At 46.8% G+C, this 71,582-nt stretch overlaps 3 protein-coding genes across 3 annotated transcripts; 1 reads left to right on the forward strand and 2 right to left on the reverse strand.

Moving 5' to 3' along the window:
- Positions 1-3,277: 3,277 nt before the first annotated feature.
- On the reverse strand, positions 3,278-8,394 carry LOC125947579 (uncharacterized). Its single transcript, XM_049672636.1, has 2 exons — positions 8,101-8,394; positions 3,278-4,534 (listed from the first exon to the last, which is right to left on the reverse strand). Exons 1-2 carry the CDS (start codon positions 8,212-8,214, stop codon positions 3,290-3,292), a joined length of 1,359 nt encoding a protein of 452 aa, XP_049528593.1. The 5' UTR covers positions 8,215-8,394; the 3' UTR covers positions 3,278-3,289.
- A 7,394-nt stretch (positions 8,395-15,788) lies between these two features.
- LOC119461618 (charged multivesicular body protein 1b-2) lies at positions 15,789-41,806 on the forward strand. Its single transcript, XM_037722972.2, has 6 exons — positions 15,789-16,017; positions 24,634-24,731; positions 26,504-26,719; positions 33,047-33,198; positions 36,267-36,342; positions 41,035-41,806. Exons 1-6 carry the CDS (start codon positions 15,999-16,001, stop codon positions 41,074-41,076), a joined length of 603 nt encoding a protein of 200 aa, XP_037578900.1. The 5' UTR covers positions 15,789-15,998; the 3' UTR covers positions 41,077-41,806.
- A 5,386-nt stretch (positions 41,807-47,192) lies between these two features.
- LOC125947581 (uncharacterized) lies at positions 47,193-59,007 on the reverse strand. Its single transcript, XM_049672637.1, has 3 exons — positions 58,800-59,007; positions 52,957-53,326; positions 47,193-47,362 (listed from the first exon to the last, which is right to left on the reverse strand). Exons 1-3 carry the CDS (start codon positions 58,870-58,872, stop codon positions 47,323-47,325), a joined length of 483 nt encoding a protein of 160 aa, XP_049528594.1. The 5' UTR covers positions 58,873-59,007; the 3' UTR covers positions 47,193-47,322.
- Between the last annotated feature and the right edge of the window lie 12,575 nt (positions 59,008-71,582).

Here is a 71,582-nt window from a genome sequence, read left to right on the forward strand (position 1 = left end):
CGAATGCTGATGAAGACTGGGGTATATATAGCGTTGTCAACAAATTATAAATGCACCTCACCTGAAATCGTACGTGCACCTTCGTGCTCCTGAAACTGTTTCGCAGATATCATCAAAGCTCAAAGTAAGCTAATAGCTTATGCAGACAGTCAAAATCACATGGACACATTTGCAATACTTCCCATGTATGTAGTGCTCACGTCGATAACAGTGTTCTATAATGGCGGCACAAATTATCGTCGACATGTCTTGGTAGACGTCGCATGACACCGTGAAAACAGAGGTAGTGTGACCACGACTGTGTGACAGTGGAGGTGATGACGTCACGATGATGGCGTGACCATAATGAAATAACGACAATGTGACGCCAATGGTACGACAACCGCTGCGTAACTGCCCAGAGATAAACATCTATTGTTGAGCCCTTGATGGGGTCAAGGGCTGCCAGAAGGGTGGGAGAAAGCCCTTCTCACCCCCCTCCCTTAGACGGCTGCCAGTACGTCCTTGTAGTCTATCGGCGTCCGCGGCCACCCGGAGGGCCCAGAGCTGATTCTCCGGGTCGCTGCTGAGCAACATATCCTCCCACTGGTCAGCAGCGGCAATGGTGAGTGTAGAGAGAGTGCCATGTTTGCGAGTTCGCGTGACCTGTGGGCGGGCCCAGATAATGGGATGTAGGCCGGCAGGATGGTTACAGAGCGTTGCATAGCGGAGAGTAAACTTCGGGGTAGATGCGATGGTAGATCTTAGGGTTAGCTGCCCAAGTGCGGTTTCTTTTCCGCTTGTTTACTCCACGGTGGTCAGATACTCCTCCGACCATTTGATTTAAGATCATGCAGATCCCATGCACTGCGACGGTTGGTCCACTCGTATGTCTAAGCGAAGCTGTGGAAAGTCGGCCACATTTAAACGGCGCATCTCGATGGCAGACGCGCAGCGGACTTCTGCCTCGACCGCGCTGCACAAGCGGTAGTCCAGGCGTCGGAGAAATAAGGTTTCGATAACAGTGCCGCCGATAAGCGGTACTATCAAGGCGCCCTACGGTTGACAATGCGTCACCATCGACCAGAACACTTAAGCCTTAATAGGCCACAAAGCTCTCTATATGGCTGCTTAGCTGGCTTCGGCGATGAACGAGCCCGGTTGCTCGACACTGCATATGCCAGCGCATTTGTATCGGCGGAAAAAGACTGGCACCCAACAAAAGAGGCAAAGGACAGCTATTTAGTTTAAAGCGCAAGCATCAGTTGTTGGGTGGCATTACAGCGCCCACAATTTAAAGGTAGAAAGAGGCACGACGGGAAGTAACATTAGCGAGACGCTATCTCGTTTAGGCGCGCAAGCATCGCAATTTACTGCAGCACTGATCTTGCGTCAAACACAGAAAGCGGTGCCTCTAAAACATGTCCAGCACGGGAATACCTTCAGACCTACACCACCTAGGCTAGGTGTTGTTGTTCAGACACCCAGATTTCGACACACTTCTGTACAAAAATTAAAATTTCGTCACTGCATATCCAGCTAGACCGGTCTGTCGTTTCCTATGCCTTATACATTTGCGTTTGGACAGTGCCTTGCGAGAAAATAATTACTGGAAAGCGTGCGCTCGTCATATCATTCATCCTCCATAGCCTATCGTCTTGCGCGTTTCAGTCATTTTAACGGGCCAAATTTCGTCAAGAAGCCGCCAGCTGTTCACAATTATCTCTCCACTTGCACATGTGTACAATTGTGAAAGCAAATTTAAAAAATATATCAATCGCGTTCACTAAACACCTGGGTGCCGTCAATGCAGTTCCACGGGCAAGCCGCGGTGCGGTAAAATACTTCTGTTTAAAAAGCAGCACACACACACGCTACAAGGGCAGTCAAGTCTTCAGTTCATCGCCCAGTGAACTGTGTCCCTCAAAACTGAAAACCTAAGGGCAAATGAAAAGGTCTTAAGCCAAGTGTTCAAGCATCCGGTAACAACATATAAACGCAACATTGCGCACAAGTTCCACAATGCAAAATTATAGACCACCGAGTAAAAGCGCAAACAAATATAAACTGCTGTCAGGTTTCGGACACTTGGTCATCGAAAACAGTTCGGCACAATTCGACAAGAAAGAAATTGCTACCTCATCGGACATAAAAAGCAACCACACTACTCCAAGTAAAAAAAAAATAAAGATACGTGTGGATAGGCCATATTCCACATAGCAACTATTTAGCTTCAATGACTGTTTCAAGCGAAGTGTGGCAATACTAAAAAAGGCACAAGAGGGAGAGTCACACAAAATGGGCATCAAAACGGTCCTGCATCCGCCATCACTGTCACCACACAGCGCACTTGGAACGAGGGTTCATCGTCCTCCCTGGCTGGCAGTGGAAGGCCTCGCCGAATGCGTCGAAAAGCATCAGCGGAACGTTGCACCAGGAGGCTCGGCTGGAACCTCCTCCTCGCCTTGACGCCATTTGGTCATCGGGTAACCCGCAGCTAGGAAAGCAGAGCGCCAGAAAGAACAGCTGTTCGGCGCTGTAGTCGTCAAAGCCGCGGTTCCACTCCGGGTAGCCGGGACTCGTGGACAACGAATCTAAGAGTGGCTTCAAAGAGGTCACCGCCACAAGCATGGCATCCGTGTCTCCGAGATACTCTCCCAACGCCGTGCCGTTGAGGTCGCCGCGCTGAAAGGCTTCCTGAACGCAACGCACGCTATCGTTCGTAGCGAGTTCATTCAACCTGGACTTGTAAGAACCGTCTGTGCCAGCCGCCCTGAAGGATATTGCTAGCAGCTGGCGTGCCAGTAGTGAACCCACGAGGCCATAGTTGACGCTCTCGTATGCCGTGGCAGGAAACACAGAATCCAGCATGTATAGGTTGGGGATGATGACATCGTGAGGAGACAACGCGAACGGCGACGCGTCGTGCTGGTGCCAGACGTCTCCCCACCATAGTGTACTCTTTGTCGGGGCGTGTATGCTCTGGAGGCGGTTTCCTGGCGCGAAGCCGAACGAAGATGGCGTCGCCAGCAAGTCACGGTGCACGCCGTCCCAGAACACGCGGGGGATACGGCTCAGGTTGTCGATGAAGTCGTCACTGAAGTCTGGCAGGTTCGCGGTCGCCGCGAGAGAGGGCACTTCCGCACCAGCGGCCTCGCCGGTCAGGACAGCTTCGAAGGTGAGGACACTCCGGCTGATCCTCGCGAACGTTTCCAGATGTGCGTAGTCCATGAGCCACGCGGCCCTGCGCACCGACTCGCCGACGGCCGACTTGACCGCGTGGAAGACTTCGGTGGCCTTCGTGATACGCTTAATGTCGAGCAGGAAGCGCGACGTAGCGTGCCGACAGCAGACGCGGCACCATCTGGTCCACGAGTCCGTAGCACAGGTCCGGATGGCGGCTCGCGCGAGCGATGTCGTCGCCGTAGATGAGAGTGGCGAGCTGATTGCTGGCGAAACGACCCAAGCCTTGGACCACGCAGAGACCCGCCACGCGAAGTAGGTCCGTCTGCCACCGCTTCGAGCCGAGAAGACTGCCAAGTATTCGTATGTGCATCTTGTTGTATACTTCGACACGAGGCACAATGTCCGAGCCTAACAGGGCGGGTTGGTGCCTCGTGAGCAGCCTGAGCCACTGATGACCGGAAACGGACGGCGTTAGATCGTCGGCGAAACTGTCGATGTTGTCGTACAGAGTCCACGACGTGTTTTCCAGCGACTCGTTGCCGCTTGTTGCCGTCAAGTCACCGAGAACCTCCCTCTGTAATTCGTCGAGCCGCTCGCAGGAGACCGACTGGGATTCCTCATCGCCACGTTCCCTCAGGGCGTCGCGCAGCTGACAGATGTGCTCGGGGTTGTTCTTGCGCAGCTCCCGTTCTTTCAGCAGAAGGCGCGGACCCAGTCCCAGGAAGCCATCGGTGAAGACAACTCGCGCGGTCAAGTGTTTCGTGCCCGGCGACACCGTTGGCCCTGGCGTGGAGAAAAAACTGTATACGTAGAAGAATAGCGGGAAATGCCAGTTCACGGACAGGTCCACAGCCACTTCGACAATGCTTGCGCCCGTGTCAACTTTGGGCCAGGGCAAGCGGCGTTCGCGCAGGAATCGTTTAAATTCGCCGATTCCTCGGGCCCTCTCGGCCAGACAGCTCTTGTAAAGCATGACCACCTTCTCGTGACTTCCCTGCGACTGTCGCGGTGGTGAAGTACTGGCAGCGCGTTCGCCCACGTGCCTGCGGAAGCCAATGGCCACATCTTCGAGCATGGAGCGACCTCCGAAGCTGGGTCGCCAGCGGTCGCACACGTAGCTGTGGAAGTCCTGACACGGGTCCCGCGATGCGTTGATGGAGGCAGCCAACGCACTGACGAAGTCGCGGCACGGCGGGGACCAGCACGGGAAGCGATGGCGCGCGCTACGACTGTGCGGGAACAGCAGCACGACGAGTAGCAGCAGCAGCGAGGCCACGACCACGCAGCAACCCAGGGCGCTGCGCGCACCGGCCTTGCGCCAGTAGGCGCTGTGCATCCGAGGCGTCAGGGAGTGGGCGCGTGGACGAGACTGCGAGAGACAACCGTCGATGATGGGCAACAATGGAAAACTGATAGACCTGGGTCAGTGATGCGTCGGATATCTTGAGCTGACGGGGCGATGTTAATTTTGGCGAGCTTCCGTCGACTCTCTAAGAAACACCTATAAACACGATGCCCTGCTTGTTATGGAGGTGACAACCATCGCAGGAAGCGTCGCGAACAGGATGTACGGTAAAGCAGGCAAGGATACGCTCTGTCGCTTAGTCCTTGTCATTCACACTGCCTTTACCTTACAGATTACAATAGATTCGTCCAAGAACCCCAAATCTCAGCTGCAGCCATTTTTAGATTATTTAGTGCCACTGGTTGCGATGTGTCGGCAATGGCTGAAACAACGAAGAACTCGAGGCGCTGTTTAATCCATGGTTGGGTGCTTTAGCACTGCCGTGGGTACAATGCTAACGTGATAATTTAAAACATATTTATTGGGTTTCTTTTTTTAATATACCCTTGTATGACTATCATAGGCGGAGACAGCATTTTTCTGGGGGGGGGGGGGGGGGGGGGGCTGATCAGCTTTCTGAACGCCACGCATGTATGCATTATATATATATATATATATATATATATATATATATAACCTTTACTAACAGTTACAATGGAAACTTCGTGTGACCTCGAAAGATTGTTCACTGAAGTGACGAGCTTGCGTCTCTTGGTTGAGCCATGCGACAAGCGATTCAGTTAAACACGTTAGTGAGATACATGTGTTTTGTGCATATTAAGTCGCACAAAACACATGTTCAACATGGCCTCACTTCGGTTACTAAGTTAATTATATATATTTATGACCTCTGCGTGCGCGTTGCGATGTTTCCATCCCCAATAAATGTTGTAAATTATTATAAGTTTTTTTTTTCATGAGTCGCTAGCATTACCTACTGGAAAGAGAAGCAATGCTGAGACACATATATCATTCACGTGGATTTCACACACCGTTGATAAAATACTCTGCCGAAGGGGTCACTGAAATCTGGAGATCTTTTTCAGTGTCAAAAAAGTGCGCAAAAATTTGTAGCGAGTTGAACATACAGCAACATATTGATTCTCTAGACATAGGCTACCCATTTCATTGGAAATAATTGTTACTTGGCTACCTCTTTCTCTTTCAAAATATCATAAATTTTGTCCTGTGTACACATTGAAATAAAATGTGTCTGTGCGTGGTGTTCACACTGAAAATTAAAATAACATGTTGAAGTGAAAAAATACGAATGAGGGAGCTGCCGTTGGTGCTTCTAATGCGCTTGTTTTCCCATTGCCAGGATTTTCAGTAAAAAGAAGGAGGGGAGACTGGGGGAGGCAGACTCATAAAGGCGAAATGTTTACAAGCATTTCTGCATTTTTAACAAAATATTTTTATTATTACGCTGATAAAATAATGTTTTCCGATTGGCTTACGGTAGTGGGAAAGTGCGTTGAACGGAAATAGTATTATTCTAGCCTAAACAAACTTTTTTTATGCATGAGAAAGTGGTAATGAGATTAATTTGCAAGAAGATAGTGCAAAGCATGCTTGGCAATTGGGAGCGATAGCACGTGGTGCCCCACAAATGTTCAAGGTAAGCCTCTTCTCAGTAAAATATTAAGACTTTTGTCAGAAAAAGTTCTACTTTTGGAACCCCAAGTTACTGGAATTACAAGAAAAATGTGAAATTCACGTTCAACTACAATGCCGCTTTTGTGAACGCAAAATTTTGCGCATGAGCCCTGCCATCGTACTTCATTTCCAAAGCTGTGACGATTTTCATTTACTGGCTCGGCTAAATGTTTTATGACCGAGTCACGAGATCGTGTCCCTGCCGGCGAGAGATGGGGTTACATTAAATGTAAAAATATCTGTAAAAAAACAAATTCTGACATTTTACGCGCCAAACCCACCACATGATTATCAAGCACGTAGTTTAGGACTCGGGATTAATTTTGACCACCGGGGGTTCTTTAGCCAAGCACCTAAATCTAAGTACACACGAGCGTGTTTGCAATTCGCCCTCATTTAAATGGGGCCGGCCGCCACGGAAGAGGTCGGATCAGCGACCTCTAGCTAAGCAGCGCAAAGCCAGAACCACTGGACGGTTATGTGGAAGATACATTTAACTTACAAGGTTTGTTGTCCTCAAAGTGCTGGCAATAATAAAACTAACACTAGGAAAAAAAATGTCGCAGTTTCACCCGAAAGGCGAAGCATCAATTGCGATAGCAAATTAGTAGAGAGCTATACGGAGTAAGGATAGCAGTTTTATCAGCTGTATAAACTTGGACATGCAGCAGCACCGGCAACGCACAGAACTGTTGTCGACGCCGTCGGCGTTTTGCCCGCGTTCGCACCGAACGCGCGTGGCGTTGGTGACTGTTGCCCGTGCCTCTGGGAGCTGCTCGGAGGCTTTCGACAAGATCAGAATGGGACACTCGTCGAGCAGCATCAAAATCTTACCCACCATCTCGCCTCGCAACGTTTTTATATAAATACGCATTTGGTGCCGCAGCTAAACGTCGCCTCCCCTCCCTCCCTCCCGTCCCCCCACGGCCTTTCGCGCGACGGAAGAAGTCGCGTTTGCTCTCTATATATGGTGATTGTAAAGGAGGAAAGAGACGCTTAATTCTGCAGCCCTTCAGGGAGCACGGCGCAGAACGCGCGTTTGCTCTTCGACGTGCGTTCGCTCCCCGTGAAAGCGCGCGTCCCTCGCGCCCTTTCACTCGCACATACAGTGTCCGGAGCGCGGCGACGATTTCATCGCCGTTGACAACATGCGGAACCTCACGGCGACGACGACGGCCGAAATCCGCTTTCGAGTGTCCATATAACTGCTATCGCAATAAAATACAGATGGTAATTGGAGAGCGCCGCGCTACGCGACCACGCAGTCAGAGTGCGAGCAAACGCATGAAAGTGAAGCCAATGGAGGCATTGGTGAAGCCAATTGGTGAAGCTATTCTTGCCGGAGCGTATAGCAGACGACAAAGGCGAGTACCCCCTCTGACGTCACGGGAACGCCGTTCGCAGCGTTTGCCTCCGTAGCTTTTACTTGATTGCCACAGAAATTTGTCCGCGAGTACAGATAGCACCGCGCGCGCAAATGAAAAAAACTTTGAGTTAGCAACATCGAGAGGGTACGCCCTCCAATAAAATAAAATTTACCGCACTTATTCGTAACTTTCCTGCCGCTTTATCGCAGTGTTTTATTCCTGAAGAAAACTCTTTACCGCAGCAAAGACGTTAGGGTTAAGTGTCGAAGATGTGCATGTTATTAAAAACGCGTACTCTCTCGAGGTTGCTACCTGAAACTTGCTGAAATTCGGGCAGCCTTCTAAAAAGTCTGGAAATGCTGCCCATTGAGTTAACGCTGGTGCACTTCGGTGAAGTTCCAACAGAAAGCCGAAGAGCCAATGTCCAAATTTTTGGGCATGCAAGTAATTTGCCTCTTTTTGAGATCTCTTTTAAGGTGCCTTCAATTAGGACAACGCCCAGGGTAGAGCTATGTCAATACAAGGAACGAAATTTGTCCCGGAAGCGGGGTGCACTTATCTACTCACGCTGGAAGAGAACTCGTCGGGTCCGGTGTGCGCACGGTCCGACTTTCGCCGCGATGAGTCGACCAGTATGGACCGCCGAGTGGTCGGCGGTGACGACGCCTTGCTCACGGACATTGCCCCAGGTGACCAGGTCAGTCGGGCTCTGGACAGACGACGTTATGGGCCCTGAGTATAGTTGACGGTGAGCGTCTGCCTGCGTTGCCCCTCGTCCGAGGAGCCTCCGGGACAATGGCGAGACGCTGCAAAAGAGACCAAGATTATCGCAGTCCCTCCGGTGGCGATCCAACTGGCAGCTCGTCGTGATGGCGTTCCTTCTTCTGTGAGCACGCTCTAGCTCGAACTGCTCGTGCCCATGCACGCTACACGACGAGGATGAAGATGGTCCTAGCTGTAGATCGTACCCACAAGGGGGATTCAGCAGGGAAAGTCAGGTGGCAGGAGTAAACGCAAAAGAAAGAAGCAATGAAGAAACAAAAAAAGAACAGTGGCGATTTAGCGGTAAATGCGAGAGAAATGCGTTAGGCATTACGTCGCACCTTTCTGAGGTACCGGATCCATGATTGCAACCGCGCTCACCACATTGCAAAGTGTTCAGGAGCTCACTCGACAAATGCGCTGTCTCTTTCATAGAACGAAGTGCAACGGATGGTTGTCCAGAGCAGACCACCGTCAGTCGCACTTTATAGATGTATGTGTAAGAAATGAAGGCACAATGGACGCGTTGTCGTAAACGAAAACGTAAACGAAAGTTTCTTTATGCCAACAGTTTCGAGAGTAACTCTCTTCGTCAGGGAAGTTTCAAAGTTTGTGGTGTCTTTCGTCGGTGTAGCATAGTGTCTGCGAGGTGGCGACTCCCCTCACTCTCGAGCACATCTGAAGGAGAGGGCGGCCCGCCCACCCGGTCACTTTTGGTTCGCTTCTACACTGGAGGCCGTTACGGAAATTTGAATGCGTGGCATAAGTGTTTCGGCGCTATATGCGATCGCTTCTGCATGAGCGGTGGGGGACCGAAGCTGATGAAGAAGCCAGTAGAGGGGCAGTCCGAGGACGGCATGCACGGCGTCCTCGGAGAATGCGTGGGAGGATTGGGACTTTCCCAGGAGGTGCGCTGTAGAGTGGCGAGGTCGCCGCAGAAGGCGCAGGTGGACGTATATTGTTTGGGATAAAAACGGCAGAGGGTGGCAAGACAGGGGAAGGAGTTGGCGCCACGAGACAGCTTCATGGCACGTTAGGGAGGGTGGGCAGGCGATAGGGACAGACCGGATTTTCGGTAATATGCGACAGAGTCGGCGTAGGTGAGTGGATGAGTGGGTGCGCAGTCTTGGGCGGTGAACTGTGCCTCTCCTGGTGCTCGGTTGGCGAGCTCGCGGGCGAGCGTGTGAGCGAGACTGCAAGCGTTTAACAAGATGACGTATCCGCGCTATATGTGCGAAGGCCCCGTGGCCCTCAGCAACCGCACAGACGCTACGCGATGAGCGCCCACACCACCTAGCTCCTGCCCTGCGAGGGGAGAACGCAAACAATGGTTGTAAAAGGGAACAAGAATCGTGACTTGAGGGGCCATATATACACACCTTTTCCTATTTTACCTTCCTAACGTACTTTTCTTTTTTAAGTACGTGAAAGCGACGCGTGACGCTATACCCCCCCCCCCCCCCGCGAAGTGCGTTAAGTACCTTAAGAATGCTAGTGCATTATTAAAGCACTACGTGAGACTTTTTTCGTCGAGCGTGATAGCCATGTACGGAGGGGAACGTGTCCGGAAAGAAGCACGAGGACAGAAGCCCAGTTGCCGCATGACGCGTTTCTAAGCGTTAGCACGCACCGGTGCGCCATGCATTTCGGAAGCCACGCGCAGGCTTCGCGGCAGCGGCGCTATGGCGCCGAGTGTTCACAGGAATCGCGAAAGGAGTCCCGCTGCAGTATATGCCTCATGCATAACTCTTTTCGACGGTGGCAATTACGTTGTATCGCTACATTGGTTCAGCGCTAAACGCATTAGCGCCGACAGTCATCGGGCGATGGGGCTTTGCCCAATCATTATTTGTATTTTATTGCGATAGCAATTATTTGGACACTCCAAGCGTATTTCTGCCGTCGGCGTCGCCGTCGCTGTGAGGTTCCGTATATAGTCCAAGGGTGATAAAATCGTCGCCGCGTGCCGTATGCTGTATGTCCGAGTGAAAGCGCGCGAGGGACGCGTGCTTTTACGGATAGCGAACGCACGGCGGAGAGCAAACGCGCCACTTCTTCCGTCGCGCGAAAGTCCGTGGGGGATGGGAGGGAGGGAGGCGACGCTGTGCGGCGGCACCAAATTCGTATCTTGCGACCGGGCGCAAGGGGAACTGGCGACTCCCACGCGAAAGGAGGAAAGCGGGAAGGCAGCACGGGAGGGAGGGGGTGCGGCTTCTACTCTGCGAGCAACTGCGTACTTTGCGCCGCTGCGGGCTCTCGCCCGCACCGCACCTTGACAGCGATCTCCACACGGCTCTTAACTTTGTATACGCTGTGCTTTCGCCGCTGAGTTTCCGTTCAAGCGATAGACCGCACGAACCTTCGCTCGCTGCTGAGGCCGCGCTTGCTCATGCCAACGTTTTGATAGTGGTTGTCTGCGGTCATCGAGTGTGATCTATTCGTGTTTGCTTGTGCGCGCTGACACCATGCTTGTTGATTAAGTTAGTAAGCGAATGTGTCCAAGTTTATGCAGCCGATAAAACTACTATCCTACTCCGTATATCTCTCTACTAATTCGCTATCCCAATTGACGCTTCGCCTTTCGGGGGAAACTGCGACATTTTTTTTTTATTCTACCCGAAGAAGACGTATACCCGGAGATACGGTGAACAGAAGGAAAAGTGCCCTCGAGGAGGGAAAATTGGAAAACAACGAAAGCGACAGCACGTCTCACTGCTGCCCCAAATGAACGCCGCCACTTACACAGTGCGGGATCCACTGCAGTAAACGACAACCGCGAGAGCCGAGAGAGAAAGAAAAATGCGGCCGAATCCACGTCACTGTGACTGTCGACGGTAATGCGTTTAGTATGGAATCAATATAGTGATACAACGTATTGCCACCGTCCAAACGAGTTATGCATGAGGCGCGTACTGCATTGCATGGAGCTTTTCATTCGCGTTCCCTAAATACAGACGGCTCCATCTAGCGCCGGCGCCGCAAAGCCTGCGCGAGGAGTCCAAAATGCATGGCACGCCGGTGCGTGGCTAAAGCTTAGAAACGCGTCGTGCGGAAACGGGGCTTCTCTCTCGCGCTTATTTCTCGACACGCTACGCCACCTAGAGGCACTTCCGAGAAGTCCGCGCGTGGCCTCCGAGACGAGAAGCGTGGCGCGCCGCTGAGAATTGTTCCCTCCTTGCCGCGCACCCAGTGACACATACTCAGTTACCCAAGCTGGCAAGACGTTCATTTATAAGCGACACACACCCAGTATACATTCATGGCGCAGCCGGCTAAAGCTTCGGTTTGTTGTCCTTGAGGAACCGTTGTGACTAAGGTTGATTTAAAAACTTTTTTGTCGTCGTTGTACATCGGCACACTTCCAGTGGCATATATACCTTGTTACCCAAATTGGCGTCAAAAACGTTCATTCAAGAGCGGCACACACCTACTGGCATATACCCAACGACCCAAATTGGCTTTAAAGAGGTTCATTGAAGGCTAGCACAGACCGAGTGGCACATATCCAGTGTTCCAAATCGGCGACAAAGAGTTTATTGAACGGCGCGGTACCTACTCAGTCCCGCATGAACGGCGACACATGTAGCCGTGAAAGAGGTTCGTTGAAGAGTGACACGTCTGTACACTCTGCCACGTGCACAGCCACCCAAGCTGGTCCGACGGTTGGTTTGGAAACCCTGTTCCCTCAACACAGTAGCCCGATGGGCTGTCCATTCGACCGCGGACTATCCAGTCACCCAGGTAAGCGGGAAAACGGTTAGATTGTTAGTCTGTATGCCGCGCGAGTGGCCGCTCGAGGCACTTTGCGTGTATTCGCGGGCTTCTTTCACGCTCGGAAAAAACACTTTTATGTAGCACGTATATATTGAGCAATAGAAAGCTGTATCTGGAGTTTTTCACGTTGCTCTACAATTTTCTCATTCACACTTTGATAATTAGGACAGTACTTATCGAGTTAGATAATTATTTACAATTACCTAATTAAATCTCAGTAGCGAAAACAATACTGGCGGCTACTCTACTGTACTGGAAACAATATGCACTAGGTTTCCTTCGAGTAACGCAATTGCTCTTTTTTTTTTTTTTTTTCGCTTGGTGCATGATAGCTGGGACACCCTGTATAGATGACTCATATAGACCTATTTTTCCGATTGTTATAACCGAACAGTCTTATTAAGGTTGAATATTATGCAACCTTATATTAAATTACCTTATACAGATTTGGCCGCCTTATCAAGGAAGGTCAACGTTTGCTGGCATCGTTACAATTAGTCGTTTACGTCTAAGTGGCTAACGATTGAAGAGTGCCGGGAGGAGGTCCACCTGATGTTGGCCGAGAAATTGAAACGGCGCTTCTATGGCTCGATATATAGCGACTGCCTCTTTGGACTTTTATGCCACGGAATCACCTATAGACGATTTTGCAGTTTTTCACTGGCTCATATCGGCAGTGCCTTCGCCTAGCCCCAGATACAATGAAGCGCTGCACTTTATGGACGACCCAGAGCACGAGAATCGTGGCATTAAGTAACCACCATCTTGTGGTGGTGGTGTTAGTGGCGGGCTGTAGCAAATGGTGAGATAGCCCGGCGAAAGTGGCGATCGAGGCCGGCAATCGCTCCGCCTGGGCGTCTCTTACAACCTTTATGTCACCACAAGTCCATCAGACCAGTCTCATTTAGAAATGCAAGAACAAGACTTGAAGGAATAGGGTAGCACACTTCAAAACAAGGACGTAGCACAGTAAACAAACACCCGTGTTTGTTCCCTGTGTTACGTCCTTCTTTTGAACTGCGCTGCCACATTCCCTCACGATTAACCAACTAGCCCACCAGTATGTCTTAAGGAAGACTTAATAGAAGCTTTTCGCGGGCTATGACTGACTGTTCTTGGAACGCAAGGTATTGCAGGCACACTTGCCGAAGGTCATTCTTTTTCATGTTCTCACGCAGAGCGTCCTTTTCAGAAAACATCCGTATTTTGGGCAAGACCACAAATATAGTGCTCAATGTCTGCAGTCTCTTCGCGTGCACTACAGTTCGGCTAATCGATATACACCCCGTCTTAAATAATCGTGCTGATGTATTATCAGATCCTATAGCGTGTGGGCAAGGTGTTCGTACGTTACGACACAGCCCTTCTCTAGAGCACGTACACCGAACGAGCTTTCAGTGTCGCCGTTGATATCTTCACGAGAAAACCACGGAAAATTACCGAAGAAAGAATTGAAAAGCAATTCTTAATGAAAATAAACAACTTGTGACGAGCTGCCAAGGACACATTGAAAGAACCAGTCCAGCTCGTTCTATTTACCGTATATGTGCAATATTTACTGTATACAGAACTGACGGGAAACCGCCATGCATATGGAACCAAACCTGTACTGATGCGATGGGTATCTAAAGTGTGCGATTGTGTGCTTTGGTGTACGGTAATTACCCTTTCATTAATCATTTCTGACACTTAATGAGCTCTTTACTGTACTAAACATGTGCTCTAATGTCATATCTATCATCAGTCATAAGTAGAACCATCGATATCTGCCGGTTATTATTTTTCTATTATTTATTTTTAATTTCGTCCCACCTCTGTGACAAACCGGAAGTCGGCCCCAAACCGGATGTTGCTGCGCCAGAAACAAAGAGTGTCACTCGGTGCTCGTGCCATTGAAAACTGAGCAAGATGCTTTGCAGGGCTAGTTGGTGTGTAGACATGAATTAAGAAAGGTAGCGCAAGATATCAGGTAAACAAGGAGGGCGAGGGTGCTCTGCCGTATTGCACTCCTTTTCTGTTCCTTTCCCTTTGTTTTTTTCGCTACTGTCCATCAAATGACCGGAAAATATACACCGGGAAGAAAAAAAGAAAACGTTGTGTCAGAAGTGGGATTCGAACCCACGCCTGGAAGACCAGACTGCGACCTGCGGCCTTGGGCCGCTCGGCCATCCTTTTTTTTTTTTTTTTTTTCCTTATTGCCTCGCATGTCACAGAGCTTACGAGCGCAGAAGAACAGACTACAGGACCATATATCGGTGAACCGTAAGCTGTTTGCTGACAACATGTCATCAGTATTTCGGCATGTGCAACAAAAGTTCCAATCTTGGAACCCACTCCGGTACAAACGTGTGCACCTTCTGCACTTCAACAAAATGGGACACAGATTGGCAAAAATGTTCGCGAACGGGTCTCGCATAAATATCTGCATTGTGCGCAGCCGTCCGCTTTCGCCATATGCTGTGCAGGCCCAGGAACTTGACAATATCAAAAAGCACGTCATCGTCGTTTTCAACCGTGAGATAACGGATTCCATGCGGATTTAATGGCAACTCTTTTTTCAAAGTTCTGTGTAAGATGTCCCAGAAGAACACCCCGCTCCAGCAATCTAAAAACACGTGTTCAATGGTCTCTGGTTTTTTGCATAATAAACAGTTAGTACCCCACGGAACAAATAAACCCCTATCTCCTAACAATGTTTTAACGGGTAAGGTTCCTGTGTGCAGCTAAAAAAAAAAAAAAAGAAAGAAAAAAAAAGGTTTTAACCCCTGGCGCAGCGAGCATTCTTTTAACGCGTTTCAAAACATCTTTTCCTGGGCCTACACAGTATAATTCACGGTACAATGGCACAGGAAATAACACATCAATGAGGTCCTTGTACAGTTTTTACGTGACACCTCGGTCATATATTGCAAAGAAAAGCGTACCGATAAGAAACGGAAAGATGAAACTACTTCTTTTAGATATCCGGCCGTGCTGGTCCTTGCTCACACACCGAAGACACAACAAATTCCGGTAGCACTTTACCCAGCCTTAGTTGAATCATAGTTCTGAGAAACGTGTCATCTACATCTCGGAGAAAAACAAATCGACTGACGAGCTCAGCCATCCTGACAGAACGTAACCTGGACCGCAACTCGGCACCTAGAAAGCGCGGCATACTTCACCACTGGTGCAGTACCTTGATAGGGTAGCTTATCATTTCCTAAAAGGGAACTAAAATATCAGTCGGTCATGCTCCATACACCACACGAAGTTTACTACAACGGGTACTGGCGTTCAAGTGTACCGTAAAACCGATCTGCTGTTTTTGTTCTTGCTGGAGGCCGCCGCAGTTACGCGGAAAGGCAATCGTCCCACTAGCAACAAGTGCCTTCATCCGTCACTATCAGAGCTGGTCAACGTTTTTAGATTAGTAATCTGAAAAACGTAATCTAAATTAGATTACTAATGTAGATTAGTAATCTAAAAACGTTGGAGCTGGTCGACGAGTGCCATTTGTTCAAAATTGAATAGGTGGTGTCCAAATCCGCGCCCAAAGAACGCTTTCCGCATTGTAGAAAACAAATCTCGAAGGCTACGCTTTTGCGCACTGCGTGCCCCCAAAAAAGATTGGTGACATTGAACGTCATGGCCGCCATGTTCTAGACATTACATATGGCGACATTTGGCTGAAAAATTTACTTTTATCCAACTAATAGGGCACTTACGTAGCCATTGCAAGTCGTTATTTCAGCCGCTTCTGCCGTATGTTTGTGGAGCCCACGGAAACAGCAAGTTGTCGCAGCTTCGCCTCTCGGATGTTACAAAGTGTGCGAAAAAGCTTGCAGTCGCGTTCATTACATCGTCTTTGTTGAAGTGTTGTGCGGGGCACCATTTTTGCTGTGTTGTGAAACGTAAGAAAAGCCTAGGATTTACTCATCACCGAAGAAATGGCTACGGCCATGGAAAGTATCCTTTCTATCGCGGGCTTACGTCATTCCTTTGCAATCGGAAGTTTCTGCCAATAACGTTGTTGTGTAGCGCGTCTTGATTACGGACGGTTTCTTTTTTCAGGCGCTGTTCCGAACAAATCACAGTTTTAAACAAGTGTGTTCGCAGCTTGTAAGGGCCTTCGCATCATTGGCGTAACATTTTATCGATGTCATGGGCGTTGTTTCAGGTTCGTTCGAGATGACTTCACTGTTCTGCTATATCTAGCTGAGGTGGTTCGTTAAAGGAAGAAACGGTTTCTTCATTTACAAACAGCTCCAACGTGACCTCACCCTACTAACCCGTTAAAACTAACACGCCAAGGATGACACCGCTGCCTTTGACAATTATAAGTGCACTTGCCGAAACGTCGACCAGCCTGTCTGAGCTACTTTAGCCCGCTTTTTAGAGTTTTTGTTCCACGGTGGTTAAGTACACAGGCAGCCGTATGGCCTGTCTGCTTGTCGTTGTACAGTGTTAGTCCTTGCTGCTTAATTTTCTTTCTGTGATAGCAAAACAAGATGGTCTACACTTTATGTGCACATCTGCCAATTGGCCGAAACCTGCAGATTACATTTTAATGACATTAAGTGCCAGTGTGTTAACTGCTAGTGCAATTTGCACGCTGCCAGAAAGGTAGATTTCATGGCATTAATACCATTAGCCAAATAGTGAGTTATGACAATTCAACGCATTAACATAAGCTCCACATTTGTGCTGAGCAGCACATTTAGATGAGCTTAAACAAAAAGTGTAAGTGTAACAAAGTTGCTACAAACAAACCCAGATAAAGCAATTTATTCTCATTATTGCACACAATACTTGCGTGCCGATACTCATACACAATAACTACCATATTTATTCGAATATAGGTCTACCTTTTTTTTTTTTTCGCGAATGTTACCCAAGATTGAGCTATCAACCTATATTCGTGCCCAAAGAATCTCTACATGTACTCGTGAACAAAGCTATCAAAAGTACTGAGCTAACGAAGTTCCTTTGTCGCACTTGCCCTTAACTCAGTCTGTGGACTATTTGGACTGACTTAAAAAAAAAACTATATCCAATGCACTAGATGGCACTGGGTATGACATCATTTATGGTGTGTGCCGAGGGCACCTGTGACGCGTCCGACAAAGAAGAGTTCTCAGGTAGTTCCAACAAGGATGTAGCTTGTGGCGTCGACTAGCGAGATTTGACAGCCAAGCTTAGGTAAATAAATGGGTGTCATATATTGGTCGACCTATATTTGAATTATAATTTCTTTAATTTATTAGCCAGTTCAATATATAGGGTTCGGCCTATGTTCGTGTTCGACCTATATTCAAGTAAATACAGTGCCTCGTAATAAACTGGACATTGGGAATATCAAATTCGGGGCGTCCGATTCCAGTGTTTTGGTTGCTTACATTTTGCAAAACGCAGTGTTCCAGGGAGTTTTTTTTTGTGCAATGGATGTGCTGCACCGGTACTGTGCTGACATTGAGGGAAGTGGATTGAAGCAGACCTGCACAATCTTGTGCATCATGAACGCTATACATAGTGACACTGAGGAACAGTTCAAGGCAGAGGCAATAATTGCTGCCTTCTGCACATAGTTTTATTTTCATTAAATGGATTCGTCACTTGAGTCTTGTCTACAAATCACTCTATAAGGAATGCATCACAAAAAGCTTGTTTAGATTCGTTATGGGCAAGTGTGCATATATCGAATTACACGATCTGTCGAACTCTATTTAGGGCATAAGCCTGTTCGTTATAACTTGGTTTGACTCTGTTAGTTAAATATAAAATGCTTTCCTGGTTAGAAATTGTTGGCATTGTTATAACAGGGTGCGTACAGGTCCCTGAAATCCTTGAAAACCCTTGAAATTGAAAAGTGTGTTTTCAAGGCCTTTGAAAGTCCTGGAATTTTTTTCCTTCCTTGAAAATCCTTGAATTTCATGAGCAATGCACTCTGATATCAACATTGCGACCTCCTTTCTCTGGTAGATCGGCGTTGATCTGACAAACTCCCCATTTCAGAAACAATACGCCGGCGCGAGCACACATGGTTCCGTTTTGCAGAACTGCACGAGAAAAAATGAAAGCCTTCGCCACGTCAAACCGCGAACGGAGCGAGAGACCCGTGCCGCGCTACGCTGCTGGCTCAGCTGGCAGTGTTTCCACTGCTTTCCTCACCCTATCGTTCGTTTCACTCTTCGCCCGTCGGCTTGCCTTCCCACTTTCACTCTTGCACGCGAGGTGAAGCTAGTGAAGCTACAGAGAGCAATAGTGCAGCAACTTTATGACTGATGCTCAATGCCTTTGGGTGGAGGTTTGTTATAATATTATTTATGATAATACAAGTGCAATAACATAATCGTATTTTCCGGTCTATAATTCGCACCTTTGTATAAGACGCACCCCCCTCAAAACGGCAGTTCTTCCGAGAAAAAAAAAGTATAGAAGTCGCACCGGTGTATTAAGACGCACCTGTTCTTTCGGTAAGCGAATTAAAAAAGTTAGTGACATTTAGCTCCGAGAACGCGGGTCACGCGCAAGCGTATGGGTGCTATTTATTTCCACTCCAGGTGCATTTCTGCCGTTGTGATCGCCGTGATGTTCCTGTAAAGTCCAAGGGCGATAACATCGTCCCCGCGCCGTATGCTGTATGTGCGAGTGAAAGCGTGCGACAGTGAGCCAAATCACGCACAAGGGGGGAAAGCGGGAAGGCAGCCCGGGAGGGAGGGGCGGGGGGCTGCCTGTACTCTTGTAGCAACTGCGTAGTTTGCGCAGCGGCGCGCACCGTATCTTGACAGCTATGTGCAGATGCGACGACTTCGGGGTCGATCGACTTGCAGTCGGCCTACCGCCGCTTGCGTTGCTGCTTCATCCTTCTCGCACGACATTTTGGAACTTGACCACTAACACCCGGCACCTCGATAGCGCGCACAGAACCCGTAGCAATTAAGTCAACCAGCGCGCTTTGCGAGGCCATAACGTCGGATCCGATTATGACGGCAATTCCCCCCCCCCCCCCCCTCTTAAAAAAAAAATGTACATAGGTCGCACCATTCTATAAGACACACCGACGGATAATTAAGGGGGGGAAAATGCGTCTTATACACCGGAACATACGGTATGCTGAATGTTTCGGCAATGTTTGATGAACCAACCCAGCTATTACTGCAGCAGCCTGAGCAGCTGTTGTGAGTGTTCTTTGTGTTAACTTTTAATATTGCAGACTTGAGAAATAATCAAGACAAGGCATGTTTTGCGAAATTGCAATATACGTCTATTTGTTATAATATAATGGATGTGTACCAAGACTACACCGAATGGTTTGGAAATGTTTGGTAAACTTGCCCAGTTAATACTGGAGAAGTCAGTGTAGCTGTTGGGAGCATTTTCGTGAACTTTTTTTTTTTTGTATTGTGAACTTGCAAAAGTGATCAAGGGTAGACATTAACATCATTGGGATATACATTTATTTCTTTTTGTTTTGAATATTTTTGGTGAACTTTACTCACCCTATACAGGAGAAATCTCAGCCGCTGTTGTAAGCGTTCATTTTGTGTTGTGATCTTGAGAAGTTATCAAGGCTAGACATTTTTATTATAATTGTGATATACAGTTATTTATTGTAAGTGCAATAAAACTAGTCATTTTTGGAAATGTTAGAGTAAAGAAATCCTACTTTGGATGCTGCTTTGAGTCCTTGAAAAGCCTGTGACAGGTCCTGGAAAGTCCTGGAATATCGTTGAATTTTTTACTTGTAAACCTGTACGAACCCTGTTATAACTTCCACTTGCATGTACACTAAAACCTCATTATAATGAAGTTGAAGGGAGAACCAAAATGACTTTGTTATATGCATTATTGTCTTTACTGAAATTATGCACAATAGGGTGCACAACTTTAAACATGCATAGACGACTGTGATGACTTTACAGCCCGCTGAACCAATACAGGGCCACTATTGCAATGAAATTTTGATAAAACAACTATGGAATCTTCAGCGTGTTTCCACATGTGACTTCTTAGCACCTGACGCAACTCATTACGATAGGTGTTTTTTGTTCCACTGTGGTGGTCTTCCATTCTCGCTTTACACTTGGCTCGTCTATAGCATCGTAAAACCGGCAAAACAGTGACGCGGTCGAGTGACGCATTCGAAAGGCCATTATTGCAATAATGAGCTTCTGCTTACGTGCTATGGTGAGAAAGAACATGGTTGCTCAACAGCGTATTCAGCGCGGTGATGCAGGAGTTTTGAACTTGTCCACTGAATCTGTGCCAAACCTCGCGGAAAGTGATATATTCTGTGTGCAAGAGGGGGTATTTTTTGTGGTCAGACAAATATAGTTCGTTCTATACATTGACAAGGGAATCCTACTTTGTTAAACCGATGTTCAAAATACATGGTTTTCTAGGAAAAACTTCAAGGAGTACTTAAACTTGCTTCGTTATAGCCTGTTTCATTATAGCAAGGTTCTACTGTATTCAAAACTACATGTGTCAATTAGCTTAAAGTGCATCGGCTTTGGACTTCACAGCAGTTGTCAGCTATCTTTTTAGGTACGACTCCGCAGCAATACTCATTGTCTGCCCGATTTTGTCTGAAAGCATCTGTGAATGTCACGACTAGTATGGGTTGGCAGCTGTGTTTTGGGGCAACTGCAAGCATTTGAAGAAAGCTTGCACTTCTGATAGCTTTATTCTTGAAAGCAAGAACTCACAACGGCTGAGCATTGATAATGTGGGCATGTGACAATTTCTTGAAATGGCGAATAAGTTGCAAATTCTCTCGGAGACCATTGTTTCCCTTGAAGTCGCACTAACTATTAGTGAGTAAGAACATTTGCCCTCATGTAGGTGTGGGGATCAGCCACCAACATCTGCTTAGAGTAATAAGCCTCTCCTCCCCCCCTCCTCCCCCGCCCAGCGTTTGCTTCTTGCATTCAGCTGTTTAGCCTCATCGCAACACATGCGCAAGCCTTTGTAGGCCTTTTTAGAAGTGACTTCCTGTTTCCAAGTTTTATGTGAAGCAGGGACTCTTCCTTCTTACTGATTTATCTTATAGTAGTAGCTGTTGTAACTTTGAAGCTTTTGACGTGGTCCATTTGCCCACCCATCTGAAGGCCACACCAACATAACTTACCACATAACCACCAACAACCTACCTTACATAACCTTTCTAGTTGCTTCAGTTCGGCATGGAGATTTTCTAAACGATTCAACACTCTTAATGGCTGTAAGGCGCCAACAGTAGTGGTAAAGAATCCCACTACAGGCTTATTTCTGTGGACCTATTATTTTTATTATTGCCAAACTTCATTCTATGTTTGATATTCTAAACATTATCGTTGTCATAAAAGTGAACCCAAAGGGTTATTAACCGGCTTCTCTAAGGCTAATGGGAACCAGAACCAGTTAAATAGAAGCAAATGCACACTTCCATTGTCCATCTTGTACACACTACAGTCCTATTTAGGAGGCCACACTGACTTATATCTGTTGAAAAATGTTGTGTGAAATGCTTCCAGAATAGTTTTGTTTACGTAATCTGCCAGGGGCTTTTGTATCATTTAGTATGACTTTGTGAAAGTGTGTGCTTTCATTCAGCCTCTATGAAGCTGCCCGCTGTATGAGGTGGCCAGGTTCCCCTCAAACTTCAGCTCGCAGCTTTTACGCCTGGTCTTTTTCATAACTTTGTTGTGGAATAAATTCAATGCCATATACTAGAATTGTTTAAAACCACTTTGGGGAAAAGAGGAGGGGCACCAAAGCAGTTGTGAAGAGCCAGTTAACAGCATAAGCTATTTCCCAATGTTGCTTGCTACTACTCATAAGGTCACCATAGCAACAAGTCATAGCAGAAGGCCTTAGAAGCTGTTTCAGAAACCGAGCAGGAAAATAGCTGCTGCCTAATGGTCACACTGAGGTTCTACTTTGTCCAGCCATAAAAATTGCACAAGCTGGTTATGTGTTGGCATTGCCAGCTCCAATGTGGCCCCTTGCAACAAATGACTGAACACTTCTTCTGCAGACATAGCAGCACCCTTAGTGATGCCACCAAGCATAAACTGCCGTAGTGTAGTGTATGTGTAAGCTCCCTGCGATGCAACTAGCAATAATACTGAGCTAAACATTCATCACTGTCTTCATGATGGACAAAGTTCAGAGGGGTTGTTCTTTGAGTACCTGAGCACGGCAAGAACAGGTCATTTGGCAGAATGGAAGCCGAGCATCTGGGATTGACAAAGAGGATAGGTGTTTCCCATTCGCTTGAACATCGACATAAAAGCCTGGTTGAATCAGAGACTGGTGCACCTAATTGGCTGCCTAGACTATAAGTTCATTAACAGGTATAAGTTCATTAACATTAACTATAAGTTCATTAAGCTGGAAGACCTGGGCGCTTATTGGCAATGTGGCACCAGCAACTGCAAGAAACGGCTACTGCGACATAACTGGCTGAAATGTCCCCTCTTGGTGTGCATCAAGCACGTCTTTCCACACACTGGGCAATTCTGCCTCGAAGCATGTCGATGACCGCAGTTGAAGCAGCCAGCCTCAAACTGTTCACTGTCTTGAAACTGTAGTTTTATGCAAAGTTGTGAGACTTAGCAGTTCTTTCTTTCACTTTCTCATTCTTTCTTCTAGACTTTCTCTTAGGAGTCCATGCACAACTGCTTCTCTTCAATACGTCTTCTCGGCAGCTGTTGGTGCTTATCGCATCAGCTGGCACAAACAGTTTTGGCCGCATGAGCAAAATGAACATGCATTAATTTTTCATTCTCATGCTTCCCACAACCCTATAGAAACGGTGTGCAGCGTTCTGTTGGCCTTACCTGCTGGTTTTTGGTTTTTTTTTTTTTTCTTTTTTGAAACTTAAGTGTCTACCAAGTTTTATATAAAGCTCTGCAATAAATTTGCCATGTAAAATCAGTACTCAGAATATTGCCTTTTTTTTCCCCCGTACAGTACTTACACGGCCGCTGGATGAAAAAAGGTGCGGCCTGCCGCGTCGGGCGCGCTGCTATGGGAGCGAACGTGACGGCCTGTAGTTGCATTGTCGGCCGCTTGGCTGTGCCGAACGGCACTAGCTGAGGGGGATGGAACGCTTCGGCTTGCACGCAGCGACGGCGTTCCAAGCGCGTTCCTGACGCATTTGCTATGTCGATGCCAGACAACAGACCCCGGCGCGTGGCGCCGCGGCAGATCACACCGTTTTCGATGCACGCGGCAGGCTGCACCTTTTTTTTATCCAGCGGCCGTGGTACTTATCACGAAAAACATGCGTCGGCACTCCACCCCACCTTTCTTTCCGCGGTAAAGGTGGCAACCCTACAAATCTCTCTGCCATTTGGTGTGTTTTATTCTCCCGCAAGCTTGTCCATGGTCTTCCTAACCTGCACTATCACTGTGAATGATAATGGAAAAAAATTCTGGTTGCTCAGGCTAATGCACATGTGTAGACATGTGCATGTATGACACTTCTTCATGCTTCCACTCTGGTTTTGTTACAATTAAGTACTCTCACTTGCACCATTGTTTGCCACGAGGTAGGTGCGCTCAATGTTGTGTTGCTGGTCGCAGCTTGTTCACATTAAAAGGACACAAAGACAAATATTAAGTTAAAGTGATAGACTACTTCTCGAAACGTCTAAATAAAACATCGATATATCATGAACAGCTTTTAGGAAGCGAGAAATTGAGTTAAATGTAGGACCCAACTTAAGACTCTATCAGAACTTTCAAGTACTAGACCTGGTGACATTAGAGTGCCTCATTATAAATGTGTCACTAGTACTCAACCACTGATCATTGCATGGCATTATAAGACTGAAGACTATGCTACTTGTCCAATTCTCTCGTGATTCTCAGAAAAAATTACTCATTGACGTTACCCTTGACGACAACGTGAATGATGAAAGCGTTTTGTTTTTGCTCAACCCAGTGCTGCCTGCGCTCTCATGTTTTGCTGGTTTTGGTATCACATAGTGCTGTGCTAGTTTTCCTCACTCGCAAAGCTCGCACTAACTGCAAGCCGCAGAAAATGCTGCATCCATGTGATATCTTCGCTCGGTTTCTGGCCGCGTTTTACGCGAAAACCCATAGCGTCGGTTCTCTGGCACTGTTTTACTCATTCACTGCGTAAATCATAAGATCATAAATAAGGCCAGGGATGACGTATGCAGCATCACACCACCTCGCTCTTGGTGGGCTTTTTGAATTGCACCAGAAGAATACATCCCCGTCATTCACGATTTTCTCTGGAACTAAATCTTTGGCACGCAACAAGTGCTGCAAAGTTTCTGGAATGGTATTGTAACTGTCCACATTGACTTGAAACTTACTTTAAGTGCCCTTTTGAGAATGTAACTGGCAATTTATTACCAAAGGGAAGCAGTTGTAATAGGTCCGAGGTACTGTTTAAAAATGTAACTCATCAATCACAAAATTATGAAAATGCAGTTCTTTACATGCATGTCCGCTACAGACTGCAGTATGTTGAGTCATAAAATCGTAAACTGTGCTTGTGAATACTTCAATGCTATGACGACTCTCTAGTGCTCTAGCACCATTTCCTTGACAAACTGAGCACAGAGCACCTGTTCAACCTCAAGTTTGCAGCCAAGGAGCTTGAGAGGAATGCGAAAAAGTGTGAAAAGGAAGAGAAGGTGGAAAAGTCCAAGCTGAAGAAGGCAAGTCATTTCTGTGACTCTCTTACTGTGGACATTTGGCAGTTGCAATGGACACTGTCTGGCCATTGTGAACTACCATGCATGAACAGTGCATGCAGGATGTAATAAGTTATGCATTCGCTTGAGAAGTAATTAAAACTAAAACATCTTAATGGCACCAAAAGTGCAGAAAAATATTTGGTGTGTCTGCTTCACCTTTATCTTGTCCCTGTTTCACCATAGCACATTGTGTTGGCAGTTAATTGACATCTTTGACATTGTCATGTGGACTGACAGGGCATAGGCAAGCCAGCAGAGTTGACGTGCCCAGTAAGAGCATAACAAGGGGGGGGGGGGGGTTGCAAGGTTACAAATCCACAGGCTAGTGTAAGCAGCACAATGGAACAGGATTTCACATATCCAAAAGCCACGGCTATCATGAAGGCCACGATTAATACCCCTGTCAGACGGGTAAACTTAGTGGCACTTTGAGCGAGTGCACTTCGCTGTTATTGTCATTTGCAGGCCTTGACACCGAGAGGTTAAATGAAACTTGCTGTAGAATGCACTTGCCTACGTGTTCCACCATTAAACTCGCTTTGCTGCGTCAAAGTGCGCAGCCCCGAGGTTAGTGCTTCAAATGTACGTAAGTAATACTCGGTGGACAGTCAGTGCTGATTCTGAAACCAGTATTGTTGTGATTTACAGTGTTCTAAGTGTCCCTGCTTGTGAAAACAGCCTTTCTTCCTCTGCCAACGAAATCCGTGTTGTTTTTTGTGGGCCGATGCTTCACCACTCTCAGGACTTCAATATGCGCAGCACTTCATTTAGGTGTTGGATGCAATGTCGTATGGTCCTCAGAATTGATCGTGTTAATGTTATTTTGCAAATATTTGCTAAAATAAGTAAATAATGTGCTGCCTGACTGCCTGGTCGACACTGCCATCAGTTCCAAATGACACTTTCCTTTCTCGTCTAGCAGCATACTGGCAAAGTGACACTGGCTGCGATGAAGGGTACTCACTCTAAGTGTCACTAGGTTAGCCCATCCAAGTTTGTTGTAATGCACTGCATTCAATTACTGGGGTGCTATATGTGTGTTAGAAGGTTAAAGGAGTAGTGATACAGATTTTGGAGTTGTACAAACTCTGCCACAAGCTTCTTGCACTTAAACAGGCCGAACTTGGCAACCATAAAACTTGTGGAACACTTGCAAGATATTTTAATTTTACACTATAGTTGTCTCACAGTGGCATCTGACATTATTGACATTATCGTGACTTTATGACATAGATGAAATTTGCTGTAGTTGTGTAGAAGTAAAGCTAGGTATGATGTTGTTTCTCATAAAATAGCAAGTGCTGTACGTATTTCTTTCGGCTGCACTCACGTGTGGCAGGACAGCGACCACAGGAACAGAGCCATCCACTGTATCAGGGCATCACGACGCTTCTGCCTCTTAGTCAACTTAACCTTAACTAGTCCATAAGAATAAGCTTCCGAGTAAATTATCTAGGGTGCTCTGCCCCTTACCAGTAAATTGTTCAGGTTTGTACTTTCATATAATGCAAAGGAAAAGAAAGAGAGAAATCGAAATTTAATGTCGAGTACTTTTTCAATGCATTTGAAAGACCCGGTGCAAGTTGCGCATAAAAGGTTGCTGCACTCACTCACATGAAACATTAGCAAACTCTCTGGCTTTTTGGCACCTCAAGTCTTCGATTTTGCTGTGCAGTCTGGTAGTACCCAAAGAGGCTGTCATCCATTACCCCCTGTGCACTTGGTTCGTGCAGGCGATTCAAAAGAACAATCTCGAAGGTGCACGGATCCATGCGGAAAACTCAATCCGGCAGAAGAACCAGGCACTCAACTACCTTCGCATGGCATCGCGGGTCGATGCCGTGGCGAGTCGTGTGCAGACTGCTGTCACCACGAAGAAAGTCACCACCTCCATGGCTGGTGTCGTCAAGTCAATGGACGCGGCAATGAAAAGCATGAACCTGGAAAAGGTGGGCACGCTGACTAGGATGTTGCGTAGCTAACAACATAGTTTGTGCAACTTGGCAACGTTTTAGATTCGTCTACTCGGTTAGCTCTTAGCACTCTTTTCGTCTTTTATTGATCTTGTGCTTGATGTGCACTACGCAGATCTACAATAAGGTAGGTAGTGGAACCCGTGGATTGAATAGCTTGGCAGGCCACTTCACCTGTACCCTTTTGCGTCTGTATTCCATAAGGTTCCCGGACTGACTAATATCCTCTAATTTTCTGCGGCTGTGGCTCAGGGAATATCGTGCTTTCCTGCGGATCATGAGGTTGCAGATTTGATTTGTGGTTTCTGGGACTACATTTCGGTGGGGGCAGAATGCTAAAAAATCGGGGTAGCTTGCACTAGTGGTGCAAGGCTAAAGACACAGCGCAGCTGATCAGTTCCTAGCTGGTCCTGGCTATACGGAGTGATGCTAAGTTATACGAAGTGCATAAGCATTTCCTCGTGGTTCATGGCATCGGGGAACGCCTCGCGAAGCACTTGCAGTCCACGCACACGTAGGGAAAGTGGGGCGAAAGCTATGCACAGTGTACAGGCGGCGCGCAGCAGACGACGCGCTAGGATGACGTCATGGCGCATGCGCAGTAGCGTGCAGCTGGTGGGAGCTTGGTCGAGACACTGCCACAGACACCTGCTGCAGTCACGGACACCGCGAGCGTTCAGTGCTAATGCAGGGAAATGGAGAAGCGCGGATGGCGTCAGCAGCACCTCTGCGCATTGCCTCGTTGGTGCTGCCATTGCCGTTGATGCTGTTTCTCTCTGGCTCTCTCTCGCTCTTATTTTCTCTCTCTCGAGCATAGCGTGCGATGCGCGCACTCTTTCTCGCTCTCATTTTCTCATTCCCTCTCCCAAGCATAGTGCGCGACGCTCCGTGAAGTGGTTGCTTCTCTCTCCCGAGCATAGGGTGCGACGCGCGCACTCTCTCTCGCTCTCATTTTCTCTTTCTCTCTCCCGAGCATAGCGCGCGACGCTCCGCGAGGTGGCTGCTAGGCAATGCAGTGGCAGGTGGCACACATTACGGCCGGCTTAAACAGCTGCGTTTAAACACTCGGGTGCTGTGCTTATGTTGCATGTTGAGGAACGCAAGGCAGTCGGAATCAATCCAGAGCCCTCCAGTCATAGAGCGTGCACTGCTTTTGGAAGTTAAACCGTATACTTCGATTCTATTGCGATAACAATCATACAAACACTCAAAGCGCATTGTTGCTGCTGGGCTGGCCCAGGCACAGTGACGAGCCTCGTCACTCGTCGCTCAGCCTGCGTGCTGTGTTCGAGGTCACGTGATCCGCTGAGAAATCTGCGAGTGCAATGAACCTCTCTACTTTCATAGATTATGACACGGCATTTGATTCCGGAGAGATACCGGCAGTCATGGAGGCATTGTATAATCAAGGAGTTCAGAAGGCATAACGTGAATATCTCGAAAAAAAAATATGTACAAAGATTCCACAGCCACCTTGGTTCTCTGCAAGAAAAGTAGAAAAGTACTTATCAAGAAAGGGGCCAGGTAAGGAGACACAATTTCTCGAATGCTATTTACTGCATGCTTAGAAGAAGTATTCAAACTATTAGACTGGGAAGGCTTGGGAGTAAGGATCAACGGCGAATATCTCGGCAACCTTCGGTTTGCAGATGACATTGTGCTGTTCAGCAACACTGGAGATGAATTGCAACAAATAATTGAGGACCTTAACTAAGAAAGTGCAAGAGTAGTGGGGTTGAAGATCGCTGATCCTCCAGTGCCGAGCTGGTCAACACCATCTCCCACTGCTCGTGCGTCAAGGGAAGGGAAGCGCTGTCGAGGACGGCAAAAAATTAGGTAGGGGGACGAAATTAGGAAATTATCAGACGCAAATTCGCCTCAGCTAGCGCTAGACAGGGGTAATTGGAGATCGCTGGGAGAGGCCTTCGTCCTGCAGTGGACATAAAAATAGGCTGATGATGGTCTGCTGAGTTTTGGAGGCGCAATGCAGTTGAAATGGTGAAGGCAGTGGCAGGGGCATGGAGCGAGCGCTTTGAGATAAGCACTCCTGCCGGTGCTCCTCGTAATGCTAGAGTTGTGACTGCAAGCACTCGCAGTCATAGCGTGAACTCTGGTCATGATTTTCTCTTGGCACGTGACACCACGCTTGCTAAATTAGTAAGCGAATGTGGGAGCTGAACAGTATGGCACTCGCTCTGGCTCTCTTGCTTGTGTACTGCACTGCGACGTTCGGACACACGAGTATCAGCATATAGCAGATGACCGAGTGAGCCGGACCAAGTGTGAAAATGACACGGTGTTCCACTCCCACGGGACCACCTTCTGTGTCGTTACTTCGCAGTACACACACCTCCTGGGAAACTGAACCAAAACTGATTTGCAGAAAAGGTATAATTGTAAATTATGTAGGGTGCTCAGAGGCTTTCCAATATTTTCTCTAGTGTCTCAGTGACCACAACCTTCAGTTATCGCAAAAAAAATTAGGCCAAAAATGGGTTGGTACTTATTTAATTGTTGCTGCCTCGACAGAAAGTCGAAATGTTCAATTCAAATAAACAATTCAAATAAAGTTTGAAATGTTTGTTTGTAAATTTTTAAGAAGCACCAGGAAAAACACCAAAAAAGAATAAGTGACTTGTGATTTTACTTATATGTATTCAAAATAAAGAAAATCTGAAATATACAAAAAAAATGAATCCCTGCTGTCAGTTTGAGCTTCTGTTAGGCTGTGCTATAGAAATAATTTTGGTTCTTGGTGGGCATTGAAGTTAGCTGTTATGCCTTTGCTATGCAGTGAAGCAGTAATGATCAGATCATCTTGCCTTGGGATACGACTGTCTTTAAACTTCCTATTAAATGTGCACTGTGAATGCAAAAGCTCAACTTAATTCATTTCTGTTATTTATACACTTTTATTACAGTTAGCCAAAGCATCTACGAATGCTAGATTTGAATACAGTAGAACCTCAGTGATACGAATCTCGCAGGGTCACGTGAAATATTTATATCACCCGAAATTCGTATCATCGAAACATACACAGTCAAGAAAAAATGAATTTATTTTTACGAGAAAAAATGCCAAATAGTGGAACCCCGTTGATACCTTCCTCACTGCTGTTTTCCCAGCTGCTACGTCGCGCGAGTTTTTGCGGTCCCGACCTAAATCCTACATTGACTGCCATGTACAGTAGAACCCCGCTGTCACGTTCCGGGGTGCTGCGTTTTCCCGGCTGTTACGTCATTTTCGGCCGGTCCCAGCGCAGCTCCCATAGAACCCAATCCATTGGTAACCTTCTGTTGCATCACAACTGTGGGACCATTCCCGTATCATACGTTGCGAACTGCCACCCCGCGCCGGCCCGAGCGGCCATTTTGACTTTTCATGTCGTTTGGCTTCGTGGCTTGACGATGGCATTGGCCGCCCAAAGTGCCGGGGGCGACACTGCTATGACATATTTTCGGTTTCCGCCAGCAAAAGTATGGCCCTAGAGATCCGTATTTGCTATCTAAAGATGGTGTCTATAACGCGTTGTGGCCCTAAAATTGGTTTTGGCTCATAGATGATCCGTATAAAGTCCAAAGGCAATAACGCCGTCGCCACGCGTCGTATGCTGTATGTGCAAGTGAAAGCGTATGAGAGGAGCCGACGACCGCGTCGAAATCTTGCGCATGCAAAAAGAAAAGCAGGGAGGAAGCGTGCCTTTTTGCATTGCGCTCGAGGCACCAGCGAGGGAGCGAAGGGGGGAGGGATAGCGGGCGGCATTGTACTCTGGCATCAATTGCGGCAGCGCGCGGTCGCATGGGCCGTATCTTGAAAGCGATCTGCGTTGGGGGCAGAGTCTAGGCAGTGTAGGTGCGGCGGCGGCTCGTAGCTTTGTGTGTGCTGTGGGTTCTCGGCGCTCAGTTTGCGTTGAAGCAATAGACAACAGCACGAAAGTCACTTCGCTCGCTTCTGCAGCGGCGCTTCGTCATGCCAGGGTTTGACAGTGTGTGTCCACGCTCATCGAGTGTGATGTGTTCATGTTTGCCTGTGGGCGCTGACGCCCACAGCTTGCTTGTTAATATAGTTAATAAGCGAATGTTTGCAAGTTTATACGGACGATAAAACTACTATCCTTACTTTGTATAGCTGTCTACTAATTTGCTATCGCTATCGATGTTTCGGCTTTCGGGCAAAACTACGACTTTTTTTTCACACGTAAGAATTGAAATAATATTGTGTGCAGTTTAACACTACTCCCATTTCTCAATTTTTTTCCTTTTTCTCGGCTCTTGCGTATCAGCGGGGTTCTACTGTATTAAGTTCCCTTTGACATGTCGCCAATCTGTAACTTTCCTGCATCTTACGTTGCGTTTGAATGTGGCGGTCATCTAAATTTAGCGGTGCAGCCAGCTTGTATGTTGCAACAAGCGACCGACACATTGCCGATATGGCGAGGGTGCGTGGCCGCCGCATCATATGGCGGTATCTTGGAAGCAATCTGTGACGTGTGCAAAATGCGAGCCCGCACGGGCCTCATCTTCAAAACGATCTGCGATGTTGACAAAGTGCGCCTAGTGCCGGATAGCTAAGTATGCGCTGTGCTTTCGACGTTTAGTTCGCGTTGAAGCGAGACACAGCCGCTGCTGCCGTGCTTCCTTGTGATCATTGTGATCACATTGTGATCGATTGAGATGGGTTCGTGTTTACCTGTGTGCCCATGGACACCGTGCTTGTTAATTCAGTTAGTATGCCTCTGCTTACAAGTTTATACGGTCGATAAAACTACTATCCTTACTTCATACAGCAGTCTACTAATTTGCTATCGCAATAGTTGCTTCGCTTTTCGGGCGAAACTGCGACTTTTTTTTTCGCGGTCCCTTGAAAAAAGTATCAACGGGGTTCTACTATTCGGGTGTATTTTCTTCTCGCCTAAATTGTCAATGATCACCTTCTGGAAGGCATAAAAGTGCACGCACGTGATCTCGCAAATTTTTCGCACGCCACTGAACGCCTCAGCACATCGAGTGCAGGGAGCGTTTTGGCCGTTGTGGCTGCTGCCGTCCTCGCTGGTCAAAGCATCAGCTAGGCTGTGATGTGGTCTGGTCCGCTCGACGTGGGGACCAATGAGAGATTGCGCAGCCGCGTGACGTAGCTGGTTGCTTGGCGACTATGGATCCCACCCAAATCCCGCTGCACCAGCTTGCCTGTGCCGGTCGCTTCCGCTGGCTCGGCCGCCGCCGCCGCTCTTGCTCCACAGCAGCACGGTAACGCGTTCGAAACAGCCGATGTTTTTCGTATTAAGAGCAATGTATTTCAGCCGGGGAATGTTACAAATTCGTATCACACCGAAATTCGTACCAGCCGTGATCGTATCACCGAGGTTTTACTGTAACTCTCATGGGGTTTAAATTGCATTAACAAATTTGTTTCTAACTCCTCTGTCTTACTTCCACAGCACAGCTTTCGGTAGCCTTGCTGTACACCTTGAGCTAGCTGTAGAGCTTCTGGGTGTTGTGTCTGGCACATTCAATAAAGAATAACACTGTTTTCGCAGGCTGTGTTGAACAAGGGAAAGATAAAAACTCGGGTAAACTATGGTGGACGGTCAGGCTGTAGTCTAGTCAACGCCTTGCTATTATTATCTCAGTGATAACTCTATGTGATTTGGCATAATACCTTGTACATATACATTGACAAACCCTTAATTAAAGAAAAGCAACTTACAGGAAACACAAATGAAATGCATTTGACATGGCAGGATCATGAAGACCCGTGATTGAAGTTCAGTCATCTTGACCCACTTATCAGAGTGCATGTTAATGAGATACTTTTTGGGTTGGTGGCTGGCAGCCAGCAAAAAAGAACCGGGTGGTTCATTACTAGAGAGAACTCCGGCACTGCAATTGCACGACTACGACGGGAATTATGGGTAGTATGTGATCTTTGGGCTTGCAGCTTTGCTTGTTATTGTTGCATTATTTATTACTTTGTCTTTGTATATTTTCAAGAAATCATATTTTTCTTTTTCATTTAGTCTTTGCACGCACAGGTAATCATTGCAAATTATCGCATTTATAGTGCAATATTTTGTTGAACATTGTCAATTTCTAAAGCTGCAATGACATTTGAAGTGAGGAAGACTAAGTTCACGCGAATCCTTCTAGCATTGCCAGTGATTCCTGTGCTAGCTGAACTGCCGGCACGAACAGCCGTGCCGGCAGTTCTAAGAAACTCTTTGTTCGAACAACAGCTTTACATCCATAATCAAGAACCAGCCAGCCCGAGCACAACCTTTCATTTCGTTGCTGCCTGGTGCGCAGATCTCTGGCCTGATGGACAAGTTTGAGAAGCAGTTTGAGGACCTGGACGTACAGGCGTCCTGCATGGAGGACACCATGAGCTCCACCACCACGGTCACTGCCCCACAGCACGAGGTCGAGGGCCTCATGCAGCAGGTTGCAGACGAGGCTGGGTGAGCATCTGTCTATGTATCAGCGACGTACCTCTTCGCCTGGGGTCAGTTTCCTGGCTCCTTCGAAATTAAGAGTTGCAATGTCTGGCAGGCAAGCAGAGGGCAGAGGTTATGTTTTGTTACGTGGCAGGGATTTATCCCTCTGCACCTAGAGAAATAAGTTGTTTACAAATGCCATTGGTGAAACAAAGAGTAGGAGACCTAGTTGTTCAGATAAAATTAGCAAGACACGCCGCACAAACGAGTCATTTAAGGGGCATTAGAAGAAACATTTAACCAGCCTTGCGCACGAAGCCTCTCCTCGTCAATGCTCCCTCCCCGTTTTTATGCACGGATGCGCACCACTGTCGAGATGTACCATGAAAGGTTGAATGGGTTGATTGATCCCTTCTGCTAGGGAAAAAGGCGATATGTCTCCTGATGAAACTTTGTTCCCGTGCATTGCTAGCAGCAGCTAACAGCAAAGAAGAACATTAAATGAAGTTTACTGGGGAAAAAAAAGTAAAGAAAAAGAAAACATGACAAGATTGTTAGATTACACCATCATGGTAAAAAACAACATCAATACAAATTTGAAAAAAAAAAGATATGTCGCCTGAAACACAAAAATTACCACCTTCAAGGTGAGGAGCTTTGCTATAAGGAAGGGTCTGATGAAAGTGAATGTGAGGACATGGATACGATGGGTGTGAAATAGGAGAAGGTGATCATGTGAACTTTGTGGGACACTTGCCACTGCATTTTCGACCTGTCGCCGACTATAGCACAATCAGTGATTGTCAGATTTGATGATGTTTGACGTTGCATCAGCTTACCATATACTCTCATGCAAGTCCACGCCTCTAAATTTGAGCCCAAGTAGAGTAGTACCTCACTCATCATTTTTTAGAAAAAAAAACTAAACAAAAGAAACACATACTAACCGGGAAAACATACAACCCAAAGTCACTAAAATATTCATCAAACTTGATTCTAGTTAACATCTAAGTGTTGCGTCAATTGTTGCAGCACGAGAGGTCAACGTGCGTCGAGCTAGTAGGGCTAAGGCGACCTGAGACGGGCTTTGGCGTTTTTTGCGCAGCTTCAGAAAGCTTACATTCAGGCTCCTCGAATTAGGTCTTGGTCAGCAGCTTCAGGTGAAGCATTTTGGCGAGAAGTTTTGACTTGCCCGCTCAGCAAGCATCGTTGCCACACGAGACGCTGACGCACGTCAAGCTGGTGAGGCCCAAGCAGCACAAGGCACGCTTTGGCGTCTTCCTATTCCGTATTTTCTAAGACAGTGCAAAACAAAATCTAGTTGGCGGACGATGCCGAAATACGATGATGCCAGAGTGAAACAAGACGCTCACTTCGCGCTACCTGCAGCAGGGAATGGCGGCACATTTGGGTTATCGTCACTTAACTCTTTCCCTACCATGGGGAAAATAGGTGTCTTTTGTATGTTACAGCTGATGTTTTCTTTTTTTTTTCTGAAGGAACTACTGCACTCCATATTTAATGTAATACATTAACAGAAAGCAAAATGAACGCACTTTTCCTGCATAAAAGTTTTATTAACAAGATGTATGTCATAAAAAAGATAAATTGTTAAAATTAAGATTGTGCGATAAAATTGAACAAAGTTTGTAAAGACACGCTTCTATCTACTAAGAAAAAAATGTTACAAAAATTATAAGATATACTAAATGTATTGCCGTCTATTAGGCACTATCTCCAAAAAAATTTAAATTTTTCATTGAACGGAGTTTCCGCTACAAAAATGTTCACTGCAAGCACTACAGTTGGACGTGCCGGGCTGGTTTGCGTCGTCGTCGCTTTCAGGACTCAAAGTCTGACGAAAAGTCACCGTCCTCTGACTCGCTGCTATTCAATGTATCCATAATATCAGCCGCAGAGGCAGCGGAATCGTGATATCTGCGATCTCCCAAATCGCACGCGCCGTTTCCGGAGTCGAACATTTTTGCGTTCTGCTTTGACGATCGCGAAACTTCGTAGTGCATTTAAAGATCACCGCTTGGTGGGAAAAAAGCGAACTGCTTAGAAAACAAAAATATAGTTTCTCCTCTTTCACGTCCAATGGTGTAGTGTGTCCATGAGTGGCACGGAAGGTCTCAAAAGCGGCGTTTCAAACCATCGATAGCGGGCGGCCATTTTTTCATTCTTTGAGGATTGCGAAACTTCAGAGCGCGTTTAAAAATCACCGCCTTGCGGGAAAAAAGCGAACTGCTTAGAAAGCTAAAATATTGTTCTCCTCCTTCACGTCCGATAGCACAGTATGTCCGTGAGTGGCACGGAAGGTCTCAAAAGTGGCGTTTCAAACCATCAATAGAGAGCCTTTTCTTGTTCACATGGGATCTAGCGGCCGGAAAATGTATCAGGCGATCACAGTTTGGCAATGTACTGATCGTTGGTGCTGAAAAATTGTGTTTTCTGGGAATGGCATGAACCGATAAATACGAAGATATATTGTTTTGAGTCACATGTTTGCGATTACGAATGTTGACTCTGGGAAATCATGGCAAACAGGATTGTATCAACGAGGTTATAATGTATTTCAGAAAAATAATTGTTTTTGTCTCGCAAGATTTCACGTAACTCGGCACCTGACATGTCGACATCTACGGGCCAAAGCGCTGATACGACAACTTCCCTCATAGATTCCTTACGAAACTTTTTGTGTGTTGATATACTACATCATTATTTGCCAAAGGTTGCCATCTGAAGAGTGCAAGCACATATGTTATCATCAGACATCAACATTGCCTTCTAAGTGCTTGGTTGGATAAAATCGAACCATGCACTTTATTCGCAACACCGTTGACGTCACCATTTGTGTTGTCAGGAGAGGATTTCTTTTGTGTTGCCCCTCTATAATAGTTTTGTCTCTCGTTTTCCTATTCATTATGGCGATTTGTTTTTTCTGTGAACTTCAAGTGATGCCTTTTGTTGGTGGCATTTGTGATAAACTGATCTCTATTCTGTGTTGGCGGCTTAAGTTTTGTTTGTACATTCTCCTCTACTTAATTATAACAGTAATGATATCGTGCCCGGTTTTTACTTCTCTGCAGCCTGGAGTTGAACATGGAGCTGCCCCAGGGTGTCAACAACACCATCGGCCAATCTACAACAGCCTCTACAGAACAGGTGCGCATGCCAGAGCCTTACTTTTGGCTGATTTATGAACAGTTAGAAAGGTGGTCTAGCCAAATAATAATTTTCCCATGCTAATAATAATTTTCCCAAAGAGCACGAACGGGGAACTTGGTGACCAACATGAACCGCATGCATACATGAAGGGGTACAAGATAGGAAGAAGACATTTGTGGTACAATCATCTGAAGTTCTGTGGCGCTGTCTAATCACACAATTCCCAATGAAGATGATGTCAAGTCCAAAAGCAGCAGAGCGCATTCATTAGGATGGTCGTCAAGTGCAAATTGAGGCTTGTTTTAGTCTAGCGCGAGGCCATTGCGCATCAGACATTTACACTTCACAACTACACACATTATTGCCCACAGCTAAAAGGAGTGCTGTTTGTATCTTTTCATCGATTATCACTGGGATTGGGCTTAAAGTCCCTCAGATTAACTTTTTCATGTGTAAATGTACAGTCGTCATCAATATGAAAGGGAACAGTGAATATATTTTTTTACGACAATAACTCGTGGTCCGTGGGTTCAAATCTAGGAACTTGACACATAACAATAAGTTTTCCTCTTGAACATTTCGTATCACTGAACACTTTTATGGAGGGCATGTGTGTTTAGCCCCTAAGGGTATTTGAAAGAAATTAGGCATTCCTTTTCATATTGATGACTGCTGCTCATCCAGTTGCTTATTTCATCCACTTCTTGATAAAGGCAAAGAAATGTTCCAGGTATATTGGCTTTACTACTGGTTAGATGTTCCCATTAACAGTGGACCATAGTGTTCAATCGGTGTGTGCATGGTGTTGCAGTCACTAACTGTATTTTATCACAGACCCTTGAAATTTAGGGCTCTTAAATGCACCACTCGGAGGGGGGGGGGGGGGGGGGACATCTGTTTGTTAGGAGCTATAAGAAGTCAATGCTTACAGAAGTTCAATTATTCGTTTGAGTAACTGAAACTGGCTGTACATCCTGACTGATTAGCATGCATCGAGTCAGCACTGCTGCTTAACTGGCTAGCCAGTAATTAAGCTGTGTGACATCTGTGTCAGGGATTCATCATCAGTACATGTCAAAGGGACACTGGGAGCAATGCTGATTTAGTTTAGAGAAGCAAAGCATTCTTTTGCAAATCTGCTTTTATTGATTTGGTGGGAAGAAATTAGGGACAGCTTCGCACTAAGTGGTGCGAAGACTGGGCAAATGAAGCTGGTGGCCCGGAAGCTAGCTTTAACTTTGCTTGCCTTTGCTTAACTTGGTTTGGCTTGGCTGGTTCTTAGCCAAACTTAGCCGACCTCGACTATCGTCCCGATACTCGGGGTCGGCGCGCAGTCTTCTAAAGGCCACTTTATAGTCCGACGTAACGTTGACGTGCGAGCGTGCTCAGCACTGGGACGCCATGCCAGCAAGAGCGCAGCACTCTATAGTCCGGCGCGAGGCGTGGCCGACGAACGCCGGATACCTCAACCGCGCCTTGCGCTGTGGCAAAGGTAACCTGGGAAAGGGTGGTAACCTTGCCAAGCGATGACGTCACGTGCGTCGCCTAGCAAAGCCTCGCACCAGCTGTGTGAGGCTTTGCTAGGCAACGCGCGGTGACGTCATCGCCAGGCGCAGCTTTCTGCTAACACTCCATGGCCTAACCAAAAGCTTAAACAGCTCCGCTGTTAAAATTTTGGGGAAAGCCAGACATCCATTTCTAAGCTTCATTTTTTATAGGGTAGACAAGGCTTCACAATCACATGTAGCAAAAATCTTTAATGCCATAATACGGCAAATTGTTGGTTAAAAAATATGCTGCATTGTCAGTGCCGATACATCAGTGTGGCATCGCAGATGGTAAAGTGTTTTCGCTGTGGGTGTACAAACATTTGAAAATTTCTAATAGCATCAAATATTACATTTTAATATTCGTATTCGATTCAAAATCTATGTATTCAAAAATTTTGAATATTTTATATTTGAAACAAATTTAATATATTTGTGGCTTTGCAGGAGCAGACTGGTTTCTTAGCGTTTTTTTTTTTAATTTTTTTCTATCTAATCTAAGAATATGTACCAGATTGGGTGCTAAATTTGGTGGTGGTCTTGTGCTGTTGGCGAAATTTTGCACGTAAAGCACGCTCATCCACCGGACATTTAAGCTGTGCGGGAAAGCCAGCTTCTCAGTAGCGAGGGGCACACTTTTGTGCTCAGCGAGGGTGCACTTGGAAGTGCAACGAAGGGGGATGGGGGCGACTGTGCAAAAGAATCCAACCACAATAAGAATGCTTTTTTTGGGAGTATAGGTTCAATGGGCCAATTCTCCGCAGCGATGCCCGTCCATGAGGCCTCACATGAGCATGCCAGCCCGCTGCATGCTCATGTCACACCTCAGTGCAACGTATCGCATGCCTATTACAACATTTCGGGATAGAACGATGGCCGATACACTACCGCAACATGCACCCGAGTGAGACCCGGGACCTGTAGTACAGATGTTGCAGGTGAAGGACATTCCGCGATGGGCATTACCACAATGCCTGCAGGCATCGTGGTATGCTAGAGAGCACTAGTCCATAACAAGTACAGATGCATTGCACGTGCCTACTTAGAGTTATATAATAAAAAATTTGTTTTCATGCTATCGAAGGTACCCGCTCCCATCTTCCTGTAAAATAATGTAGTATACAGTGAAACCTCATTAATTAGGATTTCACTGGATCAAAAAAAATGGCCAAATTAACCAAATGCTCAATTATCGAGGGTATCAAAAAACAATGAACAGATGCTTACTACGTCAGCACGCATTTATTTACTGAATGAATGAGCAAATCCTGTTTCTATTCTGCACAAAAGCAGTGTCGGAGCTGCAATTCTCGTCATCTTGTGACTGGCTCTCGCAGTGGCAAAGGCCTCTCAACTTCCTTCGCAGCGCTGCGCAGCGCACGCCTTCATCTGAGACACGCTTTTCACTACCGCACACACATCCCGATTAGTTTTTCACCAGTGAGCCAGTTGCTAACAGACCATCGGTACATTGCGATGGAGCCGGTGCTCTTGATCCTTGACAGCTTTGCACCGAGTCATAACCAAACTGTTTGCTGCAACCGCTCCGGACAAAACCGTGGCCACCGTCGACGTGATCATGGACGACAACCTTGTGGTTCTGAAGGCATGCGGCGAATGCACGCACTCAGGCAAAACAAAACTAGAGTTTGCTACAATAACTGCGGACAAAACCGCGATTGCTATCGGCGCAATAATAGATGGCGACTAGGTAGTTTTGAAGGCATGCAACCGATGTCCACACCAAGTGAAAACGAAACAACTGTTTGCCACAACCACTGCGGACGAAACCGCGGACGCTACTGATGCAATCATGGATGGCGACTACGCAATTATGAAGGCAGGTGGCCGTTGCGCATGCCTAGTCAAAACTAAACTACTGTTTGCCCACTGTATTATGTATTTATAATTAAGAATTTGAATTAAGCAATTGAAAACAAGCAATTCAAGAAAATGATGGAATGTACAAGGAATGAATTTCAAATGTAGGGATTCATGCACAGTACAGAAATCTTGAGCAAATACAAGTTATGCATTCTCAGAAATACATGTTGAATAAATGTACAAGCAATTATACATGCAATTGAACATAAACATAGAAACATAGAAAACAGAAACGATGAGACCATATTTACTCACGTAAGACCAGCTCTTGCAGAAGGCCCACAATCCCACTTTGGAACGCGAAAATTTTTGGGGAAAAGTTTCATTAAGCATCACGCACGCTGCGCGTTCGGTAATTGCTGCAAGCTACTACTAGATGGCACTGGTTACTGTCATGCCAGCGATGGCATCACCATCGTCACCGTATCCTGCCTGATCGTGATCATGCAGCATAGATCCAGCATGCTCTAATGGTATCGGCTGTGCTGAGGTTCCGCTGCAGTCGCTAGCTGTATTGGGAGCAAGTTGACAAGTACGCTGTCGTTTGAGACTGTTGTCAAGAGCTTTAATGTAACAGGAATCTCGAACAATAATGGAGAGCATGGAGGACCACTATTTTTGGGAGAATGCCAGTGAGGAGAACTTGTTGAAAAACAAGGGCAGTAGAAATGACGAGAACGACTGAATATAAGTGTTCATACCCAGCCACCAGTGCTTGTGTTATTCTGCATAGCTGTCTGAGCGTAGTTCGAGGCTTCACTGAGTACCCATAAGCCTGCCTCGTGTAAGGCCCGCACCCTATGAAAAGTCCGGGGAAGAAAGTTATAGGCCGTACCTCGGTAAATAAGATAGGTATCAATACTTGAAAACAATGTCACTGTCCAATAAGGAACCTATAAAAGCTTTCAGAAGTCTAGTTTGCATTTGTCGATCATTCCGTGGTTCATCCACTTTTCCTAGATTAAAAAGACAATTCAGACGGTTCAGCATTGATCTCAAAGCAGTCTCTTTAATTCATAAAGAGGGCAATTCATAAGAATGCGTTAAGACAGTTTCTCTCGAACCTAAGAAAAGGAAAGAAACTAGAGCTTGTTTTTGCTAACACTTCTCAGTGTATAATGCAATTTCTTTTACTGATGACGCTTGGCTCCTGTTCAACAGACAGAGTAGTCCACTGCCCTTGCTTTTATTCATTTCCTCACATCTTGTTTATATTAGTGTTGGCTGATGTATTCGTTCATTTTGTCTTGTCTCGCAGGACGAGCTGACGCAACGCCTTGCCAAGCTGAGGCAGCTGTGATTGGCATCTCTGTGCTCTTCAACGTTTACACACACGCCACCCGAAGTTCCTGCTGCACAGACAGTCCCATTTACCGGGTGCACAGCTTCTGTTTTTATGTTCTCTATACATTTTTTTTTTCCTCGGTCTCTTGCGTTGAGAGCAACACAAGCTTCATCATCCAAAGGGCAGCAGTGCTGCCTCTGTTACGCTGCGACCAGACGGAGCACTTCTGGAAACATGAAATCTGGAAACCACGCTGGAATTGCCTTTCCTGTGTAGTGTGTTGAGAGCTTTTTTTTTTTTTTCTGTACATAGAAAATCTGACAGCAACAACTCAGCGTGCATGAGTGTGTCTTGCCCAGCACAACCATCTTTGATTTTGATTTCCTAGTGCCGAGATTAAATAAAATTAACGTGCAGAAGTGGCTTCTACCAACCATTTGCGGCATTTGCTTACCTCACGAGACAACTCAAAATCATTTTTGTTTCTGAAGGCCATAATGCTTAGAGGCGACGCTTTCTCAACTGTGCCTGTTAGATGTGCTCTGTGGTTTTGTTATTCGGCATCGATTAGCACAAGAAAACACAGGGCAGAGAAGTGTGTGAATTTAGAAAGTATAATAAAGCATGGTATAAGGACCTGTCAACCTATCTTTGTTGCCATATTTATAGTTGCTTAGATGTTCATGGAGAGCTGTTGCTGGGAATCATCATTTTTTAAGCAAATAAAAAGCTTTTGCAGGTTGTATTTCAGTGCCTACTTCTGTGAAATTTCCTTCATAATTTTCTGGCATTGGCACGTTGTTCTCAGCTACTTGTTTAATTAAGATATGTAGGCTTTGCATCAACGCTTGAGAACTATGTGCATATGGTCCAAGCAGCCTGAGCAATAGCTTAGTGTTGTGTTTTCTGGCAAGTTTGGTGTTGATGCATTTTGTAAAAGAATCATGCATGAAGGAAGCGAAGTGCAAGAGTTCATAAAAAATTATGTCCACACTCAAGTTGCATTGAACGTGTCAGTACAAAAATCTTCTATGCAGTGTAGCTTCAAGGTGAGACTATAATGTACAAAGGAAAGATGTATAAAATCTAGGTTGTGGCAAAATATTGTAGGCTGAAGTATTTCATGTACTTTCAGTGACTTCCACTAGCTTCTAGGGGCCACGAAACCAAATTTTTGAGCTTGAATTATGTAATGCATGCTTAACCGTACGCATCCCACAGCTAGCTGGCAAAATTTGAGTGCATTCGGTGCCTTAGCTACGGCTCCCTCGGAGTAACGGAAGCCATTCTTGAAGGCCATGCTTTTGTGCACTACAAGCTCTGGAAACAATTGCGAGAACAGTAAATACGTTGTGGTCTCTACGTGTTGCTTTGTTTTTGCAAATTCTACCCAATAATTTGAATCGCCCGTGCAGCTCTATCCGGATAATTCGTAGTTTCCGGCTGGCAGCAACGTGCGACTCTTAGGTTAGGGCGTTCCCTACAGTCGCCGATCGATTTTCTGGAGCACGCGGGGACCGAAAAATAGTCTGAAAAACTTGTTTGGCCGAAAATAAATAAAATTCGGCTTAAAAAATCTCTTATAATGCCCTGCCTCATACTACGCTTGGAGAGATCAGACTTGTTTGGATTTGCGCAAGAGTGACGTCTCCGTGTACAGTTGACACGAGCATCGCCGCGTTGGTGATCTCCGCCAACGGAGTTTGCCATGGAGATTGAAGAAAAGAGCTTCGCACCACTTGGCTCTCGCGAAGGCACAGGTGGTGGCGCCGATCACCGAGACATGAGTCTCCGAGACACCTGCTCAGTGTACACACCACGTTCAAAATAGCCACCGAAACTTTAGAAGAAAAAAAAATAGATCCCACAATAAGTGATTATGACAATAGTGCTGACTGCAAAAAGAAAGAAAAAGTGCCATCCTCTGGAGCGTTTTGTCAGCCAAGGAAGAGCGGGCATGGTCTCCGAGACTGGAGGTTGGCACGCACTCTATATTGCTAGCGTGTGCCTCCCAATCTTGGAGGCCATAGAGCTGACCACTGGAAACGAAGCCAGTGGAAAATGCAACGCGGCTGCCTCCAAGAGAGGCTAGCGTGGCTCGGAACGAGCAATTTAGTCTGGGAAATCGAACTTTGGGGTATCAATTCGTCCGAAAAAATTGGTTGCGAAAATGCATTTGCTCAATGAGAACCCTGACGGTGCATTTTTGAAGTCCAGAAAATCCAGCAAGTCTAAATTTTTTTAATCAAGCACCCTCGCGCCCGCTTTAGCGGCGGTTGTCCTTTCCGTGAACATCACCACAACTTTGTTGAGTTCAGTTGGGGTGATATTTATATGCTACGTGTTGAGAGCCAGCTGGAGAACATGGCACTTGGGGTGGCGAACTACTGCTCCAAGCAATCCCGCATCAGTGATTACTTCAAGTAATGTTTCTAGGACATGGAAAATAAAGGTGATTTCTTTTTGCGGCAAGTTCTTGCTTGGTTTCTTTCTTTCTTCATTTTCGGTTCATTCGAAAATCCACGTAATTCGAAGAATTTTCGTGGTCCTTCGAATTATCGATGTTCTACTGTAGTTTCAGCAGGCGTTCTCTGGTTTGTGCTGCTTTTATCGCGTGAGTAAAAAAATCAGACACAATTCAACAGTGACACCCTAGCTACATTATTGGGTCCAAGAGCGAGCAGAGGAAAACGTCCGATATAGTTTTGGACTGTTTCCGAGCAGTTTCAACGTACTGGTGACCCCACACTTCCTGGTGCCACACAGTGCACACCAAAATGATGGTCGCCGTCAGTGAGATGAGCTTAGAATCAGCGATTTCAAATTGAGATTTCCAGTTAAAATGTGCGCAGAAAGCCCAACTTTTTTTTACTTTTTTTATGTACAATCATATTGGCCCTTTTGCTCTCAGTTACAATGATTAAGTGAAAAAACTTTGCTGTGTCATGGCCCCTTTAATGCATGCTGCCAATGCTCACTTACAACTTCTGAAAGGGCCACTGCATGCTGTAATATATTTGATGGGTTGCAGTGTCTCCTAAATTGAAAGTGGGCAGATATTACTTTAGGTTTCATATTTCGGGGTCTGCTGCACAGTCATATACCTTAGTAGTCATTTTTAATAGCTTATCAGACCCTATAGGCACTGTTGGATGTATTTGCGGTTGAGCTCACTGGCTGGCTTGCTAAAGGTGCTCTTTCCTTGCCTCACGAAAGGCTTTGTGTGGGCATACAAGGACAATTAAAAAATGCCTTTAGTGTAGAGATTCGCACATACAGTGAAATCCTTTTTACTTACCATGGCTGGTTTATCATAGAGCTGTGAGTGCGTAGCTAAACTACATTTACCAGCAAGAGAGAGAGAGAAAAACATTTATTTAGACCATCGAGATCGTTGATCTTGAGGACGAGTGGGTGGTGTCCTCATTCCAGGACTCCACTGGCCATGGCTGCTCGACGTACTTGCTGGACGAGAGCTTCTTGTCTCGCCAGGGTATCGCCGGTCAGCTGTACCTCCCACCGCTCAAATGACGTGTTAGGCGTCTTTAAATGTTGAGGTTTGCCACCGCAACCCCACGAGATGTGAAAGAGCGTAGGGCGTGTGTCGCCGCACCAGGGGCAGATGCCGCGATATGTTTGTGGGTATATTTTCCTGTATCTGTGTAGGTTTGGGAATGTGTTTGTTTGGATAAGTCTGAGGGCTATTGCCTCTTCAGTGCTGAGCTTTTTGTGAGGGGGAGGATAAATCCTACGGTTGAGTCGCTGGATCTCGAGTCGGTCGCAGTAATTTGATGGCAGGGGCACAAAGGTAAAGGGTGGGGATTGATGAGACGATTGGTTTTGCCCCGCTCGGTTAATTAGCGCTCCAGCTAAGGCGTTCGCCCTTTCGTTCCCCTCCAGTCGCGCGTGACCCAGCGTCCACGTGATTTGATGGGATTCTTGCAGCCTCGGGCCTAGAATCTGAGCCGCCAGCACCGGTGTTCGTCCGTTGGTAAAGTTGCGGCAGGCCTGTTGCGAGTCGGTAACGACATGAACTTCCCTGCCCACCCTGTCATGTTGCTTTATTACTAGCGCCGCGGCTATGGTCTCAGCCGCAGCTGGGGTCTCTGCCCTGGCGGAGGCCGCGAGGGTTAAGGAGTTGTCTCTCCCATTCACGGCGGCTACCGCGAAGAGGCCCCCTGCAGGGTACGCAGCCACATCCACATACGTTACATACGGGTCACCCTTGAATTGTCGGCGCTGTCTGTCGACCCGCGCCTTGCGTCGTCCTTCGTGGAGTTCATGACTCATGTGCTTTGGTATGGGGTTCGCCGTGATCTTGCTTCTGACCTCGGGCGGGAGTGATCGTTGCCCATCGAGGGCACGAAGCTCCGTTGGTGTGCCGGTCCGGTGGAGGATGGCTCTGCCCGCCGCCGTGTTCTGTAGTCTGGCTTTTTGCGAAGCCATAACCGCGTCCGACAGCTCAGCAAGGTGTTGTGGATCCCGAGATCCACTAACTTCTCGTTTGAGGTGGTAACAGGGAGACCCAGGGCCGTTTTGTACGCGCCTCTGATGATGGCATCAACTTGTTCTTGGTTGCGTTTGTTAACAAATCGCACAAGCCAGCTGACGAAAAGGGCCCAGCGCAGCAGGAGCAGTTGACACGCAGTGCGTGGTGAAAGACGCAACTGCAGCGCTAGTTCCGGCGACAGCCACTGCGGCCTCGCTGGCAAGTGGGCGGACATTGGCAGCTGCAGAACTGAAGTCACGTCTAAGAACGTTAACAGCAGCAGCAGCTATCCTGCAGCAGAATTATTCACAACAGTCCTCGCATCCATCATTCCATCTTCCTCGAGACTCCAATAAGTGTTTCTGCGCCTTGTGCCTTTGACAGAAATGGATATTAAGCAACTCTGAATAGGGAATTTGGGAATCGAAACCGAATTTCAAGTATTCACACACCCCCACACAAAAGCCCAATTACGAGTTTATACATTTCAAAATGGCCACGTAGACCAAGATAACTGGCATCAAATTATTCGTTAAAATTACCCAATTACGTACGTGCCACCGCAAGGTGCAGCTCGTGGCAACATAACCAGTAACGCTGACTCGTGGTGTGTCCTTCTGGTGATGTAGTAGGGCAGCATAACATAAAGCTTCACCATACTGCACGACAAAGCTTGCCTCTGCTGCTGAAGCAATTATGCAACCAATCTGGAGTTTCGCAAATTGCGAGTCGAAATTAGCTCGTGGTGAAGTGCAGTGGCAGCTTCATTTTAGGCCACTTTTTCATCACAGAGGAGTTGCACGGAGAGCCACACAGTGCAACTATGCATGATCGGGTAGATAGAATGAATAACTTCAGGCCCGTTCTTTCAGTCTACGTGGCCATTTTGAAATGTTGGAACCCGTAACGAGCCATTTCAGACGATTTCCTTCAACTTTATGAAATATGTGCTGCAAAGTATGTGATTAGGAAGTAATTGATGTAGTTATTTTAGTTAGTAAGCAAATCAGTTTTTTCTTGCAAATGATGTCAGAAAATTCACCTGTAGTGACGAGATTCAAGTATATTTTGTAAGGTTTTTTTTTCTAAGTTCAAATTAAAAAAAAGGACAGTATATGAGAATTGTAGATTACCATTGAATTAAAGGACGCTGAAAAATATGTCAGTGGCAGTTATATTTATAATTACCAGATCAGATTATCGGTCACATGGTGAATCACTTTATATGGACCCATCGCCCTGTCCTTATGTAAAAAATAATAATGTTGGTGGTGTTTTTTTGAAGACGATTAGATGACCATTCCCTCGCCGACTGCTTCTGTGAAGTTGTGCGTTTATAGTCTCCAGATATGGCACTCTATGTGAGCTAACTAATTGGCACCTCTATTTACGTGGAAAAGAGTTCTTTTTTTTATGCACACACAGAATGACCTGTCGCGGTGGCTCAGTCTGTGTCGCTGCTGAGCACGAGAACGCGGGATCGAGTCCCGGCCACGGCAGCCGCATTTCGAAGGAGGCGAAATGCAAAAACGCCCGTGTGCTTGCGTTGTAGTGCACGTTAAAGAACCCCAGGCAATCAAAATTAATCCGGAGCCCTCCACTACGGCACGGCTCATAATCAGAACTGGTTTTTGCACGTAAAACCCCAGAAAGAAGAACACACCAAATGCAAAAAAGTGTGGGAAATATGTATTTTATTGAAAAATACAGATCTGGGGTTGTCTTTGGTACTGCTGTGCGTTAGAGAGAAGGCCTCTGCATTAGAGAGAATTCTACTCTGTTGCGATGCCCGAGGCAGGAGCTGATTCAGGCCTGGAAAAAGAAGCAAAAGAAAGACCACTGATATAAGGATTACGATACACCCATAGTATTCATCAACAGCTTCAGTGCTTACATGCACAATTAATTGCCGTGTGTTGCTGCTCAAAGGCCATACACATTGACGGGAAGCCCACAATTCTATTGTGAGGCAAAATTAATTCACCGTAATGGCATCAGAACCTCTGTTCACATAACCACTAAGCGAGAGTTAAGCAATTATCGCAATTATCATAATGCAGTTATCGTAATATAAAGCGCATGACGCGATGTGTGCGCATGCTTATGACTCTTTTCTACTGACGTGTGATGTTCACTCCACCCCGTTCTTGTTTCGTGGTATCACGGAGATTGCAGAGTGATGAACACATCGTGACAAGTCACTAAAGCGCGGTGTTCACGTCTCGCTTCGACCCGCCATGGTGGCTTAGCAGATATGGTGTTGCGCTGTTAAGCACAAGGTCGCAGGATCAAATCCTGGCCGCAGCGGCCGCATTTAAATAGGGGCCGATGCAAAAACGCCCGTGCCACGTGCATTGAGGGTACGTTAAAAGATCTCGAGGTGTTCAAAATTAATCCGGAGTCCTCCACTACGGCGTGCCACATAATTAGATCATGATTTTGGCACATAACACCCCAGAATTCACGTCTCGCTTTTGCCACTTCATTTGTTTAAGACGAGGGAAAATGCTTTTTGTGATGTTCTCGAAACACGAAACGATAATAAAATGGATAGGATTGTGACGAGCAGAGGGTGCAACAATCACACATCACGCACTTGATACGGGGATTCACAAATGTTACTACAGTGAAAAGACAACAGCGCCACGCTAAATGCCGTTGTACACCGTCAAAAAATGCAGGACAGCGTTTTCAACTGTGCTACAACCACACCGATGCATTTCGTCGGACACTTTGAAAATTGAAGATTGGCAGTTGCGCTTTAACTTCTCGGACATTGTTCTTGCTATACGAGGTCCAACTAACGCGGACGCGACATACGTGGGTGAACCAAAATTTGTAGCATCCTTTAAAGCTTTACCACGCCGTGTAGGGCCTCTAATGGCCTGCTCATAAAGAGTCGCACCAGTAAGCTTACATCACTTTCTGGATTGAGCTCTGAAATTGTTTGGCACTTTTAATATTTAATAGTGTGAGAAGAATTGAGATAAAAGGCACGCTCTGTGAATGTTATGTTTCACGATGTGGCGACACACTGCACACAAACCGGTGCAGCCTCAGCCTCGCCACTTGCTAGCCCGGCGTGACACGGCTGCATGCTGCACCACGCCTCCGATAAGGGACCGCGCCACCGCAGCATCACTGGAGGCTTACGTCACCGACGGTGAATATAAACCCAAGCTGCCAAGCTCGAAAGATTCTTCCTTCGCTAACCATTCGAGCGCAGCAGCGGATGAGCTCCGCTGGTGTAGCGTGGAGCTTCAGCCTGAGGAACGCTGGACAAACCTTTCAGCGCTTCATCGACGAAGTCGTCCACGGCCTCGACTTCTGCTTAGTTTACCTGGACGACATACTGGTATTTTCCCGCGATGCCGAAGAGCACCACAGGCACCTTCGTCTGCTGTTCCAACGCCTCGATGACCACGGTCTACTCGTCAATATCCAAAAAAAGCACGCTAGGCGCTTCCGTCATCCGCTTCCTCGGCCACAAAGTTTCATATGAAGGAACTCGGCCCTTGCCCCAATGCATCTCGGACCTGCAAAATTGCCCTCAACCCACCACCGCTAAAGACCTTCACCGTTTCCTCGGCATGCTGAACTTTTACAGGCGTTTCTTGCCACACGCAGCCGACTACCAGGCTCCCTTCCGGGATGCTTTGGCTGGCCTACGAGGAAACCAACCCGTCACGCGGACACCGACGTTAGTGAAAACTTTCGAAGAATGCAAAGCCGCCCTCTGCACTGCCACGCTTCTCACCCATCCCGTGCCAGACGCTCCCTTGGGACTCTTCACGGACGCATCTAGCTTCGCCATCGGCGCTGCCCTCATGCAACGCGTGGACAACACCTGGCATCCCTTGGCGTTCTTCTCCAAGAAACTCGCAGCTCGGAAAACGACCCCTTCAACCGCTAGTTCCACTGACGAAATCACGGCCACCGTCCCGGCAAGTTTGCCAGCCAGAGAACTGCTGGCGATATACGAAGCAGTGCAACACTTTCGCCATATTCTCGAAGCACAGAACTGCACCATCTATACCGACCACAAGCCTCTTACCTACGCCTTCTCTCAACGTCGCGACAAACTCCCGCCTGTACAGCAGAACCAACTCTCGTTCATTGCACAGTTCACCACCGACATCCAATACCTCAGTGGAAAAGACAACGTGGTCGCCGACGCGCTTTCACGTGTAGCAGCCATCAACTGTAGGCAGATAACAGCGGACGTCCTCGCCGAGGCTCAGACTATGGACGCCGAACTGCAGGAACTTCTCAAGGGCAGGTCCTCACTACAGCTGCAACAAGTTCCCATTCCAGGGTCAACAACCACAATCTGTTGCGACATGTCAACAGGACAAAGCAGGCCCTATGTGCCCTGGCCCATCGCCGTGGTCTTTTCAACCAGCTCCGTAACCTCGGACGTGGCGGTCGTGGCTGACCGCTATGTCTGGCCCTCCATGCAGCGGGATTGTCGCACCTGGGCGCACTCCTGCATTCAATGCCAATGCGCTAAAGTCACCAGACACGTCACGTCACCACTCGGAACATTCCCTCAGCCCTCTGGTCGGTTTGAGCACGTCCACCTCGACATCATGGGACCCTTTCCCCTGGCTGGACCCTATCGCTACAGGCTCACCGCCATCGACCGGTACACTCGATGGCCCGAGGCATGGCCCCTCGAGGGAATCACCGCGGAAGACGTCGCCTCGGCCTTCTTCACCGGCTGGGTTGCTCGTCTCGGCGCCCCCCGCCGCGTAACCACCGACCAAGGATGACAGTTCGAGTCGCACCTTTTCAGGCTCCTCGGGCTGACCATCGGTTTTGAACGCTTGAGGACCACCAGTTACCACCCCTGCGCCAACGGAATAATCGAGCGTTTCCACCGACAGTTCAAAGCAGCCATTATGTGCCACCCAGACTCAACCTGGCTTGAGGCCATCCCAGCCGTCATCCTTGGTCTTCGCGCCACCTTCAAGCCGGACATCCACACTACACCAGTGGAGCTCGTCTACGGGGAACCACTCCGTCTCCCAGGTGAATTTCTCGCTGCACTGCCTTCCAGCACTACGACGTCAGATCCCACTGACTTCGTCGCCCGGCTCCGCCGCACCATCGCCACCTTACGCCCGTCACCTGCAGCCCACCACTGCAAGCCTATACCTTTCGTGTTCAAGGAGCTAGCATTGTGCACGCACGCTTTCCTCCGCGACTGACACTGTCCGCAGGCCTTTCCAGCCACCCTACAGCGGACCCTACCTGGTCGTCCATCGTGACGACAAAAACTTCACTCTGCGCCTGAACGGGAACGATGTCCGCGTCTCGATTGATCGGCTCAAGCCCGCATACATTGCTGCGAACGAACCGGGCAGTGCCACTCCATCCACAGGAATCTATCCACAGTCGCCGACGTCGCAGCCCACTCCAGTCACGACACGCTCTGGACGTCTGGTACGCCTCCCAGATTTCTACAGACCCTGAGGGCTCTACACTCCGCGGGGGGGGTGATGTGGCGACACATTGCGCACAAACCGGCGCAGCCTCCGCCTCGCCACTTGATAGCCCGGCGTGACACGGCTGCATGCTGCACCACGCCTCCGATAAGGGACAGCGCCACCGCAGCGTCACCGGAGGCTTACGTCACCGACGGTGGATATAACCCAAGCTGCCAAGCTCGAAAGATTCTTCCTTCGCTAACCGTTCGAGCGCAGCGGCGGTACTTTAGCCCCGCCGCTGCTACTACGCTAATAAACAGTCATTATGTTTCATGTTGGGATGCGTCCTTGCATCGACATGGCATCCCACAACGACATATGTTTATGGGCTGCCATTCGCAAAATTCTGAGGAATAATTTAGTCAAGAACTTGGGACTTGGTATGAGCAACAGTAGTGGTTGCATAGTGTATCAATATAACCAGCATATGCGGCATGGAAAAGCGTGTATAGCGTTTATATACTTCAATACTATATGGGGAGCCCCACGGCGACGGCGAAAATTTGCTTGGGTGTCGGCATATTTTGAGTTGATGGTACTCTAATTTTGATTGTACTTTAAAGTTTATTCGACTGATAATTTGGGTTAGCGTGCAACAAACAAATGCTAAAGAGTAACAGTCAATTTATGACACTGAGGTATTTGATAAGGTATAGCTTTGGACAAATTGGTTCTGCATTATGACGACCAGCGCCCGACAAGAAACATCAAGGACACAAAGACGGGTGCGGACTCCCAACTAACTTTATCATTAATCCTGTTTATATATATATATATATATATATATATATATATAGGCCTCACCTGCTGACGTCATACAAAAAGAAACAATTTAAAGCAATCTGGAAAGAATGAAGACGTCAAAACGAAGATAACTAAAAAAAATCAGGCTGAGGAGTGGCCCCAGTGGTTCTCTCTGCACCAAGGAAGCTGTCAGGCCTGTGCCCGCGGATTTCCAAAGCACCCAAACCGCCTATATGTGGCAAGAGGCATGTAAATCCCGACGTCACCTGTGCGGTGGGTGTGGTTTACGAAATTCCGCTCAGCTGTGGCAGGGTTTACATCGGCCAAACGGGTCGATGTGTTAACGACAGAGCGAGAGAGCACGCACTTTCCATTAAGACTAACCTTTCGACACATTTACATGCGCACTGCAAAGCATGTAAATGTAACGCAAGATTTAAGATCAGCATTCTGGGTAGAAGCAACGAGGTGCTGGCACGAGAAATGCTCGAGGCATAAAAAGAAAAAAAAGATATCTGCATTAGCGATACGTCAGTGGTGTTGCGCGGCGCCGAGTTTGAGTTTTTTAGATGCTTCTTAAACTAGCACATGATTCTTATTGACTCATCTGGGTGGGGTGATACGTGGAACCTTGCCGCGCATGTGTTAGCTCAGCTATATATTGCGATGCTTTCTCGGAATAAAGTTGGTTGCGAGCGACGCTCTTTCCTTTCACCTGTATTTTTTTTCCTTGATGTGTTGCGTCCTATCGTTGTATGAAGGCTGAGGAAGGCTGGCCTGTGAACTCACCCTGCCACACGTGTTTAGTATAAGGCTGTTCTGTCGGACAATTATAAGGAGGTGACTATATGCTGTCTGCAACGTTCCATCAAAACAATGTAAATTGCGGAAATAGCTAAAAAATTCGAACGAAAGCCCGCTCTCCCTTCCCAGGCGATCGCCTTCTCTAGCCTTCTCCCTGCTTGCAGAGACGACGACGTCGCTGACGCCCATGTTACACACGTGCCGCAGGCAGCAACACGAATTCCCCCGAAAGCAGGAGGCGGAGAGGTTATTCATGGACGTGCAGTTTGGCTACCGTACGCTTGGGGAAAGGGAAAGATAAGGAAAGCAATATTGAAAGTAACAAATAAAATGAGTAAAAATAATGCGCAGCAATGCAAGCACAAATACCTGCGGCTGTTAAGAGCTGAAGGATCTTCCTCCAGCTCTTGCGTGTCCAGGATGTCCTGGAGAGCCTGCCTGATTTTCGGCGGCATCCAGAAGGACCGCTGGGTCACAAGATTCCGAATCAAGCGGGGGCGTTCCTCGAACGGCTGGAACCTCATTTTGCGACGCAGCAGCCGCGCTCTGTGCCTACGGCAGAGCTGCGGCGACGACGGTGGGCAGGGGGGCAAGGTGTAGTGCTGGCCGATCGGCCGAAAGATGTCACGGTGGCCACGGGCTTCGGAAGTCGACGGCTCGTCGTTGACGTGGCCACACAGCTCGACGTGTGCCTCGGCGTTGTCCCTAGCTTGAAGGCCCTCCGACGTGGCACGATCAGCTGCAAGGGTGTGGTCGAGGTGGCAGTGAACAGACAATCGTGGTGTAATGGTCCATCACTAGGTTTCAACATTGCAAAGATAAGAGCGTGGCGCCAACCGTGTCTGCAAAGTATTAAATGGCTACACAGCGCAGAAACAGCTGAACTTTTAAGCAGAAGCCCACGTGATCTTCCTCTCGAGGGAGCCCCGTCTTAGTCGGCGTCAAGGTCAAACGTCTAAATTCCCCCGCTTAATACTCGGTTCTATTAACGTTGATACGCACTTCCTGCAACGTCACAGATTATCGCACATGACTTCGTCAAATCATCCAGTGCAGAACGCAAAATGCCGGAAGTCGGCACGCTGTACAGTAAGTACACTGTACACTCTGCAAAAAGAAAGAAAAGTAAAAAATATGAAGGTGGGGCTCGTGGATGTAAACACAATGTGGTCCCTCAGCTTTTGTAAGAATTAAGGCAGGTACTAGTCGAGGCAAAGGGGAAGAGTGCGCATATCAATCTCGGCAGCGAAACTAATAACAGGGTCTTTCAGTTGCACCTATTTCCAGCATAACAAAGATGCGATGTTGAAAAGTCTTGCGGTAAAACGCTCCCTAGGCAGCGTTACCACATAACCGCTGTATAACCAAAATTTTATAATGCGTCTTGTTGAGGAGCCTTTTAGTTAAGAGATAACTGCAGCTCATTCGAAGAGCCATGATTGTCCAGCGAACGCAAGAGTGACATTATTTTCCACCCAGAAAACTATGAAAGAGGAATAGAACGCTGTTTCTTATGGTTTGCGCTTTTCGAAGACAAGGACACAGTAAGGCACACGGATAAACAAACACTGCCATTTGTTTATTTGTGTGCCTTACTGTGTCCTTGACTTCGAAAAGCGCAAACCATACCAGAGAAAAAGAACCTCCAAATGACTTGATTAGCCGTTAGATGTCCCTCGGGAGAAGAAATCACGCATACTTTGAGAGTTGGGTTACAGCATTTAGTGCACTTCGCGTCAGGTATCGGAGATAAATGAGAGTAGTTAGCTGTCAATGTTGGTCTGATATGTGCAGGTTAGTCGACCGGGTGCAGAAATGGTACATAGTTATAAATACAAAAGTAACAGCAACCGACTCGTTCGAGGAATATGAATGAGAACACATATTTATTGTTTTCAACAGACTAGTATCTTAAACACATCCCATATGAAAGTGTTTGATGAAACTAAATGTCTAACTGCAAAGCTTCTTGTTCAGAGGAGCGCCATATTCCAAGTGGTCAATGACGCGGGGAAGCCATTCGCAATAAAGCATGTGTGCGTAAAATTTCTCACACCGCTATTCTAATTTTTTTAATCGCCTTTTTGGGGCTCGTCAGCGAACAATCCTCATCTAGCTTGCGTGCATTTTCTTGCTTTAAAGGGGCTGTACCGTTTTTTAAGGACAGCCTATTTTGTACCGCAATAGAAAACCTATCATTCGATTTGTTGTAAAGTACAGTGTTCTCTGATATATTTTTTTTTTCTTCATCTGCATCTCGGCCCCAACACTTGATTACCGAACGTGACGGCAATGCCGTGAAAAGTGAGTAGAAGAAAGGGAGAAACTGTAAGATCAAAGTTTCTGCAACACGTTCCCCCCCATTAAGCACTGACATTATGACCCACGCGATCCTTTGCCACACGATCCTCCAGCTCCAGCATGGGAAAACGCAGGGAAGGAATTTCGCTTGCGGAGGCTAGAGTCGACGGTGGTAAGTGGAGAGAGTGTATGTGGGCGGTGACACTGGCCACCTGAAATCATGGGTTCGCGGCAGTGAAATATTTCTTCTAGCTCGGCTATTAATCAACCAATTTGAGAAATTATTGCAGTAGAACGCTCTCGATAGGGCACGTAACAACTTCCATGCAGCGTATAACGAAAATTTGCTATGTGGCCTGATGAGGGGCCCTTAAAAGCGAAGCTTTCTTTCTCTCTTCCTTCGACTTTTGCACTGCTGCTGTTGCCTTGCGTGCTGCGTCGGGGGGTGGTTGAGAGCTCACGGAAGAGAGGTGCGGGAGATGAGATAGGCGACGTCAATGACGTTTTGGTAGAGCGGGGCTACAATGCGCTCCAGACGCCGTAATTAGGCGTGACCCCTCGCAAAAGCATTCCAGGAACAGCAACGACAGTCCATGGAGGAGGTAGGCAGAATGTTGGAGAGAGGAGGCAGGGACTGGGTACAACCGGACCTTACCCCTCTGCGCTCGTGGCAGCCCTTTTGTATTTGCTTTGTTCTCTCTCCCATAGGCTTCCCACAGCTGTTTACCCTATCGCCCTGCTGGCCGGTGTTCAGCGGTTAGCTCGGGGAACATTCTCCCTTTTTTGTTGTCACAATCACGAATAAAAGAAAAGAACGCGATAGCGTTATCGGGACCCGTTCGCATCGCATCGTTCGCATACGGCAAGTCAAGTAGGTTTCATTCACTGCAACACTGAACGTGGGAAAGCCATCTTACAAAGACCAAGCTTACACCGATCCCCTTAAAGTCGGCTTCACTTTTAAACTGAAATGCATTGATGGCAATGCGTTTTTCCAGGGGCAATATAAGTGGTCTTATATTAAATTCTGAAGGCCCTAGCACCTTTTTTTATTATTTTAATTGTTTGCTATTGCCCCGATGCGCGCGCACGTCTGGTAGAAATGCTGGAAAAGGGGTTTGTGTTTAAGTTTCCTTGTAGCAGAATTGGGCTTTGTCGTACATTCAAATTACAATCCGACGCCGATTGGTAAGCAATCCGACGGCGAATCCGACGCCGGATGGTAAAGTCGTACTTTACCATTTTTCTGACGGAAATTGCACCACGTGGAGGGCCTGCGCGGCCGATATGGTTGGATGATTTTCTGCACCACCCGCGATCACACGCCGGTTGCCGACACGGGTCCCTAAACGTTAAAAAAAAACCGTTCGCTCGTCCGTTGCTCGCGGCAGGTGCGTCGTGGCGGTCAAGAATGCGCCGCTGAAGGAGGAGGAGAGACGAACACAGTGGTCTGTTCTGGGCATTTCTGATTGTCGTGGACGCACTCGGGGTGGACTAACGAAATAGCTTTTTATTGCGATAGCAATTATATGGACACTCAAAAGCAGATTTCTGCCGTCGGCGTCGCCGTCGCCGTCGCCGTGAGGTTCCGTATGACGTCAATGGAGATGAAATCGTCGCCGCGCGCCGCCGAACGCTGTATGTGCGAGTGAAAGGGCGCGAGGGACGCGCTCTTTCACGGGGAGTGAACGCACGGCGGAGAACAAACGCGCGTTCTGCGCCGTGCTTCCTTAAGGGCTGCAGAAGTAGGCGTCTCTTTCCTCCTTTACAATCACCATATATGTAGAGCAAACGCGCCTTCTTCTCACGCACGAAAGGTCGCGACGGGAAGGGAGGCGACGTTTAGCTGCGGCACCAAGTGCCTATTTATATCAGAGGCTCCGGCAACAGTCACCAACGCCGCAGGCATTTTGAGCGAACGCGGGCAAAACGCCGACGGCGTCGACAACAGTTCTGCGCGTTGCCGGTTCTGCTGCATGTCCAAGTTTATACAGCTGATAAAGCTAATATCATTACTCCGTATAGCTCTCTCCAAATTTGCTATCGCAATTGATGCTTCGCCTTCCAGGTGAAACTGCGACAACTTTTTTCTTTTGCGCGTTGTTCCTTCATGCTACTTTTACTAACGAAACAGACACTAATCGACGCAAGCGACCAGCAGTGCGCTTCACGGTGAGAAGGAAACGGTCATGCCATTGATTGCATTAGAGTAGCTATCTGGGTCAGTTGATACATACTGAATAGTAAAAAACCAGTCAAAAGACGAAGTACAGAGAAGGGACGTGGCACACACAACGACCAGCACAGTTGTTTTGTGTGTGCCACGTCTCTTCTCTGTACTTCGTCTCTTGACTGGTTTTTACTATTCATTGATTGTATTCCTCGATGCTACGAGCAGCAGCAAAACGACGATGGCGCGCCAAGGCTATCGTCGCTCCCGAAACGGGCGGACGGGCGAGATACTTAAATTTTGTCTTGCCAAAGCAATGGACTCACCACACATGTAAGATTTTTTTTTTATTGCGATAGCAATTATATGGGCACCCCAAAGCGGATTTCTGCCGTCGCCGTGAGGTTCCGTATGACGTCAACGGCGATGAAATCGTCGCCGCGCTTCGGACGCTGTATGTACGAGCGAAAGGGCGCGAGGGACGCGCGCTTTCACGGGGAGCGAACGCACGTCGGAGAGCAAACGCGCGTTCTGCGCCGTGCTCCCTGAAGGGCTGTAGAATTAAGCGTCTCTTTCTTCATTTCCTTATATAGAGAGCAAACGCGACTTTTTCCGTCGGCCATAAGGCTGTGGGGGAACGGGAGGGAGGGGAGGCGACGTTTAGCTGCGGCACCAAATGCGTATTTATATAAAAACGCCGACGGCGTCGACAACAGTTCTGCGCGTTGCTGGTGCTGCTGCATGTCCAAGTTTATACAGCTGATAAAAATGCTATCCTTACTCCGTATAGCTCTCTACTAATTTGCTATCGCAATTGATGCTTCGCCTTTCGGGTGACACTGCGACCATTCTTTTTTTCCTTTCTTTTTTTTTTGTATCATAAGTGATTGACGTTGCCTGGTGGTGGAATCTGAACTACTCGCAAGACTGCGACATCCTGAATAGGGAAGCTACCCTAACGCCACATTCCACAACGCGACTCGCACATGGATGCGCCACTCTGTTCGTCTGTAGAAAGGCAGCGCCACTGTTCCAACACGCACAGAAAAGTTAGCAGAAGCACACAAAATACAATTTTAAGCAATAAAAAAAACTCTCCCCGAGCGAGTCTCAGGTCACGTGACTGAACTACATACAGATTGGTTCGCACTGTTCCACCGTCAAGCGACGCCACATGACATTTGTGCACCCCTTTCAAAGACAAATTAAAAATATAATTCCGGGTTTCCTGAATCGAAACCTGCTGCTCGTTTCGTTCAATGCAACATAGGATCTTCCCAATTTTCTTCTTGATTCAAAGCCGTTCTAAGCGGTAGACAGTGCAGGGAGGGCTGCTTTAACGGCGTAGTTCCCAATACCATCAGGTTATGGAAGGCATGCATGTTACATGTTGTCCCGACAGAAAAGTAGCGAGCGCAGTGTGTGATGGTTAGTCACTTGTAATTCAGGAATTTATTGTAATTATAGTTATTATCTATTGTAATAATATGTAGCTCGTAATACTCGGACTTTCCGCAATACGTACAAATTTTAACGCATTGCAGGTCACTTTGTGTCCAGCTCATGCATGTTTAGACCATGAGTGCTATGCCGATGGTATACTTCTTTTCCATATAGCGTCGTACAAACAAACTTAAACGAAGACAAAGCAAATCAGCCTCCCAACGCAACCAACCCCGTTTAAGTCAGCTGTGAGGTCCGAGACGTAATACCCTAACCCTGTGCGCAAAAAGAAACTCACTCAAACGCAGCCGTTCCAAGTCGGTGCTGAGGTAGTGTTCTATGGTGCGCCCGTCGTTGTTGGAGCTTGCCATTTCAACGAGATCTTGATGCTAACGGGTTTGTTTCCGCTGAGGTTTCGCTGCTGCTGCTGATGATGATGAATTGTAGCTGATCCCTTTGTAAGGGGCGGGCTGCTTTCAAAGCGCCCTAGCCGGAGTAAAATAATTATACATCGCGATAAAAAGAAAATGGGAAAATTAGAAAAGGGGAGAAAAAGAAAAATTCGTTGGCCCTTCCACTCCGTGAAGATGGTTAACTAGCGAAGCTTAAATGTGCGGCCCCGCTTTTTATCACTGGGTTAATCCCGAGCGTTCATTAAAGTATTTCTCGATTATAAGGTTACACGCACGTTCGGCTGCGACTGAGAGAACGACGTCACTGACGGTATGCCCGCAGTGCGCCGTGGTCGCTTGCGTTCGATGTCTCGAGTTTGCTCGGCGGCGTGGTTAGCAGCATTCGCCCGCCATTGCCGCTTGCGATCCTTCGAAATTAAGTTGCTTCAAAATTAAATCTGTAAGCCAATGAATGGCTCATACCCCCTTAAGCAATGGCCCATACCCCCGTAAAGTAAAGTGGAAGAAGTCGACGACGAAGAACGCGGGAGCAGCTGGCCCGAGCGCGTGCCGAGGGGCACCAATGAGCCAGCTGCGGAAGAAGTCGACGCTCGAGCCAATGCTGATGATGATAGTTGTCGGTACACGGGCGATTTCACCTGGGCATATACGATTTTTCCTAGACATGTAAAGCTTCGCTATAATAAATAAATTTACCTAGAATCTCTTCAGGGAGATATCTGAATGATGCGTAAGCATTTCGTAGTAAGGACGTGGACCACAAACAATCTGACTCTCTCCCTCTCTCTCTCTCTCTCTCTCTATATATATATATATATATATATATATATATATTACTATTACAGTAAGTGAAGAAGCCTGGAAATGCGTCTATCAGTTATTTTTTATAATTAACAAACATATAGCTCTTTATCAATCACACATGGTGAACCATGGTGGCCTGAACAATTATTCATATTTGTATTTATTTCTTGACAGAATATAAAATTTATATATGATGCAGGGACAAAAGGCAGTGAGTGCCCAGAGGTCCCTGATGCTGCCCAGTAGCAGCAGTGCCATGCACATACTTAATTATGGCGTTTTACGTACCAGAACCACGATCTGATTATGAGGCATGCTGTAGTGGGGGACTCCGGAATAATTTGGACCACCTGGTGTTCTTTATCGTGCACTTAAATATAAGTACACGGGTCTTTTCGCATTTCGCCCCCATCGAAATGCGGCCGCCGTGGCTAGGATTTGATCCCGCGACCTCGCCTTTAGCAGCCCAACAGCCACTAAGCAACCAGGGCGGGTTGTGCAGCGCACATACAAAAATGCACATTTGTTGCAGACAACTTTACTAATTAAACAAAGAATTGTACCTGGTTGTTAAGTCTACAGCACGAATATGTCTCAAGTTAAGGTAATCGTATTGTCCCGGTTATTCACAACGAAGTACAGTCAACATGAATGACTTGCAATATTTGCAAGAAAAAAAAAAAGAGCAGATGTGTGCGACCTTGCAGAATTACAACCAAATTTTCATTGAAGCTGTTTCTTTCGAATATTTTCAATGTAAGTTTGTTTCCGGCAATTATATCGCATAGTTTAAGAAGGTGCCCGTACATGACTGTTCCGTGTGAAACCGTGCCCTCTTGTAATGCTTTGGAGCATTTATTGTTGGAAATTTTCAAAAAGCCAGAATTCCTTAACAAATGTTACTTCGCCATAAAATTTACACTTTATCTTCCTACTCTCCTTCCCCCTCGCCCATTCAAATTTTGCTAGCTTTGATATATGGGTTGAGCTCACAGTTCTCCTAGCACAGTGGGATAAATTCCATGTTGGTAAGGCACATTCATAAAGTTCCGGATCGCGTGCTTGCGTAATTTACTGCAAGTATCAAAATTAGTCGCCTGCCTTTAAAGTTTACTTACATAGTGCCCATACCGCCCCTTTATTTTCACCAAATATAAAGAATGTGTCTTGTTTAGTTCACCGAGAACATCGATGAAACCAACTAGGAACGCCTTATGACGCATGGAAATAGGCAGAAAAAACGACGGCTCGGCAATTAATTGCAGCGCTTATAACTAGACCAGGAACGAAAAATTTTGTCGCACATTGCACTTACCATGAGCCCCCTCTCCTTTCCACAAAATATAAATCTGGTGTAACATACAGCTATGTCGGGACACTGGGAAGCATAGCCGAACGCGACCACATCACACGCTCTAACACTTGAATAATTTTTTTTTTTTTTTTTTGCAAAGCCTATGTTTGATCCAACCTCATTTAACTTAGCACCGAGAGTTTCCATTGCGCGTATTCCAAATTTTTGATAAATTTGGTCTTGGTGGCATTTATAGCTCTGTCAGGGCAGTGGGCTCAATTCTACCCCTCTCGTTATACAGGCTCATAGCACTCTAGAGCGCTTGCATACGTGATTTATTGCCAAAGCCTTAATTACCCATCTATTTTGAACTTTACCTACACATCAATTATTACCTGGTCCTCTGAATCACAAAACATAAAGAAGCTGCTTCCTTTAGTTCAGTGAGGACCCCAGACGAACCTAATATATCATGCATGAAAAGTTAAAAAGGAAAAAAAAAAAGTGAGGATTCACTAATTATTCGTAACGCTGCTAAATAAGCCAGAAACGGTAAAGCATCGCGATACATTGTGCTGAAAATGCTACCTATTCTGTCAAAGTATAAAATATCTGAAACGCAGAGTTCTCTTGGGACATTGGGAAACCTAGCTAATAATAGCAGCGTGATACTTTCGAATACTTGCTAACAGCTTTTTTAAAGCTGTATTTGATCAATACGCAAACCATCACACACAAACTTGGCGTTCGCAAAATTTGACCTCAGTTGTAGTTAAATCTACGACACTGCAGCCGTCTATTCTATTGGAAAAAGGCGAATTTAACCCACTCATTTGGCACATTGTACCTCATATTGCCCATGCGATGCTCCTAATTTTCCCCAGATATAAACAGGCTGCCTTGTTTAACTCACTGGGGACACCGGAGAAACAAACTACGTGTGATGCACAAAAACACATGGAAAAAAAACGATGGTTTAGTAATTATGTGCAACACTTGCAATTAAAGCTGGAAAGTGAAGGTTTCGCATTGGATCGCGCTTAAAATTCTCTCTATTTTCACGGAATTTCAAGTCCGTATCTTGCGCAGTTGTTTTAGCAGCCTGGGAGACGGTTCGACTAGCGGCAGTATGCCACTCTGGAACACTTCAATGACTAACTTTCTACAAAGGCTGTAATGAACCGAAACAAAATAAACATAAATCGCTCGTCACTCAGAACATTGCTTCCTACTTCGAATAAATTTAAACACCGTGCCCCACATAGTTTACCTACGATACCGGGGGAAAAGAGCTAAATTCCGTGTATAACGCAGAAAAATTGGGAGAAAGCCAATATTCAGTGACTGTTTTTCGCACATAAGCAACCTTTTCCGGTACGCGTCACCAAAAAGTGGCCTTCATTTCTTCAAAATATGAAATATCTGCTGTTCTTGCTCCTGTAGGGAAACAAATAATAGTGTAGCTCTTAAGAGCTACACTATTATTTACTGCGGGCATCCTACCCACTATTTTCAGACTGTTTTGGTGGAAACTTAAGCTAGACTCTAGGCCAGCGGCGGAAAAAGAGCTTCAGGGACGTGCATGTCTACAGTGTCATGGAAGGTAAGATTAGAGGGCTGCTGTTTGACTGGGCCTAGAGATAAAGTGCAGTGACTCTTACTCACAAAATACATGCTGTTTTGAATGAAAAAAATAAATAAAAACATGAACACATTTGAAAAAAAAATATCCATCCAGTGTAGCTAAGTCGGGTGGACATCTTTTTCTTTTATAAGCCTTCCTCCCCCTTGCAGTTCCATAGAAGTGATGTTCCACAAATTTTATTTACGAGTTGCAAATCTGTTCGTATGTAGCAATGGTTCGGATATCAGCCACAACTGCTGATACCGTGTACGCGTGCTACTTGCACTGTTTGACTAGATGGTTTGGTATTCCAGAAGCTATTCATAGCAATACCACGTGGGAAAATGTGATGACCGATGCCATTCGCCAACAGCAACTGCCTGGTTGAAGAATTGCAGTTTGCGAGCGGATAAAAAGCCAGCACGTTACGTTAAGCTTAGTGTTCAGGTAATTTCATATAGAAATTTAAGATATACTTACGTTTTTAACTGAGTCAGCATCATGTAGCATGTTTACATCTCATTAAGATCGACTGTTGGTTCTAGATCAGAAGTGCGTGATATGGGATTAACATTTTGTCTTGGCGTTCTAAACTCTACTTATATCAGTCTGTTCTCAATCGCCAGATAACTTCCAATGACCATCTATGCATGATGTTGTGACATCATGCTTTAGTGTGGCCATAGGGAAACTTGTATACATTCTGAAGAATTTTACTTTAGGCAATAAATTCTGGGAACCCCAAGTAGAGTTGGCGTTCAGGGCCACTTGCTTACATGAAGCAGTGTAAAAGAAAGATATAAATATTTACTTCCAGGCAGCAAAAGGACATGGGAGATGCTTTAGGTGAACATGAAAAGGCATTTTAAATTATAGAATGAATTATACCTGTCTTCTGGCACTATGCTTATGCCTGCAGATTTTAAGCAGTTTTTTATGTGTTGTATTTGTTTCTTTTATGACATTGTTCAGTCTTGTGGGGACAGCCACTGAAAGGCCAGGCTTAAAATAAGTATAACTATGCATCATGAGTGCATCAGTTCTATAATGTTTGAAAGTGGTGTGCGCATTACATGCCCTTAACAGTAGTCACCGAGAGAAAACAAAGTGTATTCGCTAATTTTTCTAATATGTAGAGATTATTTCTTAGTCATGTTTATGCTAAGCATTTGGCTTTTACTGGCCTTACTATAAGTGAGTCTGGTCTTTTTTCCCTTTTTTCGACTGGCGCAGATGCATCAAAGGATACTGGGCCTGCCGCCAGCTGACATGCCTTTCTTCCTCCTTAGTTCTGTTAAATATGGGTTCAGTTTTTCTAGACATGCAATCCATAATATATGCAGTCTAGTCAATCAGTGCACGGCATTACATGCCATTCATTTCCTATGTATATATTTAGTCAGAATCAAAGCAGGACAAGCACATGTACATAACTTGCAAGAATAAAATTTTGTTTTTTGCTAATTTTGCTGCCTCTTTAACATTGTTATGAAATGCTGGTTACAGAAGAGGCATTTTACAAGATGTCTTTTCAATGTGCCTCATTCAACACCCTTGTGTGCTGCATGAATTTTGCTTGTGTTAGCAGTATACCCAAATTAATTGTGCGCTAATGCAGATCACTGGTACTGCTATTGTTTTCTTGGAACCAGTGGTGCGATTCAGGATTTCTAGGAAATGTACATATATTGAATGCGACTGGCTTTAACTTCAAAATAAAAACACGCAAAGCTACTAAGCTGAAAAAAGTTCAGTATTATGTGCTAAATGCATGCTTTTCCAAAGGCATAAATATTAAAGGCTGCATAGATTCCATAGTTTGGTAATGAAATCTGTCAAGGTATAATAGTGAGAGCCCATCTGTGACATGCAAACATGTATACATACATATGCCAACAATGTCATTTATGCACTGAAATAACATTCTTCCGAAGTGAATAGACTCGCAAGAACATTAATACACTTTGCAAGTGAACAGCACTGTAGAAATTGCATGTCGCACACGGCCTCTCAACATTATACCTTCACAGATTTTATTACAAACTTTGAAACCTATGTGGCTCCTTTTAATATTTATGCCTTTGCAAAAGCATGCATTTAGACCATTATACTGAACTTTTTCAGCTTAGTAGCTTTGGTGTGTTTTAGTTTTGAAGTTAAAGCCAGTCACATTCAATATATCTACATTGGTTAGAAATCCTGAATCACAAGACTGGTTAGAAGAAAAGCATATCAGGACCAGCGATCTGCATTAGTGCATGGTTAACATATGCATTATTTAACCTTTTTTTTGCAAGGTGGATTGCATAATTTCTCCGGCAAGCAAAATAATCCTTTATACGAAAGTTCTACAGATAGTCTAACGAACAGCTTGCCAAGACTTCCCCAAGACGAATACGGAGGGAGCATTAGCTTGGCTTCAGGAGTGCTTGTGGAGTTCTAAGGCTACTACTCGGCTTGTAGAAGCCGGATAGTAGACAACCTCTTGGCTTGAATAAGCCCAAATGTAGACGTCTTCTAGATGGGTTTGTGCTACCTGGGTTATTTGAAAACGACCTGAAGATCAAATCGTTAAAAAAAGAAGTGACACGTGCCTTTATAAATAATACAATTCAGTATTCATTTGGTATGAAAATGGCTCTGCACGTTCGACCAAGATCATTTTCATGATCAGTAATGTGGAAAGTTGGGCGAGTTGGTGATCAATCATCATACCGTATTGGTGAAGCCGCGCGCGCTGACAAGGACAAAGTGGAGAGACACAGTGGAGAGTGTCGTGTATTCTTGTGTCTCTCCACTTTGTCCTTGTCAGTGCGCTGCTTCGCCAATACGGTATGATCATTTTCACGAACTTATCCACGATAAGTCGTGAATACACAATGAAATTCAGCACTTCGACCTTTAAGCGGTTTGATTAAATTTTTGGTGGTGATAAGATACTGAGACTGCAACGCTATGTCGACTGTCTCTGGAAGGAGATTCAATGGTTCCAGCATTTGATAATCCAGCGATTTCATGCCGTAAGGCACACCAATCGTTGGGCGCGGCTGATCGTAATACTTTATCCCGCAGGTTAAATATGGCAAGACGAATGTGTTTTCAAATACGGTTAGGCGGTCCCAAAAAGTGTGCATGATAGAAGTAGGGCAAGCGGGATTTAGGGTCGGAACTGCCCAGAGCGAGGCTTTCTCCGCAATGTAAGCCTGCATGGCAAATCCCGCACGCCGTCCGCTACAGCGCGTCCCGAGGAGGCACAAAAGACTAGACAGTTTTAGTTTAGCGTGGTTACCGGAATAGCGGGCGCGCCGGAAGAAGGGGAAAGAAATTGAGATCCAAGCTAAGTGACAAATTGTGGCCAGTCAGTTTTCAACAGCGTTAACTCAATGCATCATTCTGACGGACCACGGCGGCGCCTGGTCTTTAGCGCGGCGCGCTCCGTGGAGCCATGCAGAAGCTGGGGAGGCGACGGCGCTAGGGCGCAGGGACTCACAGAGCTAGGGGCGTTTGCGGAGACGCGTCGCCAGCAAGTACCTAGATCTGTAGTTCCCTTTAGCGCCGCGCGGGCGCGCTGCAATCGACCAGGCTAGGTGACTGCAGGCGCTGCAGGCTAGGTGACTATTTGTCGCCGCCCCGTTTCAAAGGGGATGCCAATAAATCATCATCATCATCATGCACGGGCGTGCGAATGTAAATGCGCGTACCGGAATAGCGGGATCGAAGTGCGCATGCGCAGAACGCTAACCGACCCATACCGTTTACCGTGCGCACGCTATTTCTCAGAGTTAACGTTACCGTGTTAGCGTGGTGTACGTAGTGTACGTAAAACATGGCGGCGGTCCCGGTCGCCCGCTTCGAACTGAATTTGGCGTTGTTTTTCTAGAATGCACTTCGTTCGTAGCAAATGACTGCGTAAACGGCTTTTGCTTAGTCTCATGCCGCTTCGCCGAGAGAGTGTTATGGCTAATCTTAAGGAATTTTCGAGATCGCTTCTCGTTTTAAACGCGCCTAAGCCTAACAAAATTTTTTCTGAGATGCGAGCGCCATCTGTCGCTAAAGTCGGAAGATAGGCGCGACGACGGCATATGGCCTCTGAGATGGGAGGATGTCGGAGGCTATGGTAGACAGCTTGTACTGCTTGTCTGTTTCGTTGCAGATCGACGGACATGTGAAGTAAAAATACAACCCGCTCCTGGCTTCCATTGCGCTGCCTCTCGCACTTTCCGGACGCACACACACATAGACTTAGGTGCCCTGTCTATGTGAAATTCAAAGCGTAATGGAATAGCGTCCCGCAAGTAAACTACGCTATCACGCTATACTAAAACTCTCTTTCTGCAAAGTTCGTTTGCGGAACGGTAACGCTATTTCCCGTAACCCCGCTATTACGCTAACGCTAAACTAAAACTGTCTACTGTCTACTATCTTCACTGCCCAAGCAGGGGCTTCGTAGTAAAGAAAAGCATTACTTACGTGGTCACTCTATTAAGGACGAAAATTTAGCTTCAGCTGTAGTTTTGTTGAACTTTCCAGCGTGCATCCGCAAGTGCCGGCCTTCAAATTTTTGCTCCCCACTTTTGACAGTAGAGGGGGGGGGGGGGGGCAAGTGCCCCCCCCCCCCCCCCGCTAGATACGCCTATGATTGTTGCTCACGCTTTACGTTAAGGGAAGGACGACTGGAACATAGCGAATTAGGGTTTGCTTTATCCTACATGCGTAATGGACAAGTGGTGCAACAGAAGGTCCCTGGACTCATGTACGCAGACGACATTGTGCTAATAGCGGACAATAAACAAGATTTACAGATACTTGGGAATATCTGTGGCGTAGCCAGGGGGGGGGGGCGTTCACCCCCCCCCCCCCCCGAAATCCCCCCCCCCCCACTTACCCACCCTTTGTTCTCGTCGCTTCGCGCTGACATAATTCATGAAACCGGTGCTACTATCATAATTTCATTCCTGGGCGCTTCCGTTTGGGTTGGTAATTTACAGCGAATCATGTCTGCATATGGAAAAAACTGTCACGGTGTTTGTAAAGGCTTTGAAACTCTGTGAAGTTTTTGGCGAGAATGTGGCGGCCGCATTCTGAAGCAACAAATGCGCAACAAATGCGCAACAAATGAAGCAACAAATGCGGCAGCCGCATTTTAGATGATGGCGAAAACGCTCGAGGCCCGTTCACTTAGATTTAGGTGCACGTTAAAGACCCCAGGTGGTCGAAATCTCCGGTATACATTTCCGCCGCTTCCCTTCAGGTGCCGGTTAGGCCGCGCTCGCGCAGGATCTTCTGCGCGAGAAACGTCTCTTGTTTGCGATTGCGCCCCTACGGAAGGCTGGTAATTACTGTTGTGTTGTTGAATCCCAAACCAGTAATTACGGAAGGCTGGTAGTTGCTGTTTTATTGTGCAATCCCAAACCAGCAATGTACACACGAAGGGGTTGATGACAGCAGTGAAATTCCACCGACTTGCCACAGAATGCACGAAACAGACAGCTGACAAGCATGAATTACTGCTGTGCGCAGTACAGCGTAAGTAAACTCTTGTTGCAGGCGCTGACAGTTCGCGTCGGCGTTCACGCGTCCTTAGAAATTGATTATGTGCACTACTCACTGAACACGAGCGGAGTTCATTCCTGCATCACTAGTACACCAATCAGTCGAGATTCTGTGAGGGTCAAGGCCGCTTCCTGTTTGCACCGGCGTAAGTGAAGCAGAAATGAGTTGCACGCACTACTTAAAATGCGTACACATGCCATACCTATGCTGTGCGGTGAAATATTCTGTACAATTCTGAATCTGTTGACGTAAAGGCAAATGACGGCTGCACGCTTGCACACAGCGGAAGACACAGCGGCCCATGCACTTGCCGCACGAAATGCAACCCTCTCGTATGAGGGTGCAGGGCGACGAAAGCTTCGAAAAAAAAAAAAAAAAGCCTCACGCGTTTTTTCGCGTATTTAAGTTTTCTAGCGCAAAGACGCAGCGAACAAGCTATTGCTATGGGAGTAGGTATAGCCTGGTCACACGTGCATTTTCACGCGTATAGCCGTCCTTGACTTGTCAAACGCACTTCGCCCCGACGAGGACGACGCCATCTACGCTTAATGGAAATTTACAATTAATGATGTCTTCTCCGATCGCACGGGTCGTCTCAATGATGCGTTTTCGAAGACTGGTCCATTCAGTGGCGCGATGAGAGACCGTTGCTCCAAACGCCCACTATACCTGTCGCACTTACTGTATTTACTGAGCTTACTTTACTTTTTACTTAATTAATTTCTTCTCAAGCACACGCACACGCGAGGGGGGGGGGGGGGGGCGGTCCCATGTATTTGATATACATGAATAGAGTCTGCTTAAACTACCGATATGTATTATCGATCACGTGACGTAGAGGAAAGCACAAGCTTGCCCCCCCCCCCCCCCTCCCGGTCGGGCCAGTGAACCCCCCCCCCCGAAAAAAATTTCTGGCTACGCCCCTGTCAGGAATTATAATCTTTAATGAAGAGACGAGTAATTACGGGGTGTCAATTCAACAACAAGTCATACCAAGCAATATAAGTACCTCGGCGTACACATAAACGAAGTAAAGAATGACTCAAGCAACTACCAAGTTATTCTGAAGATAAAGGGGAAGCGGAATGCGGCAATAATGAAACACAGAGCACTGTGGGGCCACAATAAGTATGAGGTGGTGCGTGTAATCTGGAAAGGAGTAATGGTGCCTACGCTAACGATCACAAATGCCATTCTATGCTTAAAATTGGATATCTTGTCGGGGTCGGAAGTTAAGCAAAGATCAGTAGGCCGGTTGGCTTTGGGAGCCCACGGTAAAACCACAAATGAGGCAGTGCAGGGTGACATGGGTTGCGCCTCTTTTGAAGTCAGAGAAGCACAGATTAAAATTAGTTCTGAAGAAAGGCTCAGGAACATGAATGAAAATAAATGAGCGGCTAAAGTGCACAAGTATCTGTAGCTGAAAAGCGTGGACACAGAATGGAGGTCAAGGAAGTTGGCAACCAAGTACAGGATAATCGAAACTGTAAAATAGACAACCAGGAGTCATCAGAAAGAAAGTGAGAGAAATAGAGACAGTGAATTATGCAAAGAATGGAAACAAAAAGGACCATGGAGATTTACAAGAATGGGAAGAAAGAAATTAGAAGGGAAAATCTGTACGATAACACAAGGGCTGTGCCTTGCTATTTGAGGCTCGAGCCAGTTACCTAAGGACCAAAACATACCGGAGCAAATATTCGGAACTAGATGAGGCATTTGTATGCTGCTTGTAAAGATCCGGAGACCACTCATGCACATCCTAATGGAATGCGAAGGGATTCACCCAGCGAGAACCGTAGGTAACGTACAACTTCCAGAAGCGCTTGGGTTTTAAGTATGTTACCTTTCACCGTGGATAAGCGCATACCTTGCACGTTTTCAACGAGGTGGTCCATTAATCAGCGCGCGCAGCGACAGCCATCAGGCGTGTCATAGAGCGTGACGCGCGAACAAAGGAGCTCGCGTCGAGTCATCCACAACCACTACCACCCATGGAAACGGTAATTGCCGTGAAGATTACTACTAATCCTTATCCTTAATGACGTCACGCATATTCAAGAATGCGAGGGCGGAGGTGCGACAATGGAGGCGCGCCCGGCGGAACAGTGCATCAACCATGGGAGGAATGATGCGACCGAGCCAACGATGGTGATTGACCGAGCTACTGTCATCAGATTCCCCCGTCCCGTATCCGAAGGAAGACGGCCGGATTAAAAGCGGAGACGTGTGGTGCAGTGGGGGTGGTTCTGACGTGTCCTGATGCGAACTCAGACGTTTAATATGCTCTTGATGGAGTGGGCTTCCGTACCATGCAGGGCCAGTGTACATAATGTAAATTAAAACCTTTTTCCTTCATTTCCTACTACCGGATGTACTCTTCGATGGGCTTGGTGGATTCCTTGCCCAAACGCCACCTCGAACCGCAACAAGTGGAAGGAAACATCAACCGATCAGCCGTGGAGATAAGCAAGAGACGATTAGAGTACTGGTGGAAAAAAGCAGGGAAGAGATTGATACGACCTGATCCTTTAAAATCATAAGTAGCTGTACAAGGTATAGATGTTGGGGGGAAAAAAGAAAAAGATAAATGAGAGGTATACAAAAATGCTAGATAAAGAACATGTATGGTATACCTGATTAAATCAAGCAGGCTAGGTGACTATTTGTCACCGCCCCGTTTAAGCCACTCGAACCCACGATCTTCGGTGGCAGTCGAACCCTACCCCTTTGGCGTTAAGGTGAAGTTAATTAAGACGCATTTAATTAATATGGAGTTAATTAAGGCACTCGAACCCACGACACTTGGTGTTAATTATGGCTAGGTTACTTAAGGCTTAATTAAGCCCGGCAATTAAGCACTCGAACCGTCGGAAATAGCAAGTAATAAGAAGTAACAATGCAATCGAATGTCAAGTAGTTTAATGAATGGCTCTCGAGTGCGCAGGCTTTCGCCTTCACCCTCTTTGGCGTATGCTAAAGTGACCTGTCAGTTTTTTAACAGCGAAGCTGTTTAAGCGAGCCGTAATTTGTGGTTCATATAAAGAAATAAAAGAAACTTTCTTGCCGAGACGGGATTCGAAGCAGCGTACCCACGGTCCCAAGACGCTCTAGCGCCGTAACTATACTGTGCTATACATCCACGCTTGCAGAACATGCATTTATGCAAACCATATGACTGCGTTCGACCGTCGTCGCCTTCGTCCGCAGCTGGCGCGTTCGCACGCTCGTGCTCTGCGAGGAGGTTTGGCGCGCTTTGCTCGGGAGAGAGATAAAGAAAATGAGAGCGAGAGACGCATTCGCGGAGCGGGTCTGCCGGAACGCGTTGTCGGCGTTGCAAGCTGCGCTGTGCAACGCGCTGTGACGGCCGTAAGTCCGAGACGCGCGAAAAGA

This window comes from Dermacentor silvarum, chromosome 8 (genome assembly GCF_013339745.2).
Source record: "Dermacentor silvarum isolate Dsil-2018 chromosome 8, BIME_Dsil_1.4, whole genome shotgun sequence".
NCBI lineage: Eukaryota > Metazoa > Arthropoda > Arachnida > Ixodida > Ixodidae > Dermacentor > Dermacentor silvarum.

Excerpts from the sequence above, each read along its gene's own strand:
- LOC119461618 (XM_037722972.2), top strand. Across the intron at positions 24,732-26,503 it reads AAAAGTCCAAGCTGAAGAAG|GCGATTCAAAAGAACAATCT; the intron begins GCAAGTCATTTC and ends TGGTTCGTGCAG. Across the intron at positions 33,199-36,266 it reads CAGGTTGCAGACGAGGCTGG|CCTGGAGTTGAACATGGAGC; the intron begins GTGAGCATCTGT and ends ACTTCTCTGCAG.
- LOC125947581 (XM_049672637.1), bottom strand. The coding sequence starts at position 58,872 with ATGGCAAGCTCCAACAACGACGGGCGCACCATAGAACACTACCTCAGC. Across the intron at positions 53,327-58,799 it reads CTTGGAACGGCTGCGTTTGA|CTGATCGTGCCACGTCGGAG; the intron begins GTGAGTTTCTTT and ends ACACCCTTGCAG. Across the intron at positions 47,363-52,956 it reads TCAGCTCTTAACAGCCGCAG|GCCTGAATCAGCTCCTGCCT; the intron begins GTATTTGTGCTT and ends TTCTTTTTCCAG.
- LOC125947579 (XM_049672636.1), bottom strand. The coding sequence starts at position 8,214 with ATGTCCGTGAGCAAGGCGTCGTCACCGCCGACCACTCGGCGGTCCATA. Across the intron at positions 4,535-8,100 it reads CCGACGAGTTCTCTTCCAGC|TCTCGTCCACGCGCCCACTC; the intron begins GTGAGTAGATAA and ends TGTCTCTCGCAG.